The following is a 72,089-nucleotide window of genomic DNA, read 5'->3' on the forward strand; positions in this document are numbered from 1 at the left end:
AATTTAATAAGCTTTGTTATATTTCAGTACAAGAACAATGGAATTAAATGAGAAGCAATAACAGAAAGATCTCCAGAATTTCCCTCACATACTTGAAAACCAAATAAAACATGTAGGCATAAATCAAGGGTTGAAATAGAGCCAAAAAATTAAAAAGTATTTTGAGCTGACTAAAAATGAGAAAATATTTCAAGATTAGTGGTATCTACCTCACTGAGTAATTAATGGGAAATTTAATGATTATATTACAAAAAAAGATTTCAAATCATGGACCTCAGCTTCCACCTTAAAAAGCAGAAAATGAAGAGCAAATAAAACCAAAAGTATGCAGAATAAAGGAAATAAAAAATATCAGTGTGGAAATTAACAAAACAATACAAGCAACAAAATCACACAAAAAAATAAATCTGTTTTTTGAGAAATCCAGATTTATAAACATCTATTCAGGCTGATTAGAAAAGGAAAGAAGACGTAAAAACTAACATATCAGGAATAAGAGAAGTAACAGATTCTACAGATATTAAAAAGATAAGATACTTACGAACACATTCCAATGGATTTGATAACTAAGGTGAAATGGACAAATTCCTCAAAAGACAAAACTACCTAATTTCACTGAATAAGAAATAGCCAGAATAGTCCTGTATTTATTAAAGAAATTGAATTTGTAGCTTAAAACCTTCCCACAAAGAAAACTATGTCTAGGTGCCCTTGCTGGTGAATTCTACCAAACATTGAGGAAGAAATAATGCAAATGCTACGTAATTAAAGAGAAAGTTGGAAGAGATGGGACTACTTCTCAAATTATATTACAAGGCCAACATTGTCCAGATTCTAAAACCAAAGACATTAAAAGAAAACTGCAGACCAATACCCTTCATGAATATAAATGGGAAAATTCTTAACACAATTTTAGCAAATCGAATCCACTAATATCTGAAAAGGCTAGGACATGCACAAGTGGTGTTTACCCTAGGAATGCCAGGTTGGTTTAATCTTTAAAAATCAATGTAATTAGACATATGAACAGATTATAAAGAAAAAAAACAATCTGAGTAAATACACAAAAATCATTTGCCAAAAACCCATCTCTATTTCTAATAAAAACCTTTAGTAAATTGATTGGATATGGCAAGAATACAAGGCCTTGGTTGTTTTTTCCACAGGCATTTCTCAGGGTTGTATGTGCAGCAGCAGGTCCTGGGTGGCTAATTCTCAGCTGAATGACAAAGCGATCTTAGAACCTGTGGGCACAGCGTGACCAGAAACAGCCACACATGCATAGGCACGTCCTTAGGACCGAACTGCCCTCCCTCAAAAAGGAGGAAGTAGTGCCAGAACCCTGGGGGGGCTGCTGTCCAGTTCTGAGACTTGTGTTGGATCAGGTGCAGGGGTGTGCATGGGAATCCATGCAGAGCCCCAGGTCAAGAGCCACTGAGACCTTGTGTTCTCCAGGTTGCGGAGAGGCTTCTGTGTTGGAGCTGACCCACTGGGATGACCTGGACCCTGCCAGACCCATGGCCTAGTCAAAGCTCCTCACCCCCCAACACTGCCATGGCCCACCGCGGTCCCAGCGCAGTGCCACCTGCGCCCTGGGCACTCCACCCACCACCCAGGGCTGCCTTGCACAGGCACTGTGACTGCTGACCAGATGTACCCTGATACCGAGGCCAGGGGCCTCGTGAGATGACCTGGACTCTGCCACAGCTCCTTGACGCAGCTGGGCTTCGTGAGGAACAGCACACTATAATTTGGGACTTGGCTGACCTCCATGCTAAAGCAGACACCAAATACCCTGGGCTCTCCAAGCCTCTCTACCCAGACACAGGTTGCATCTCAAGGTCCCCAAGAGGTAACACTGGTCTCTCCTCAACCCAGCCTCTCCCCCAAGGTCGCACCTCCAAATCTGCTGTACGCAGGTGGGCGGGTCCTATGGCCTCCTCCCTCCAGGACCCAGCTGTGAAGTGAGGGGTCTGTGGCTCAGGGAAGTGACCCCTGAGAGTGGCTCAATTTCCAAAGTCTAATACAAATACAATTTGGATTCTCAAAATCATGCAAATAAACAAAAACGTGCTATTCTAACAGTCTGTCAATCACATTGTTTTTCATAAATGGATATTAATTAATGAAATAGTAAAACAATTATAGCTCAGAGACTGTACGATGTAAAATAAAAATGGAGTCCAGTGGTGTTTAAAACACGAGAGGATCATATTGCTGAACTGCAAGTCCAGCTGTTCTATAGGAATTTAGGCAAATACATGAAAGACAGGTTATGAGTAAAGCATTACCACCAAACTGTGGGTGTGAGTTCAAAACTAATACACTGCAACCATACCAGGTTTCAAAACTCCTATTTGCTCCACCTACAAAAGGTTGATCTTGGACGATGGAAGTCATCTTTCCCTTCTGTCTGTCAGTTCTTATTTAAAGTCCTGTTTCTTCCTCTATATCTATTTTTTAAAAAATCTCAAGCTCAAATACCAAACCATTCAGCTATTATAAATGCTATTGTTGCCTTAATTTATAGTCTACCCAGCCTGATTTTTGAAAACATTTCCCTATTATATAATTAGTCTTACATTCCTCATTTATATACCTGATATTTCCATCAGGTAATGAGTTTTGATGCTCCAAATGTGTATTCTTCCATACTTTAATGCACATATATATGCTTTATAGATATTATAAAATCAATTTTTAAAGTATTTTAATTCTGTCCTCAGCTTTTTGTTGGAGTCAGTGGTGACAAGGGAAAAAGAAAAGACACTGCCTTTGCCCTCAGAAAAGGTCACAACCTTCTCTGTCTTCTTTATCAAATGGAGTCCTGTTTCTTTCCCAGTATCTTTTCTATTGACCCCACATCTAGCAGACTTTAGAACTATTTCCTATTTGTGTTTGTGTACTTGTGTTCTGACGGTCCCCCACTAGTTTGTGAGCACTGTGAAAACAGGGCCATGTTTGTCTTGGTCAAGGTCATGTCCTTAAAGTAGAACTAGCAGAAGCACAACAACAATTTGTGAAAAAGTAACCGAATGCATAACTCAGTTGATCAATTGGTATAAAAAACTTGACATAAGAATATAAAAGTCTAGAGAGCAAATGGAACGAGCTTTTGTTTATATTTTTACAGGGACTATCTTCTGTGTCTTCAAATTATTGCAAAAATAATAATGTTGATCAGACTGTATTCAAAATGATGCTTCTAGGAAAAGTTAATGAAAGGAAAAACAAGAAAAATATATGAATATTTAATGTTCCAGTGGCAATTTGACCACTAAGAACACATTTTGTTGCACTGTGATGAAATATATGTAATATATATAAACATATGTATGGCATATATTATATATATATATATATATATATATATATATATATTTTTTTTTTTTTTCTTTTTTTTAAGTGAAAGTTTATTGGGGTGACGATTGTTAGTAAATTTACATTGGTTTCAGGTGTACAATTCTGTAATACATCATCTATATATCACATTGTATGTTCACCACCCAGAGTCAGTTCTCTTTCCATCATCATATATTTGATCCCTTTCACCCTCATTCTACCCCCTCTTACCCTCTGGTAACCACTAAACTATTGTCTGCGTCTATGAGTTTTTGTTTCTTCATTTGTTTGTCTTAATCCTTTGTTGTTTTCAGTTTTATATACCACATATCAGTGAAATCATATGGTTCTCTACTTTTTCTGTCTGACTTGTTTCGTTTAGTATTATAGTCTCAAAATCCATCCATGTTGTCGCAAATAGCACTATTTCATTTTTTTATGGCAGAATAGTATTCCATTGTGTATTTATACCACAACTTCTTTATCCAGTCATCTATTGAAGGACACTTCAGTTGTTTCCAAGTCTTGGCCACTGTATATAAAGCTGCAATGAACATCAGAGCACACTTGTCTTTATGGATAAATGTTTTCAGATTTTTTGGTTAGATACCCAGGAAAGGGATTGCTGGGTCATATGGTAATTCTATTCTTAATTTTTTGAGGAAACTCCACATTGCCTTCCAAAGCAGCTGCACCAATCTGCATTCCCATCAACAGTGTATGAGGTTCCGTTTTCTCCACAGCCTCTCCAACACTTGTTACTATTTGTCTTGTTGATGATAGCCATTCTGACTGGGGTGAGGTGATATCTCATTGTGGTTTTTATTTGCATTTCTCTGATAATTAGTGATGTTGAGCATTTTTTCATATGTCTATTGGCCATTGTATGTCCTCTTTGGAGAAATGTCTATTCAGGTCCTCTGCCCATTTTTTAATTGGATTGTTTGTTTTTTTGTTGTTGAGTTGTATGAGTTCCTTATATTTTGAGTACTAGTCCCTTATTGGAGATGTTGTTTGCAAAAATCTCCCATTCATTTGTTTGCCTCTTTGTTTTGTCAGTGGTTTTGCTGTGTAGAAGCTTTTTAGTTTGATATAGAACCCAGAAATAAACCCGCATAAATATGGACAGAAAATTTTTGACAAAGAAGCCAAAAATATACAATGGAGAAATGACAGCCTCTTCAATAAATGATGCTGGGAGAATTGGAAATGCATGAGCAAAAGAATGAAACTAGACTGCTATCTGTCCTCGTGTACCAAAATTAACTCAAAATGGATCTAAGACCTAAACATAAGACCTGAAACAATAAACTGCATAGAAGAAAACATAGGTACTAAACTTATGGACCTTGGGTTCAAAGAGCATTTTATGGCAAGGGAAGTAAAAGCTAAAATAAATGAATGGGACTATATGAAAATATATTTCTTTTCAAATTAACTCCTTTGGGTTATAATTACATATAGTTTAAGGCACTCATGTTAAGTGTACAGCACAGTTATGTGAATTTTGACAAATATATACAGTTGTGGAATCACTACCACAATCAAGATATAAAATTTGTATTACTCAGGAAGTTCCCTCTGGCCCCTTTGTTATCAATCCCTACAAAAAGCTTTTCTACAAAAGCATAGTGGTGATTTGCTTCCAGTGACTATAATGTTCCCAATCTCCAATTTTATGTAACTAGACTCTTACAGTGAATACTTGGGGCCAGTTTGCTTTTACTCAGCATGTTCTGAGATTCAGACATGGTGTTGTATATATTAACATTCCATTTTCTCTTATTGCTGAGCAGTGATACGGATGTACCAAAATGTGCTTATTCATTCACCTGTTGATGGACATTTGGGTTGCTTGCAGTTTGGGGCAATTATGAATAAAGTTGTTCCTATGAACATTGGTATAAAAATTTTGTGTGGACATACGTTTTTATTTCTGTTGTGTAACTACCTAAGAGTGAGATTTTTTTGGGTTGTAAGATAAATCAATGCCAACTGTTTTCCAAAGTAGTACATCATTTTACATTTTCATCAACAATGGATGAGAGTTCTAGTTGTTCCACATCCTTAAAAGCATTAAGTGTAACCAATCTTTCTAATTTCAGTCATTCTAGTGGGTGTGAAGTTATTCTCATTGTGGTTTTAATTTTACTTTGATGACTAATAATGTTGAACATTTCTTCATGTGCTTATTGGCCATTCGTGTATCTTCTTTTGGAGAAGTGTCTAATTAAACGCTTTTACCCAATTTTTTTTTTTTTTTTTTTTTTTTTTTTGCTGTGCCAGAAAATGGCATTTTTATTACAACAATGACAGATAGAGGCCAGCTAACCATCTGTCATTGATTCCTACGCTGGGTGGGAAGTTGGAAGAGATGACAAAAGGGACAAAAGGTTCCTTTCAAGTCGAAGAACCAATGAAAACTCTCTACTATTATGAGAGTTCTTTCTGTGGCACAGGGAATACAACTTTTTTACGCAGTGTGAAAACAGGTTGAGGCATCTGTTTCTTTGCTCCACCTCGTCGACTCACATCATCATTGACAGCAGTGAGGACCCAATTTGATTGAATCGTTTGTCTATTAAGTTGTGAGAGTTCTTTATTTACCTGGTGTTTGAGTAAAATCTAGGAGGGAAAGAAAGTTTGGCTGGATTGCAGCAAGCAAGGAGGGAGAATGGTGAAGCAAGAGAGGCATGGAGAGGGAAGGAGATTCGGCAGGACCTTGAGGCACAGGTAAGACTTTGGATTATTAATGAGGTGGGATGCCACTGAATGATTTTGAATAAGGAGTGGCAAATGAGGATTACATTTAAGGGACCACTTTGACAGCACTGGGAACAGACCAGGAGAACTGGAGTGAACACTGGATCCACGAGGGGGTTATTATAGCATTCGAAGAGAGACTGGTTAATTTCAGTTCTGAATAGTCTCTCCCCACTTTTGTTCCTAATAGTCCATACTGAATAATTTCAGATGTGGAGACTGAGCAATTTCCTTGATCTTCTCAACAGAATATGCATCACTCGAGGCCTTTACCTGGAATATACTTTACTGAGGGTTGAGAGAGGGCTGACAATGGTGGCTCGCTTAGCTTAACCCAGTGGTTACGGTTGGTAGTTGTAGTTGCAATATTATGATTGTTTGTGTGGCTCTTTGATTAGCATTTGCTTTCTCCATCTTGGACTTTAATCTTCATGAGAGTGGGGAAAATTTCTCTTTCAACTCACAATTGTATCCCCACTTCTAGCACAGTGCTTGCTATGCTTTTTTTCTTTAATGTGTTTTTTGTATGGGAGTGTGTGTGTGCATGTGTGTGTGTGTGGGGGGGGGAGAGAGAGAGAGAGAGAGGAGTAGGGCAGGAGGGGGGGGAGAGGCAGACATGGGGGATGGGTAACACTGCAAAGAAACTGGGCAATGTCTTGTAAGAGTGGAATGCCTAGAGCCTGTGTACTGTGTTCTTTTCTACTTTCTCAAGATAGATTTATCACCATAAATTTTCTTTATCTTATCCAAAATGATCTACATGTGTTTTCCTTATAACCATAAAGAGCAAGAATTATTTCCTGGGAAAATTTAAATGTCTCACAACCATTCAAGTACTATATTTAGTACATCTTTCCTTTCTATTGTTTGCATATCTTGAAAATGTGCAAGCATTGCTGTCTTACACAAAAGAGGCACTAAATAAAAATTTGTTCTTTGAAGTGTTGGGATTACGAGTTATAAAGGACACAGCCACATTTTTATGGTTCTGTTTCTCCAGCATCCAGCCCAATGACGTGATGAGATGGTAATGACCATGGGGACAGGTCACTGCTGACACAGTGACTCAGCTTCTCTCTAAGCCATTTAACTTAATCCCCAGATGAGAATTTCTCTAAAGGAGTTGTGTTTTTTACATTATAATGTAGTCCTGAGAAGATACCAAAGTACATTAAATAAAAATGCTTATAACTTTAAAAACAAAAAGGTTCCATGAATAAAGGTTACATGCACCTTGTTACTGAGGAGAAAAAACATCATTTTGCCACCAAAAACTGCTGGATCTCCTTTAATAATGTTAACTAAAAATAGCGTGTTTATTTAGTATTCATTGTATATATACTTAATGTACATATATTTAGAATTTGCTATCCATCTTGCTAATAAACTTCTGATCTCTCTTCAAATGTGTTTCCCAAAGTCTTTGGAGTTTCTCCACAAAGCAAAGCAAAACAAACAAAGTACTGGAACTCAAATAGGTTTAAGGAATATTATGACACATATGTCCATCTTGCATATCATAAAGACTCTGACAATTTCCAGCCTAAAAAAAAAAAAAAAAGAATAAAACACTAACATTTGCTTTGCTTACTCCAAAGTTTTCCACAGAATCTTTTGACAAAACAGTATTCTTTACCACCCACTTTGCTCTACAAAATCATGGCACAGCGTCATTAAATTACTGTGACCTATTAACTGGAAGTCATAAAATGAAAGATTCACACCAAGATAAAGAAAATAAATGAGAATATAAGAATGTTTATGTTTTGGATTGTAGACAGTCTTCAGATTATTAGTTTTAAATAAGCAAGTCTATACTGCTTTCATATAATAATTCTACTTTTCATACATATCTGATAAGACAGTTATTAACATGAGAACAATGTAGTGAAAGTTTGTTACTGGGGTTAAAGACATTAGGTTTCAAGGCTCCCTCAGAGTGGAGGAGGTGATTTTAAATTCCATGATTCTACGAGATGAGTCAAATTTCTGAGCAGCAACCTCTGTGCCTTACAAGCCTCAGGGGCCTTGCTCCTTAATGTGATGTGTTAGTTACCTGCTGTCATTGCTTTCTTCTTAGGTCACTATGACCTCTAATCAAGTCTCTTCAACAGACTCAATTCACTATAAAACTAAGCTAGATCAGGAGAAAGGTCCAAGATGGCAGATTAGGTAAACGCTATGCCTGTTGCCTCCCAGGATCACATCAAAATTACAACTAAATTACAGAATGTTCAACCTCAAGAATCATCTGAAGACTAGGTGAACAGAATCCTTATAATTAAGGATTTAAAGGAGAGGCCACATTGAGACTGCTGGAGGAGAGAGATGCAAAATTGGCTAACCCAAACCCATAGTAGTTGTTGAACACGGGGAGGGACACTTCAGTGGCAGAGGTTCCCCCTAAACTGGTACAGCTCCAAGCCTCTCACCGGGCTTCCGAGCCCAGAGGTCCTGTGTCAGGAAAAGGAGTCCTCACAACATCCGGCACTGAGAATAAGCAAGGACTCTGTCCATCCCAGTGAGACAGATGTGACTGGAAGCCCAGATGTCATCTTAAAGGGCCTGCACACAGACTCACTCACTTGCAAACATGCACCTGGGCTCCGATAGAGGGGCAGCAACTCAAGAGGTGCCAGAGACATATAGGGTGATAGCTGGAGGGAAAGCTGCCATTATCCCTGTGTGGAGCCAGCCTCATGTGCAGGCAACAGGACCATGTCATCTTTTCTATGTTGAACCTTCCCCCAAAGGACCAAATCTGAGACCACATTGGTCTGGTAAAATCTGCATGAGCACACCACCTTGGTGATGCCCTGGGACCCTGCCCCACCCGGCTAGTGTTGTATTGACAGGGTGTGGGGACAGAGCCCCAAAAAGCAGTTTCCAGGCTCTCGGCCTCACATAGAAAGGTGCTGGCTCAGGTAGTAAATGGCCATCGACTGTGATCAAATGGCCATCAGCTGTGGCTAGTTGGCCGTCAGCTGTAACCAGTGAGCCATTAGCCATGAATATAACTGCCGTGGCTAGGCTAGCAGAAAAAAAAAGGGGGAGCTAGCAAGAAGATGGTGGCTGAGCCTGCAAGCAGCGCAGTGAGGGTTGAGAATTGTGTTGCTCCTGTTTCTCCAACCCAGCTGCCAGCGAGAGTATAGAGATATGACTCCCCTACTTATGGCTCCGTGGGTGTTCCTTTTTGGCCTCACCATATCCTGCGTTCTTGTGTGGGGAGTGGGACCAGAGACCCTGCCGGAAGCCCTACATGACACTTGGCGTAGTCGGCAGGATCCCCTGCACTACACAGGGGCACTCCTGATGCTTGGACAGCTGGCTTGCCCCACAAAATGTGGAAGTCTTTTACAGCAATGGATGGCCTGCAGCAGCTTGGGGAACATTGGTGGTAAGCAGTCAGCCACAACTTATCCTGCAGCCTTTCTTGTGCAGCTCTCAGGGATCTGTGGGCCAGAGGCAAGAGGTGGCTAGCCTTGGAGTTCTCAATTTCCAAAGTCGTCACAGCCCACAACTGGTGCAAGAATCTGCATTAACTTTGTAAAAACGACCAGCTATACCTCGTGACTCCCTAGGACTGCCCCATCCAGCTAGTTCTATATCACTGGGAACACTCTCAACCCTGGGTCACAGGCTGGTGCATTCACCTAAGAAGGCGCTTTAATGGCTGAATCTTACTGGAAGCAAGCAGGTAACTACAGGCTTAGGGGGTCCCTGGGCCTTTTGCTAAGCTGCCCCAGCTTCAATACTGGGACAGCTAGCCTCAGTTCACAGCAAGACCACCCCCACATGCCTCCAGGCCCAGCACCGGCAGCAACAAACCACATATAGCTTTGTAGCTCCTACCGGGCTTGTCACAGGAAAGCCTGAAATGGGCCACATGGGAGCCCCTCCTAAGATACACCGGAAACAACACCTCCAGAGGCTGGCTTCAGACCACACCAGAGCACTACCTGGTTAGTCCCACAAGTGGCACACCCAAAGGGTGCCCACAATAGGCACATGAGCTCACTGGGGTGAATCACCCTTTTGAGAGGTCAGCCCCCACACAGCAGCACATACACTGTGGGCGTAGCCAATTCTCACAGCCAGTCAGCTTGGGAGTCAATCCTGCCCACTGATGCACCAAAAGCAATCAAGGCTCAGCTTCAACAAGAGAACACACATAACACACACAAGGAACACACTTGAAACACATGCTCTGGTGATCAGAAAGACTGCGCCACTGGGCCACACAGGACACACACTACATAAGGCCATCTGGCAAAGCTTTAGAGACAAAGGAGATCTACCTAATACATAGAAATGAACACAGAGAGGTAATCAAAATGAAGAAATGAAGAAACATTTCCCAAATAAAAGAACAGGGGAAACCTCCAGGAAAAGAATTAAACAAGTTGGAGGCAACCAACATACTAAAGACAGTGTTTAAAATACTGATTATAAGACTGCTTAATGACCTTAATGAGAACTTCAACAAAGATAGTAAGCATAAAGAAGGACAAAGAAACCATTAAAAAGAAACCCAGTCAGAAATGAAGAATACAATAACTGAAATAAAGAATACACTAGAAGGAATCAAGAGCAGATTAGGTGAAAGAGAGGATTGAATCAGATATTTAGAAAACAAGGTAGCAGAAAACACCTAATCAGAACAACAACAACAAAAGAATAAAGAAAATTAAAGACAATTTAAGGGACCTGTGAGACAACATGAATTATACCAGAAGAAGAGAGGGAGCAAAGGATCAAGAACCTATTTGAAGAAATAATGACCCAAAACTTCCCTAAGCTGGTGAAGGAAATTGACATACAAGCCCAGGAAGTGCAAAGAGTCCCAAACAAGGTGAACCCCAAAAGGCCCACACCAAGACACATCATAGTTAAAATGGCAAAGGTTAAAGATAAAGAGAGAATCTTAAAAGCAGCAAGAGCAAGACAACTAGTTACTCACAAGGGAGCTTCTATAAGACTACCAGCTGATTTCTCAACAGAAACTTTGCAGGCCAGAAGTGGCAAGAAATATTCAAAGCATGAAAAACAAGAGCCTACAACCAAGACTAATCTATCCAGCAAGGCTATCATTTAAAATTGAAGGAGCGATAAAGAGCTTCTCAGATAAGAAAAAGTTAAAGGATTCATTAACACCAAGCCAGTATTACAGGAAATGTTCAAAGGACTTCTTTAAGCAGAAGAAAGGAGAAAACAAACAAACTAAGGAAGATCAAAAATATGAATAATAAAATGGCAATAACTATGTAATAATCACTTTAAATGTAAATGGATTATATGCTCCAATCAAAAGACATTGGGTGGCTGAATGGATAAGAAACTAAGACCCATGCATATGCTGTCTACAAGAGACCCACTTTAGATCAAAAGACGCACATAAACTAAAAGTAAAGGAATGGGAAAAGATATCGCATGCAAATGGAAACAAGAAGAAAGCTGGGGTAGCAATAATTATATCAGACAAAATATACTTGAAAACAAAGACTATAATAAAAGACAAAGAAGGACATTACATAATGACAAAGGGATCAACCCAACAAGAGGATATAACTCTAGTAAACATCTATGCACCCAAAAAGAGCACCTAAATATATAAAACAAATTATGACAGACTTAAATGCAGAGATTGACACTAACACAATCATAGTGGAGGACTTTAACACCCCATTGAATAATGGACAGATCTTCCAGACAGAAAATCAACACAGAAACAATGGCCTTAAATGACACCCTAAACCAGATGGATTTAATTGATACCTTTAAAGCATTTCACTCCAAAGCAGCAGAAAATACGTTCTTTTCAAGTGCACATGGAACATTTTTCAAGGTAGACCACGTTAGGCCATAAAAGAGTCTTAGTAAATTTAAAAATCTTGACATTACATGAAGCATCTTCTCTGACCACAGTGGTATGAAACTAGAAATCAAATACAAGAAAGAACCTGAAAAAAACACAAACACATGGAGACTAACTAAATAACATGCTACTAAATAATGAATGGGTCAATAATGACATCAAAGAAGAAATCAAAAGACATCTTGAGGCAAACAAAAATGAAAACACAATGACCCAAAATCTATGAGACACAGCAAAAACAGTCTTAAAAGGGAAATTCATAGCAATGCAGGCCTACCTAAAGAAACAAGAAAACTCTCAAATCAGCAGTCTATCTTTACAACTAAGGGAACGGGAAATGAGCCCAAAGTGAGTACAAGGAAGGAAATAATAAATATCAGAGCAGAAATAAAGGAAATAGAGACCCAAAAAACAATATAAAAGGTCCATGAAACCAAGAGCTGTTTTTTGAAAATATAAACAAAATTGACAAAACTTTACTAGACTCATCAAGAGAAAAAGAGAGATGACCCAAATAAATAAAATCAGAAATGAAAGAGAAGTGACAACAGACACCATACAAATGCAAAAAAATTTAAGAAAATACTATGAGCAACTATTCGCCAACAAATTGGACAACCTGGGAGAAATGGATAAATTCCTAGAAGCATACAATCTTCCAAGGATAAATCAAGAAGTAACAGAAAATCTGAACAGACTATTACTTTTTTTACCTATTACTACCAACAAATTGAATCAGTAATCAACAAGCTCCCAACAAACAAAAGTCCTGAAGAGATGGCTTCACAGATGGATTTTACCAAACATTCAAAAAAGAATTAACACCTACTGTTCTCAAAATATTCCAAAATTTTAAGAGGCTCCAAGCTCATTTTACAAGGCCACCATTACCCTGATTCCAAAACCAGACAAAAACAACATTACAACAAAAGAAAACTATAGACCAATATCCCTAATGAACATAGATGCAAAAATCCTCAACAAAATATTGGCAAATGAAATTCAGTAATACATTAAAAAAAGACCATATGCCACGATGAAGTGGGATTCATTCCTGAGATGCATGCTTGGTTTAAAATCCACAAATCAATTAACATGATACACCATATAAACAAAATGAAAAATAAAAATCATATGGTCATATCAATAGACGCAGAAAAAGCTTTTGACAAAATCCAGCATCTATTTAAGATAAAAAAAACTCTAAGCAAAGTGGGAAGAGAGGGAACATATCTTAACATAATAAAGGCCATATACGACAAACTCACAGCTAATATCATACTTAATGGTGAAAAGCTAAAAGCATTCTTCTTAAGATCAGGAACAAGACAAGGATGCCCACTTTTATCCCTTTTGTTCAATGTAGTATTGGAAGTCCTAGCCATAGCAATCAATCAAGAAAAAGAAATAAAATGCATCCAAATGGGAAAGGAAGAAGTAAAACTGTCATTATTTACACATTATATGTTACTATATGTATACAGAGAAACCCAAAGATTCCACCAATAAACTGTTAGAACTGATAAATGAATTTTGTAAAGTAGCAGGATTCAAAATTAATAATCACAAATTGCTTGCATTTTTATACACCAATAGTGAACCATCAGAAAGAGAAATTAAGGAAACAATCCCATTTACAACTGCATAAAAAAAAAAATACATAGGAATAAATTTAACCAAGGAAGCAAAACACCTGTACTCAGAAAATTATGAGACATGGAAGAGAGAAATTAAAGAACATATAAATAAATAGAAACACATACCATGTTCATAGATAGGAAGAATTAATATAGTTAAAATGTCTATACTACCCAAAGCAATCTATGGAGTCAATGCAATCCCTATCAAAATAGCAATGGCATTTTTCACAGAACTAGACAAATAATCCTAAAAGTTATATGGAACTATAAAAGACTCCGAATAGTCACAGGCATCCTGAGAAAGAAGGACAAAGCTGGAGGTATCACATTACCTGATATCATATTATATTAATATTACAAGGCCATAATAATAATAACAGCATGGTATTTGCATAAAAACAGACACATAGATCAATGGAACAGAAGAGAGCCCAGAAATAAATCTATGCTTATGTGGTCATTTAATCTATGACAAAGGAAGCAAGAATATATTATACACTGGAGTAAAGACAGTTTATTCAATAAATGGTGCTGAGAAAACTAGACAGATACATGCAAAAAAATGAAACCGGACCCCCTTCTTATGTCATATACAAGAATAAACCCAACAAAAGACTGCCTTATGATAGCACATAGATTAGTGGTTGCCCAGGGCTGGGGTGAGAATGGGGCTGGTTGGGGAGAGAAGGGTAATGAGTGATAATGGGCATGGGCTTCCTTGCTGGGGTGATGAGAATGTTCTAAAATTGTGGTGATGATTGCACAACTCTGAATATATTAAAAATCATTGACTTACACACTTAAAAAAAAGAAGGTATTACAATGTGGAATTTTAATGACTAAACAATTTAAGTACAAAAAGAAGAATAAACTCAAAATGAATTAAAGATTTAAATGTAAGATCCAAAACAATAAAACTCCTAGAAGAAAATATAGGAAATAAAGTCTCAGACATTGCCCTTAGTAATTTTTATTGATATATCTCCTCGAGCAAGGGAAACAAAAGAAAATATAAACAAACGGGACTACATAATAAACTAAAAAGGTTTTGCACAACAAAGGAAACCATCAACAAAACAAAGACATCCTACTGAATGGGAGAAGATATTTGCAGTAATACATCTGATAAGGGGTTAATATCCAACATTTATAAAACACTCATGTAACTCAACACCAAAAACCAAACAATCCAATTGAAAAATGGGCAAAGGACATGAAGAGACATTTCTCCTAAGAGGACATACAGATGGCCAATAGACATATGAAAAGATGCTCAACGTCACTAATCATCATATAAATGCAAATTAAAACCACAGTGATGTATCACCTCATACCTATCAGAATGGCTATCATCAATAAACCAACGAACAACAAATATTGGTGAGGATGTGGAGAAAAGGGAACTCTCATGTACTGTTGGTGGGATTGCAAATTGATGCAGCCACTGTGGAAAACAGTATGGGGGTTCCTCAAAAAATTAAAAATAGAACTACCTTATGACCCAGCAATTCCACTTCTGGGTATTTATCCAGAAAAATCCAAACCACTAATTCAAAAAGATATATGCACCTTTATGTTTACTGCAGCTATTTACAACAGCCAAGATATGGAATCAAAGCAAGTGCCAATTAATAGACGATTGGATAAAGAAATGTGGTACATTTATACAATGGAGTATTACTCTGCCATAAAAAGAATGAAATGTTGCCTTTCGCAACAACATGGATAGACCTAGAGGCTATGCTAAGTGAAATAAGTCAGGCTGAGAAAGACAAATACCATATGATCTCAGTTTTATGTGGAACTTAAAAAACAGAATTAACAAGCAAATGAAACAAAAATAGACTCATAGGTACAGAAAACAGACAGTTGCCAGATGGAAGGGTGTTTCAGGGGTGGGTGAGAAAGGTGAAGGGATTAGGAAGTACCAATTGGTAGTCACATAATAGTCATGGGGATATGAAATACAGTATGGGGAATATACTCAATAATATAAAAACTATGTATAGAGTCAGATGTATACTAGACTTATTGGGAGGATCACTTCATAAATTATTTACATGCCTAACCACTGAGCTGTATACCTGAAACTAATATAAAATGATATTGAATGCCAACTATAAATAAAAGAATATATATATTGTCATGAGATGTAAAGTACAGCATAGAGAATATCGTGAATAGTATTGTAATAGTTACACGTATGTATGGTATCAGATGAGTAGTAGACTTGTTGGGGTTATTACTTTGTGAAATGTGTAAATGTCTAATCACTGTTTTTGTACACCTGAAACTGATAATAATAATAATAATAATAATAATAATAATAATAATAATAATAATAATAAAACAAGCACAGGGCTTTGGGAGAGATGGGAAGAAGAGATGGAAGGAATTCTGGGTCTGTCTGAGTCTACTGAGATGAATCAGTGATGGTACATAGAAAATTAAGCAATAGAAAACAAGACAACTGTGTAAAAAGAAAAATAACAATACATTTCTTAATCATGCATAATATTAATATAAGCATAGTAATGTACATTCAGGCAAAATTTGTGATACTACTAAATAGAAAGCTTAGGAAGAGGTAAATGAATTGTGCTTTGTGAATCTAATGTACAGGATGATGACTAGAGTTAACAATACTGGATGGTATACTTGAAATTTGCTGAGCGTAGATATTAAGTGCTCTCACCATACAGAAAAAAAGAAGCAAACAGGTGAGGTGGTGGATGTATTAATTAACTTGATTGATTGTGGTAATCATTTTGCAATATATACATACATCAAATCATCACGTACATTTTAAATACACACAATTTTGTTTGTCAATTATACTTCAGTGAAGCTGGGGGTGGGGATCTTCTCTGCCCTTAGATAGCCTGAAAAAATAATAATAATACTGAGCTAGACCACTATGAAGGCTGAATTGTGTCCCCTCTCAGACTTTACATGTTGAAGTTCTAACTCCCAGGATCTCAGCCTGTGACTCTATTTGGAAATAAGCCCTTGAAAGATGTAATTAAGGTGAAATGAGATCATCGAGGCAGGCTCTAATGCTGTATGGCTGGTGTTCTTATAAGAGGAGGACGTCAGGTCACAGACATGCACAGACTGAGGGCTGGACATGTGAGAGCCATGGGAAAATACATTTCTGTTGTTCAAGCCACGCAGTCTGTGGTAGTTTGTTATGGCAGCCTTAGCACACCAATATGACCAATCTAAGGCGGGGAAAATCAGGTGCTTTTTTATTCACTAGGATGATTTTAACACTGATTATAAAAGGCAGTGATAAACATTACTATATACAGTGTATGAATTGTGTCCTATGAAACAAAGCTGGTTAATAAACACCTCTCAGCTCATGCCGTGTGTCCATATGGACAGCCAGGGGGCAGGAGTGGAAGGGAGCACCTACCTTGGGACAGGCAGCTTCCTGGGTTGCCCTGAGCCTGACTGTGAGGGCCACAGCTTGGGGACCAGATGGCAACAGCCACACAAGGCCTGGGAGACCACAGCAAAGTCGTGAAAGAATGTTCCTAGCCAGGCCCAGATGCATCATTTCCTCACGTCACTGCTCTTTTGTGAAAAATTCTTCCAAATACATATTTTTTTGTCCCACAATACAGTATGGATACTTTCCCTACTAAGAAAGTTAGTAGGAAATTTATTTTTCTAGCATCTTTGTTGGATAAACTTTCATGGTTGCAAGATCACTCGCAAAAGAATGCATCCTTTCTACACTTCCCCTTCACCAGTGTCCCCCAAAATGTCGTCTGACCCTCAAATACCAAGGAACTGACCACCCAGGTAAACAGATGCTTGAATGTGATTTAATACTCTGTAGTTTCTCCCTGGTCTCCCAGTGAAAGCTGGTCACCTCTCAGCATTAAAGCATTTCCATGAGAAGCCCTACAAGGTGCTGGCTCTTCTTAATTCTGGGAACACTCTGTCCTGCTGATTTCTCTGAAGTACCTAGAAGCTTCATCTCCAATAGAAACTGTTCCAACAAGCTTCATTTCCATGATTTGGCTTTCAGTACTGAATTTATTTCTGTTCCTAAGCTTGTAGGGCTTTTTAACCAACACATGAAAAAACATCTTCAAAAAAAGTAAGGTGACTCTCAGATCTAACATGTTAACTTTTAACCTAGTAAGTCCTTAAGTCCGATGTTTTCCAAGGAATAAATCTTCTTTCTTTGCTGTGAAATAATAGAGAATTGATATAAAAATAAGTATACAAAGTGAAAAAAACAAAATTATTGGTACCTTCATAGCTGAATTCTTAACATATTTTCTGATCTATATAAAATAGAAAAGAAAATTGACAAATATTTTAGATATGTAGCAAAATTTAAAAATAACTGAACCTAAATCCCTAGATTTATTAATTTTATAAAATAAGGAAACATTTCATAACATTTATTTCATGAAATACAATTTTATAAAATTGGTAAATCTAAGCAACAAATGACTTGCCCAAGTAACAGACCTAGAAGGTGGAGTCCAGGGCCCACATTCTACAGAATAAATTTATTGACATTTTCATTAAGTAGGGAAAATGTTACTAGTATAAAGCTGAGGTGGAAATAAAAAGGGCAGCGATCTTCCTCCTGAAATTTAAGAGTGATACCTAAACTCAGAGATGGTGAAACTCAGAGATACCACCTCAGAGAACTGAGGTGGTCATTGGAAACCAATAGTGGAGATTGTGAAATCACAGGGAGCAGATGATGTCAGCTCCAGCTTCTGGACTCAGAGAAGGAAGGAAGAGCTGAAGATGTCATGACTACAGTGAATGAGGGAGAGACATTCTAAAATCAGCTGCATTTCCCCAGTTTCAGGGGGCCTCCTGAAAGACAAAAATGCTTAGAAGCACAGCGCAATATTTCCTACAATAGATGTTAACATCTTCTAAAACCTCATCTCTTGTGTCTGGCATGCATTCTTTTACAACTTTTTGGAAGTTCCATCAGTGCCACTTGCATGTCTGTGGGATGACGTGGCTGTGCAGAGCATGGAGTGTGAGTCCCTGGGGAAGTGGCTCTTGTGGTCACTACAGCTTGTGGACACCAGCTGGCAGGCTGAGGGGCCTCTGGCAGACGTAAGGAGATGACTTATGCTCATTTGAGAAATACAACAATCCAAGTAGCCAGGGGCACAATCAAAGACTGATCCCGCTCCAGGAATGAGCATGAATGTCTGACCTCAGAGAAGCAGCCGCAGCTATGAAGCCGGTGGATCATTCTAGATCTGGGTGTTCCCACCTGTGCCCTTGGTGTGAACACCACAGAAAGTGCAGCTGTTCGTAGGTGGGACACTTCCCGAAATTCCTTCTGGTGAGAGTTCGTTATAAAGTGTACGAAACTGCAACTGATGTTCTAATCAATCAAGGGGCGTCACTCTTAGGGTTAACGTTGCAGACTGATGGATTTGGCCAAGATCTGTACCCTTTGGAATATTAAGATGTCATCACATATTTGCCTCCCTCCACATCATGTTCTACATGCCTGATTTATTGGAATCAGTGTGAGACCTGTGTTAAATAAAAATTATTTTAAATCCAAATTTGTAATATATCCTAAATATCATGTAGAGTCTTTTATCTGTAGATTAAAAATCATTTCATTTTCAGTAAAATATGTGATGTAAAATTTTTTGAAAACAAAAGCATCTTGTTTTGTTATTTTCTCTAATTTATGATATTTAGTCTGGGCATATATAAATGGTACAAAAAAATTTTTTATTCATAGACACAGACAATAGTTTAGTGGTTACCAGAGTGCGGGGAGGAGTGGTAGATGAGGGAGGGTAAACGGGATTGAATATATGGTAATGGAAGGAGAACTGACTCTGGGTGGTTAACACACAGTGTGATATATAGATGATGTATTGCAGAATTGTGCACCTGAAATCTATGTATTAATAATTGCCACCCCCAATAAACTTTAATTAAAAATAAATAGATGAATAGTTTTTAAGATCTGTGCTAGGTGATTCCTATTAAAAATAAAATACAGATGACTGTAGAGTCTGGAAATATATCTTTTAATAGATTGATCCCCCTTGATTTCTTATTCTGGGGTAAAAGTTCAAGTTCATTCTATGAAAATTGAACATAGGAATCATCTGAGGCAATGTACGACAGATGAATGTGCAATAGTTGATGGGAATGTTGCCTAATGCACATTGGTCATTGCAGCTTTGCACAGAGTATTGAACTACGAATTCCTAGAGAAGAACAACACATTCAACATGTTATAGCAAATAACTATTTCTTATGGGCATTTTCCGTGTTTCCAGACTTTCTAGCTTCCCTGAGCAACTTTCATTCAAAAGTCTAAAGAATAATCACTTATTTCAACCCAATTAAAATAGTCAACATGAAAAAGATGCTTTCCTGTATGAACTTTTCCCCAATTGATTCCGTTTTGTTCTGATTAGTATACTTACTAGCATAAGTCATGCTATACAAAAAGATCCGATGGAATATTACATGACATCCATGACCATATTCTATCATTTTATGATTCGATGATTAGGGAGTAGAGTAGAAAAACTGACAGTTATACATGTTTTAATTATGGAGAATAGAAAAAGTGAATGTCAGTTTAGTTTACAAATGAGGCTATTTCATCAGTTATTATTTGATTTCAGAACATAGAGGGCATTCATAACTCCAGCAAATGATTTGCATTTGATTACTGGTATTTTCATACAAATATTTATAATAATAATGATGATGATAAACCTAAGAGCAAACATATTCTCATAGTACTTACCACATACCAGGGACTGGTCAAAGTACATTGACTAATTTAATGCAAACACCATACTTGGAAAGCGGCATATCAAATGAGAGTGATTATGTTTTGGTTTAGAATGTGTGGGGAGAGTTTAATTGACATCCTTTATCTCTGTTAAGATAAAGCATTTAAAAATCTCTAATGGCCTCAAACAAAAGCCATCTCATGAATTTAAATATGTTTTTCCCAGTACTGCACTCTTGAGGATTGATATGAGAAATGTTCAAAGCAATTCCAAAGAACAAGTGAATGTCTTGTTGAAATCAACAGTCCAAAAGAGTGCTCGTGCCGGCCCTGCTCCTCTCAGAGAAAGGACCGTGACGCTATCATCCCGATGGATAATCTGCGATACTTACCCAGTGATACATGCTTGACAGCTGTCATTAAAATAGATTTTACCCAGGCAGGGACCCCAGGTTGCTTATTAACAGCGAGCGATATGTATTCTCATGTAAGTGCACCTTTTGGAAGTTGCTGGATATGTAATAAATGGGGCCTTTCATTATTCATTATTATAATACAAATGTTGATTAAATGTACACTGTCTATAATTCAGAAGTTAAAATAGCCCTTCCTCAGTAATTTTAGTAGGCTGTAGGTAGCTCCAGCATAGACAACTGATATATTTTGTAATATTTCAAAATAACTTTAAATAATGCATCCTTTTTTAGTTCTGTAATGAATATAAAATAGGTCCCAACTGTGTTAGAAAAAGTTCATTTCACAGAATTACTCAAAATTGAAACCTTCATAGCCTGCCCTTTTCAGTATGTCAGCTAAACATGAGGACTGTGTTGTTCCTGGAAACGGTCAATAACATCACCCGAGAGTATAATAACCTTTTAAGGAATAATATTAAGAAGTCTAATTTTGCCTGATAATATAATAGAATATTGCCAACAATTTGACTTATTTGTGAAAAATCCTCACACAATTTTGAGCTTATTAAAAAATAAAACAAACCGGGGGATCAAATATATGGTGATGGAAGGAGAACTGACTCTGGGTGGTGAACACACAATGGGATTTATAGATGGTGTAATACAGAATTGTACGCCTGAAATCTATGTAATTTTACTAACAGTTGTTACCCCAATAAATTAAAAAAAATAAAACAAACACACAAATATGATGCAAGCTGTTGTGTTTTAAATACTGTGCTAGTAACCTAGCCCTTGGGGAGGCGATGTTAAGTCCAGAGGCCTCTTTCCTGGTTAATTTCATTCCTAGAGTCCATTTGTTAATGTCATTATTATGTTTCAAAACTAAACAAGTGAGCCCTCCCTCAAGTTCAAATCTTGTCCCCAACGAAATAAAAAATGCAACAGTGATATCATTTGGCTGTGCGATAACTATAAAATATTTTCTCTCCTTGTAGACTGAGTGTTTAAAATTTGTTATTCTCAAGTTGATGAAAACCTGTAGAACAATTAATTTTGCAAATCTACACGTGGAATTTATAATTTGTTTGTTCAGAGGCAATGACATTACAAAAACAAAAATCCCCAAGCAGGGAACCCCACTGAGTGTAATGCTGACAATGAGTGTCTCGAGGATTTCAAGGGGGCACATGAAGATTCCTCTCTTGTGCTGCCAGGTGGCTAAGTGATTTCATGTTCACTCGGAAGAACTTGTCACGGGTGATGCTCAGGATCCTGAAGAACGGATGTGAGGTCTCTGGGAGGTCTTTGTGCCAAGTCTCTGTAGGGTATCTGTGTAAGATCTGTGTGCAGGCTGTGTGGGGCAGTGAGAAGTCTCTGTGTGCGGTCTCTAGATGAAATCTCTCTGTGAGGTTCCTATGTGAGGTCTCTGTGAGGCCACCTGGGTTGTCTCTGGGTGAGGTCTGTGTGGGAGGTATCTTTGGGATGTCTCTATGAAAGGACAGTCTCTATAGGAAGTCTCTGTGAAATCTGTGTGGGGTCTTAGCAGGTGATCTCTGTGTGGCAACATGAGGTCTCTGTGGAAGGTGTCTGTGAGAGGTGTCTGCTGGGACGTGTCTCTGTGAGGTGTCTCTGTGGACAGTGTCTGTGAGGTATCCGTGTATCATCTCTGTATGAGAGATCTCTGTGAGGAGGTGTCTCTTTGACGTCTCTGTGTGTCCCTGTTGGGAGGTGTCTCTGTGTGTCATGTCTGTGTGAGAGCTCCCTGTGTGTGTGTCTTGATAGTTGCCCTCACTGTACCTTATGGAAGTTGAGCAGCAGCAGGTGGGCTGAGGGACTTGCTCCTTCCTGATTCTTTTTCCTTAGCGTCCCAGTCAATCTGTGACACTTCTACTGACAGGAGCATGGGGTCCACATCCAGCTCCCCCCACTCCCAGAACTCAGCTATCGGTCCCCTGAGAGGACACCACAGCAGCCAGGCTCACGTCCCCGGCTCTGTGCCATCCTCTTCTGAACTGCTGAGGCCAGGGACCCTCTCTGCCCTGGGTCCCACACCTCACACAGGTCCTGGCTGTGCTGTCACTGCTGTGCCTGCCCTGGAGGCCACTCCGGATTGGAGCCCAGAGGCAGGACCTGGCTCCAGGGAGAACCTGTGGCATGAGCAGGCCTGTGCCCATTGTGCCCCTCCAACCCCACCTGGTCCCACATGTTGAGGTCCTGACTGGCATGGGGGAAGGGCCAAGCTTGCTGTCATCTAACAGGGCCCATCCTAGAGCAGGACTGTCCACCACTGTAAGGACAGCCCTGAAGCTGGTCCCCTGTGCGCTGTGTGTGTCATATAGGGCAAAATCCCTCTAAAAAAATTCTCCTGATTTCCCTGCTTCCTGTGTGGTCGGGGGCTGGGGAGGAAGCAACCTGTGCTGGGAGCAGAGCAGGCAGGGACCACACCTGAACTGCACCCCTATTCTGGACAGGTGACTTCCATCATCCCGTGTGACAAATACTATCTGATGTCCTCTTCTGCTGCTGACCTCTGGGATAAGCCAGAGTGGAGCCTGGAAAGACTTGGCATATGATGACAAGCCATTCTCTTGGCCTTTTATGTCCCTGTCTCTCCTCTGGAGCTGTCCTTGGGCCGTGTGTTTATGGAAAGGTCACATGACTGGGAGTGACACCCTAGTTCTCTAGTCCGGGCTTTTCCACCTGTTGTTCAGTCTCCTCTCTAGATTCAGGAGGTGAGGACATGTAGGTTTATTAACTGTTGTGAAGACATGAACCCTCCCTGATTTGCTTTACTTCTACCAATTTGGCCCTAGATGTAGGTGGCTTCTCTAGGTCTGAGGTCTCGGAGATGGAGTACGTGGAGACCTGGGTGGGGCCCTTCCCTCCTCCCAGGCCTGTAGGTGGTGATGGGTCATTAGGGCTCCTTGGTCACTGAACATTTATGGTCACCCTTGTGCCGCTTTGCCGCATTCCCTGGATCCAAACTTTTCAATTCACCCACATCCCTCCCCAGGGTCACAGTATCTGACCGTGAGGTATGTACCACACGGTCACATCCCATCCCGTTCTTCCCCAACTCCTCTGGGGTTAACGGAGGGGAAGGCAGGTGACTGTTGACCATGGCCATTCATGCATTTGGGGCAGACATGAGCACAGCCTCATCAGCCTCTCTGATGCTCCCACCTACACACACGGAGCACATAGAGCCATCCTCTCTGGGCGCTGAGGGGTCGGGGAGTGTGAGCTGTACATTTTATTCAGGCTAAGTGAAGAGGGGTTTTCAGGGCCAACTCCATCCCAGACTTCTTCACGGAGAGAAGGGGCCTTAAGGGCAGCTGTTGTCTACTTCCTACCAAGAGAGCCAGGGGCAAGATTCTCTTGCTTCTAAACTCATGGCCCAGCAGTCCCCTACCCCCACGTACCATCCACTTGACTCTCACCCTTCCTGGAGCCTGAGTGGGAACGTCCAGCCCTGGGACGTGCCTGTAAACATATCCCCACAGCAGCATAAAGTGGAACACAAAATGGAAGCAGGAGAAAGACGGGTGGTAGCAGATCCTGGGGTGGGATCTTTACGGGTTTTTCTCATCTTGTTTTAGAATACTTTTTGCTGTTTGTGTAATGATACTATTTGGAAAAATAAGGTGCAATTGTGGAAACATAAGCGACTTGGGATAGGAGAGAATTTGCAAGGCCAAGGTTAGCCTCCCTGCATTGCCCTCTTTTCTAGAGGCCAAAACACATACCGAGCGCAGCACAGACAGAAGCCACGACACCGCCTTCTTATGAGGAAAAATAACATATATTGGGGAACATTAAGTATCTTCAGTGTGCTAATGAGAAAAACGTTTTCTCTACATGGACTGATCTTTGTTCTCTGACACGTTTTTCCACTAGGAATGTCTAGCTAATCGTGTTATGAATGTCCAGGCAAGACACCTCCCCGGAAGTGACAAATCCCCAGGCAGTGCTGATGGTGGCCTGGAGCACCTGGCATTCTTGGCCCATAGTGACCGGGACTGACTGGAGACCAAGTCTTCTTGGGGGACAGGGATAAGAAGTGACTGAGGCCCATCTGCTCATTGTGGAATCGGACACTTTTCAAGGACTGTCTGTGTCTGACGTGTCTGTCCCTGATGGGACAACTCTGGTCACTGGAGTTGGCCTGGTGACTGCAGGCCGTATGACTCCTCAGTCTCCCTTGCTCTGGGTAGAAAGGAAGCCTGTGGTAGCAGAAACACCCACATACTGGGGCTCGGCATTCCTCTTTGTGCTGATTTAAATTCTTCGCATGACGTTCATGGTGAATGGCCATTTTCTGATCTAGAAACTGTCCCATAGCTGTCATGAGCGCTTGAGCCTTCGGAGTCTCGCCGTCCACAATAGATCGGCTTTTGTCTGGTCCTTGGCGCTGGGCAGTGGCTGATTTGGGCTTACATTTTTGCGGAGCATCCTGACCTTTAAGGGTTTTATGGGGGAAAATCCACTGGAACATGGTCCTCATTCTGCTCCCGAAGCAGCTGTGTGGAGGGCCGTCTTTTTTCTCTGGCAGCCAATGGAGGTATTTCCTGTCAACAGAGCCTATTATTCGTTTGATCTTGGCAGAGGGGCTTGTACTTTTGGCTTGAGAGGTCCCCAACTTTTTAAGCCCTTCTGCATGTTTTCCTGAGTTAGGCCTCCTACCGTCCTCTCTCTTGTAGGTAGGGGCAATCATCTTGCTCCACTTCTTCCAAAAGTCTTCCTGTTTGGAGATCCTGGCCTCCTGCTGCTCTAGGCTGCCCCTTTGGGCTTCCATGACGCCACATAGCACCTGGGAAGCTACCCTGTCTGCAGTGGGCACTTTCTGAGGTTGGCTGTGGGTCACCTGAGAAGCCAAGTTGTTGGGCGTAACGGGTTTGTATGTGGCACCATCTTGAGGCTGGTTCTCTGACTCTAACCTCATGTTGGGCTGATATTCACTAACAACCTCTCTGTGAAGGCATGGCTCTCCCGGATCCTGGAGTACAGATATTCTCGGGAATAGGACACTTTTGCTGGTCCCTGGAGCCCCTAAACTTCTCAAATGTGCATTTATGTTTTGGGGGTTTGTTGACACATTGGCTCCCAAGATGACTCTAGACTCTGGGTGAAGAGCAGGGGACAATTTGGCCTCCACGGCCTCGCTGTCCTCTTTGGCACGCCCAGATTGGGACCCTAAGCTCATCTCCTTCATTGTTACCCTATAGCAAGGGTCTCGTGGGGCTCGACCCCCATTCTTCCCGCTTGGCCGATTCCTGGCCATTGGTAAACTTGAACTGGGCTGCAGGCTGCCCTGTTTGGTCCACTCCACAGTCCCACTCTGCCAGGTGATTGTGAGGGACTGAGAAGGTGGCCTGGCTTCCTGTCTAGGCAGAGAGGCCTTTAGGGGCCCATGGCCATCAGTAAGTGGGGTCCCTCTGCCCACCCTCTGCGTTTCCTCGCACACAGGTGAGGGGCCAATGAGCAGCCTCACTAGGTTGGGACCCGACTCTTCTGTTATAATCTTCTCTCCTGGATGGGCCTGAGGTGCTTTGCCCAGGACCTGAGCAAAGTTGACGATGGTCTGGGCCCCAGATACACAGGAGGCTGAGAAGGGAAAGGTGAACTGCTGAGTGGGCAAGAGTTGAGCCTTTTTCATCTTAAAGACACTGATGAACTTGAGGACCTTGAGGGGTAGGCCCCACCTGTGCCTTACCCGAAACCTTCTGATATGTGCTTCTAGCAGCTCTCGAGTGTCCATACTGAGGAAAGAAACCCTGTGGGTGGTGTTCACCGAGGGTTCCCAGCCCTTCAAGATGCCCAGCATTCTGGGTTCCATGTGAGTGTCAGACTTGGCAGAAGCGTGGTTGACAGTAAGCCAGGATCGACGCACACTCACAGGGATGAAACCCTCGCTGATCTGCCTCAACTTCCTGCCCAAATGGCCTTTCAGGAGGTTTTCTTGATTTTTGTCTAAGCTCCACAGCACATCGCTTCCTGAGTCACTTCTCAAAAACATCCAGTCAGTTTCTGAGTCCTCAGAGTCTGCCCCAGGAAACGTCACTAGCGAGCCTTCTGAGCCCCTGGAGAAGTCCTCTGGGACGTTCCCCAGTATACGCCCCAGTTCCTGGCCCATGTCCTGGCTTAGCTGGAAATCCATCTTCTGTGCATCCTTGCTGCTTTCACCTGTGAACAAGGAGGGCCCTGAGGGTCCATGCGTGTCCTGTGCCTGACACCTCCCTGGTAATTTGCCCTGAAGCTGCCCTAGTTCTAGGGACTCTTGGACCTTGCGGGGCAGCTCCCAGTGGTGTTGGATAAGCCACTTCTGTATGTGTTGCTCCAGTTGGTTCCGGAGCTCAGGACTGATGGGACAATTCTCAGGAAGGATGGAGACCCCCGGATCATCCTTTGTAATGTGGGACGGGAAGATACTAAAGACTTCCTGAGGTCTTTTGCCTACAGAGGATAAGGCCTGCCCACTTTCTAGTGGTTCCTGCAACCAGGGCCGTTCTGGATGTTGAATCTCAGTTGGGATGAGAGAGTGTGTTTTATTCTGGGCTGTTGGGCAAGATACTCCATGGGCCCCGATCTGGGGTGGAGATGACGATGAAAGGATTGGTAGAGAGGACTGGAGATGTGCCTGGGTCTGGACCTGAGCCAGAGATGAGGCCTGGAATTGCAGCATGGATGGAACCGGGGGTTTAGATCGGAACTCCAGGTGGGATAGGGGCTGGGAATGGGAAAGCTGTGGAGATGCTTTAGCCTGCAGCTGAATTGGGCAGGCACTCAAGATTCCATTGAATAAGAAAGACGGAGACTGTAGCGCGGATGGGTTCTCAGAGATCCAGGCAGTAGCCACCAGGGATTCACTGTGCAGAGAGGGGAGACCCCAGAAAAGCTGGTTATATTGCTGCTGTAGACAGTCCCCCAAGACCTTGGGATTTGAGAGCTGCTGAGTACCAGGCAGTTGCTCTGGTTTGCTTTTTAGGCTCCAGGAGTGTTGGGGGATTTTCGTGGCCTGCTCAGCACCTAGTGATTTCAACATATTCCCCACAGAATTCAGGTGGTAGTCTGGGCTCTTTTGTTTTGGACATGATCCGTCTTTTTCTGTTTCCTTCCAAAGCTTTATCTTGATTCTCTTTGTGACTTGTATGTCCAGGACATTCTGATCACCAGAGCTGAACAAAGAGGGGCTGCCAGCCTCTACCTGTCTGTCTGTGGGGTCTCCCGCAAGCAAGGCCTCTTGTGCGTGGTGGGACAGGTGCTCTTGCTGGGTCTCACACTGCGATGAGGTCGAGAGGCACAAGGCTTGGGCAGCCGCCGGCCACCACGACATGGTCGAAATGCGACAGCTTGTGTGAGCAAGGCCTGACATGGTTGGGCGTGGGACAGGAGAAGCCGGCCAAGGGGTGTGTGGAGATGAGCTCTGGGGGACGGTGCCTAGTGGCAGTGCCATCAAGTCACACTGAGGAAGAGTCAGAGCAGATTCCGCTGGTAGGGGGTCAGAGGAGGCTGTCGGAACTGGAGGGCGGGCCTCTGAATCAGGCAGGCATGAGGCAGAAGGCGAATGTGCACGTGGCCGGGGTGAAAAAAAGGGCAGGAAAGGCTCTGGGGGCTGAAGGGCACTCAGGGATGAGTGGACGGGAACAGAAACAGAGAAGGTTCTCGGGCTTGGTGAGTGGGCGAAGGCCAGAGGTAGGCGGTGTTCAGACAGAGCAGGTGAGGAAGCCAACGGGGACGCGGAAGGAGGAGCATCTTCCACAGGCTCCCCGCAGGATCTGTGGGTTCCCTCAGGAGCTGCTTTGCACACCTTACCAGGGGGGTCTTGACATGAGCCCTGGTGAAAACTGTCCTTGTCCGTATGTCTCTCCAGGTGGCTGCAGGAGACAGAGGCACAGGCTGCATCCACGGGTAGGTGGGGCCAGGAGGGCCGGGAAGACCGGGGAGGGTGAGCGCCTGGGGTTCAGGGTCTCCATGGCCCCAACCTCACAGTGCCCCTGCTGTCCCTCACTCCACGGTTGTAGCCACACCTCATCCCTATGTCCCCTCTCCCCCCAAGGTCAGTCCAATGTGGCCTGCAGCCCAGGGGTCAAATCATGGGCTCAGAAGTGGAGAGGACCCAAGAGCGAAATGGAAGATACTTTACCTTCGCAGAAGAGAAATCAGGCGCTGAACTTCATGCAGTTCATGCAGACAATTTCTGTACGCTGGAAATCAGGAGACTGGGTCATGTGGTGAAGGCAGGGCCTGGAGCTCTTATAGGAGTCTGAGTGCAATGACCCTTTAGGGGACATGCCTGGGAGAGTGGACTGTGGAGCCCAAGCATCAGGGTCCCGGGACACGTGATCCCTAACAGTGATGGCAGGCTCAAGAGCTTTGTCATTTACAAAGGGCTTCCACATCCATTAACCCTGAAGCCCTCGCCCTATGTGGAAGGAAGGGCAGGCGACAACTTACAGTCGAATCTGAGCACAGGACACAATGTGCTCACAGTTAAACCTGGAGGTCCCACCTACCCGTCAGGCATTATTGGCCCCCGACAGCCCAAACACCCCACATGGCAATGCCCGTTTCCCGGTGCTCAATGCTGCATTCTGAGCACGGGATCTGGGAAGGATCCGGGTTCTGATCTCCTTCCCAGGAGCCTCCCCAAGGGCTCTGTTTGCTGAGTGAAAGCTCTGCCGCTGGATTTGGGAGCCCTGGAGCTGGGCCCTCAGGGACAGGACAGGTGGGGTGATCTGTGGGGGACAGGGCTGAGGGGCAGAAGCTCACCTGTCAAATCTCTGCCTTTCTTCCTCTTCCCTCGCCTTGGCTGCACTGGATGCTGAGAGACAACAAAATATGAGGGGCTGGGACCCCATTCTCAGTCTCTTCTCTAGACAAGCTGCAGCCTGATGCTCAGTGTTCATGAACAGGACTTTCTACATTTAACTAATAAGACTTTCTGGTTTTTCCTCTTTTTACTTATTTTTAAAGTAGATAAAATGTTTGTTTTTCTTCTTTGAAGGGTACTAGAAAGTATTCTCTATGTGAGACCCACCATGGCTTTCTGCCATCGCACTTCCTATGCTCAGTAAATACGCCTTCTCAGACCTCCAGGCCCATGTGAGCGCCATCAGGTGGGACTCTGCTGCCTGAGGCCAGAGCCTCACTGCAGCCTCTGCTCAGAGGCCTGCAAGGTCTCCAGCCCCGACAGAGGACGAGAAGCTCCCCGGAGACACCAGCCAGAGGAATGCAGCTGGTGAACCAGTGCCTGGGGGCCTGTCCCCACATAGATCCAACTCAGTATCCAGTCCTCGGCCACTGGTCACTGCACCTGGGACTGTGCCCTGGAGCCCTGCACCACATCTGGACTCCTGGTCTGAGGTCTCAGATAGAAATTCTCATGCCCGCTCTCAGCCCTGCCCCCTGCCCCTGCTTGTTCCGGAAGGATGATGTTCTATTCTTTCCTGAGAATCCCCATCTCAGGAGTCTCTCTGGGTGATTTAGAAAAAATGGAAATAAGAATGAGAAAAATGTAATCTCTGTTGGGCCTGGTCCAAGGGTTCCTTACCTTCTCGATGTTTCGTTTCTTTGGTGGTGATAAGAATGGTTTACTCTTGAAGAACGTCAGTAACAGGAGGAAGAGCCCCACTCCACACAGGAAGGTGAAGATTGCATCAGTCACACACGGAGTGAAACTGGAGCTTAGCCATGTATCAATAAAACTTCTCAGAGAAAGGAGAGGATTCTCCATCATCTGAATCACACTGTTCCCTCAGGCTGAGGGACTGAACACTGGCAGTTCACTTGGGAAAGAACCTTAGGCACACATCAGAGAACTGTGACTTTGTCACAAAGGATGCTGAAGGGGGAGGGGACAGTAAGAGGAGGAGGCTGAACCACTGCCCTTCCCCCACCATCCAGCCCCACATACCCCTGCTCCTTCCTGGGCCTTCTAGAGCTCTCATTCCAGCTCTACCCTCACTTGTCAGAGAGACCTTAGCCCATTTTCTATTAATTTCTTCTGGAACTCAGACGTCACCCTGTTCCCTTCTCCCTTAAAGGTTTCGCCTAGAAGCCCACCAATTTCATAATCTTTGAAAATCTGAAGTTGATTCTGAAATTTCGGCTATTTTCCAGGGACTTTTACTCTATTTCCTCTGTCCTCAACTCCAGCTTCCCTTCATAAGTTTTTGAAGGGAATGTCTTGCATAAACTCAGGCACAGAACTTTTATACTCACTTAGTTTTGTGAATTTTGAAGAGTGTTTATTTTGTCACATTTTCAATCAGAGGGACCCACACATCAAAAATTAAAATAATTTGTTATTCAAAATTTATAAATCTAAGTATGAAAGAACTATACATAGTGAAACCTTTAAATATAATTTTACAAATTTGTAGCATACTTCTGGAGTTAGTAAAGCTTTAAATTGCCCAGGGACTTTTGGGACATGTACACACACACACAGACACACACACACACACACTCATCCTTTCACAGATCAGTATTTTTAAATTGAAGAATCCGTAATTTTCTACTTAAATTTTTTTCATATGTTTTTATACAACTGCTTATTTGCCAAAATATAGTTCTCACTCTCCATATAAGTTTTGAAACATGTTGTCTTAGTCCATTAGGGCTGCTATAACAAAACACCACAGACTAGGGTAGATTAAAAAAAAAAACACAATAGGAATTTACTTCCCACAGTTCGAGAGGCTGGAAAGTGCCAGATCATGGCGCCAGCATGGTCACCTTCTGGTGAGAGCCCTCTTCCTGGTTCATTGCCAGAGACTTCTCACTGTGTCCTCACATAGTGGGAGGGGGCTAGGGCTCTCTCGGGAGCCTCTCTTATAAGGCCAATCCCATTAATGACGGCTTATAAGCACCATCCAGTGGCCCCACCTCCTATCATCATTAGGAATTAGGATTTCAACAATACAACTTTGGGGAGAGACACAAACATTAAGACATGTGCACATGTGCTACTCTCAGAAGCCAGGAATGGGTTAGGGTGACCTAATGTGACCCTTGAGGTGTGTAGGATGGAGCGTGACACTAGGAGTCGAAGCCTGGGTCTGATTTAGTTCTTGAGCAGCCTCTTCACATATCCCTAGAATGTTCTGTATGTATTTGTTTTTCTGAATGTGCCTTGCCTTCCCCCGCTTTCCCCTTCAGACCCCTGGAGCCTCCAGTCCAGCCTGACCCATATAGAAAGAGCTGTGAGTCCCACACAGCGTTCCTTTATGGTCCCATTCACATCCCCTCAGCAGTAATCTAGATTCACTGAGGGATTCACATGGTAAAATTGTCTTCACACTCCAGGTGCGGTTAAAAATAGTGTGTGTCTCCTGCTTGCTGGTCATAATGTTTTTCTTTTTTTTTTTCTTTTAATTTATTTGGGTGACAATTGTTAGTAAAATTACATAGATTTCAGGTGTACAATTCTATATTACATCATCTATAAATCCCATTGTGTGTTCACCACCCAGAGTCAGTTCTCCTTCCATCACCATGTATTTGATCCCCCTTACCCTCATCCCCCACCCCCTACCCCCCCTTACCCTCTGGTAACCACTAAACTATTTTCTGTGTCTATGAATTTTTGTTTCTCATTTGTTTGTCTTGTTCTTTCATTGTTTTTGGTTTATATACCACATATCAGTGAAATCATATGGTTCTCTGCTTTTTCTGTCTGACTTATTTCGCTTAGCATTATACTCTCAAGATCCAACCATGTTGTCACAAATGTTCCTATATCATCTTTTCTTACCGCCGAATAGTATTCCATTGTGTATATATACCTCAACTTCTTTATCCATTCATCTATCAAAGGACATTTTGGTTGTTTCCATGTCTTGGCCACCGTAAACAAAGCTGCAAGGAACATTGGAGCACATGTGTCTTTATGTGTAAATGTTTTCAGATATTTTGGGTAGATACCCAGGAGAGGGATTACTGGGTCATATGGTAATTCTATTCATAATTTTTTGAGGAACCTCCACACTGCCTTCCATAATGACTACACCAGTCTGCATTTCCATCAACAGTGTATAAGGGTTCCTTTTTCTCCACAGCCTCTCCAACACTTGTTACTATTTGTCTTGTTGATGATAGCCATTCTGACTGGGGTCAGGTGATATCTCATTGTGGTTTTTATTTGCATTTCTCTGATGATTAGTGATGTTAAGCATTTTTTCATACGTCTATTTGCCATTTGTGTGTCCTCTTTAAAGAAATGTCTCTTCTGGTCCTCTGCCCGTTTTTCAATTGGGTTGTTTGTTTTTTTGTTGTTGAGTTTCATGAGTTCCTTGTATATTTTGGATATTAGCCCCTTATCGGAGGCACTGTTTGCAAATATCCTCTCCCATTCAGTTGGTTACCTCTTTATTTTGTCGATGGTTTCTTTTGCTGCGCAGAAGCTTTTAAGTTTCATATAGTCCCTATTCGTTTATTTTAGCTTTTATTTCCATTGCCTTTGGAGTCAAATTCATAAAATGCTCTTTGAACCCAAGGTCCATAAGTTTAGTACTTAAGTTTTCTTCTATGCAGTTTATTGTGTCAGGTCTTATGTTTAAGTCTTTGATCCATTTTGAATTAATTTTGGTACATGGTGACAGATAGCAGTCCAGTTTCATTCTTTTGCACGTGGCTATCCTATTCTCCCAGCACCATTTATTGAAGAGGCTGTCTTTCCTCCATTGTATGTTTTTAGCTTCTTTGTCAAAAATGATCTGTCCATAATTATGTGGTTTTATTTCTGGGTTCTCAATTCTATTCCATTGGTCTATGTGTCTGTTTTTCTGCCAATACCATGCAGTTTTGATTATTCTAGCCCTGTAGTACAAGCTAAAGTCAGGGAGGGTGATACCTCCAGTATTGTTCTTTTTTCTTAAGATTGCTTTGGCTATTCGGGGTCTTTTGTGGTTCAAAACAGATCTGATGATTTTTTTGTTCTATTTCTTTAAAAAATGCCATTGGAATTTATTTTTTATTTTTTTATTTTTTATTTTTTATTTTTTAATTTATTGGGGTGACAATTGTTAGTAAAATTACATAGATTTCAGGTGTGCAATTCTGTATCACATCATCCATAAATCACACTGTGTGTTCACCACCCAGAGTCAGCTCCCCTTCCATCACCATACATTTGATCCCCCTCACCCTCATCCCCCACACCCCAACCCCCTTGCCCTCTGGTAACCACCAAATTACGTTCCCCAGATTAATTTTCAAACCCGTGGCCATCCTGTGGTCACCGACTGCCCTCCAATCCCCTCACCCTCCCCCCAACCCCCCACCCCTCCCGCCCATCTAGCAACCCTCAGTTTTTCCTCTTTGTCTCCAAAACTGTTTCTGATTAGTTCATTCACTTATTCTTTTCTTTAGAATCCGCAAATAAGTGAGATCATATGGTACTTATCTTTCTCTGTCTGACTTATTTCACTTAACATAATGTTCTCTAGGTCCATCCATGTTGTTGCAAATGGTAAGATTTCTTTCTTCTTTATGGCTGCATAATACTCCATTGTATAAATGTACCACAGTTTCTTAATCCAGTCATCTACCGATGGGCATTTTGGTTGTTTCCATGTCTTAGCTATTGTGTATAGTGCTGCAATAAACATAGGAGTGCATAAAGCTTTTTGAATTGAAGTTTTGGATTTCTCTGGATAGATACGTAGGAGTGGAATTACTGGATCATAGGGTAGTTCCCTTTTCAGATTTTTGAGATACCTCCATACTGTTTTCCATAGTGGCTGCACCAATCTGCAATCCCACCAACAGTGCACAAGCATTCCCTTTTCTCCACATCCGCGCCAGCACTTGTTGTTTGTTGATTTATTGATGATAGCCATTTTGACTGGGGTGAGGTGGTTTTTATTTGCATTTCTCTGATGGTTAGTGAGGTTGAGCATTTCTTCATATGTCTGTTTGCCATCTGTATGTCCTTTTTAGAAAAATGTCTCTTCAAGTCCTCTGCCCATTTTTTAATTGGATCGTTTGTTTTTTTGGAGTTGAGTTGAGTGAGTTTTTCATAGATTTGTGATATTAATCCCTTATCAGATATATCATTGGCAAATATCTTTTACCATTCAGTAGGATCCCTTCTTGTTTTATTGATGGTTTCCTTTGCTGTGAACAAACTTTTTAATTTGATATAATCCCATATGTTTATTTTTTCTCTTAGTTCCCTCGAGCGAGGGTATATATCAGTAAAAATCTTACTCCGGGTAATGTCTGAGAAGTTTCTTCCTATATTTTCATCTAGGTACTTTAAGGTTTCAGATCTTACATTTAAGTCTTTAAGCCATTTTGAATTTATTTTTGTATATGGTGTAAGGAGGTGGTCCAGCTTCATTTTTTTGCATGTGTCTGTCCAGGTTTCCCAGCACCATTTATTGAATAGACTGTCATTACTCCATCGTACATTCTTGCTTCCATTGTCGTAGATTAAATGGCCATATAGGCGTGGATTTATTTCTGGACTCTCTATTCTGTTCCATTGATCTATGTGTCTGTTTTTATGCCAGTACCATGCTGTTTTGATTACTGTAGCCTTGTAGTATAATTTGAAGTCAGGTATTGTTATACCTCCCACTTTGTTCTTATTTCTCAAGATTGCCTTTGCTATTCGGGGTCTTTTATGGTCCCATATAAATTTTAGGATTATATGTTCTATTTCTGTGAAAAACGACATTGGCAGTTTGATAGGAATTGCACTGAATATGTATATTGCCTTAGGCAGTATGGACATTTTAACTATATTAATTCTTCCTATCCATGAACATGATATGTGTTTCCATCTATTTATATCTTCCTTCATTCCTTTCTTCAGTGTCTTATAATTTTCTGAGTACAGATCTCTTACTTCTTTGGTTAAATTTATTCCCAGGTATTTTATAGTCTTTGGAGCGATTGTAAATGGGATTGTTTTTTTAATTTCTCCTTCTGATGTTTTATTATTGGTATATACAAATCCAACTGATTTCTGAATATTAATTTTGTATCCTGCCACTTTACTAAATTCATCTATCAGCTCTAATAGCTTCTTGGTGGAGTCTTTAGGGTTCTCTATATATAGTATCATATCATCTGCATACAATGATAACTTTACTTCCTCCTTACCAATTTGGATGCCTTTTATTTCTTTTTCTTGTCTGATTGCTGTGGCAAGAACTTCCAGCACTATGTTGAATAGAAGCAGAGATAGTGGGCAACCTTGCCTTGTTCCTGATCTTAGGGGGAATGGTTTTAGCTTTTCCCCATTGAGTATGATGTTAGCTGTGGGTTTGTCATATATGGCCTTTATTATGTTGAGATATGATCCCTCTATTCCCACTTTCTTAAGGGTTTTTATCATAAATGGCTGCTGGATTTTATCAAATGCTTTTTCTGCATCTATTGATATGATCATGTGATTTTTATTTTTCATTTTGTTAATGTGGTGTATCACATTAATTGATTTGCGGATGTTGAACCACCCTTGCATACCAGGGATGAATCCCACTTGATCATGGTGAATGATCTTTTTAATGTATTGCTGAATTCTGTTCGCTAATATTTTGTTGAGGATTTTTGCATCTATGTTCATTAGAGATATCGGCCTGTAGTTTTCTTTTTTTGTGGTGTCTTTGTCTGATTTTGGGATCAGGGTGATAGTGGCTTCGTAAAAAGTGTTTGGGAGTCTTCCCTCCTTCTGGATTTTTTGGAAGAGCTTGAGGAGAATAGGTGATAATTCTTTTTTGAACGTTTTGTAAAATTCACCTGTAAAGCCATCTGGTCCAGGGCTTTTGTTTGTTGGGAGATTGTTGATTACTGATTCAATTTCCCTGGTGGTAATCAGTCTATTCAGGTTTTCTGTTTCTTCTTGAGTTAGCCTTGGAAGGTTGTACGCCTCTAGAAAATTGTCCATTTCTTCCAAATTGTCAAATTTGTTGGCATATAGTTGCTCATAGTAACTTCTTAAAACTCTTTGTATTTCTGCGGTGTCTGTTGTCACTTTTCCTCTTTCATTTCTGATTAGTGATGTTTCTTGTTTCTTTAGGTAGGCCTGCAAAGCTATGAATTTCCCTCTTAGGACTGCTTTCGCGGCATCCCATAGATTTTGGGTCGTCGTGTTTTCATCTTCATTTATCTCGAGATATCTTTTGATTTCTTCCTTGATCTCCTGCTTGACCCATTCATTATTTAGTAATAAGTTATTCAGCCTCCATGAATTGGTGTGTCTTCCAGTTTTTTTCCTGTAGTTCATTTCTAATTTCATAGCATTGTGATCAGAGAAGACAATTGGTATGATTTCAATTTTCTTAAATTTATCGAGACTTGTTTTGTGGCCTAACATATGATCTATCTTGGAAAATGTTCCATGTGCGCTTGAGAAAAAGGTGTATTTTGCAGCATTGGGGTGAAATGTTCTGAAAATATCGATTAAATCCAAGTGGTCCAATGTATCATTTAAGGCTGTTGTTTCCATATTGATTTTCTGTCTGGAAGACCTGCCCCTTGTGGTCAGAGGTGTGTTGAAGTCCCCGACTATAATAGTGTTACTGTTGATCTCTGCCTTTATGTCAGTCAGTACCTGTTTTATATATTTAGATGCTCCTATGTTGGGTGCATAGATGTTTACTAGGGTTATGTCCTCTTGTCGGATCGATCCCTTTATTATTATATAGTGCCCATCTTTAACTTTTAGTATGTTCTTCATTTTAAAGTCTATTTTGTCAGATATAAGTATTGCAACTCCAGCTTTTTTCTCGTTTCCATTTGCATGAAATATCTTACTCCAACCCTTCACTTTCATCCTGTGTGTGTCTTTTGTTCTGAGGTGAGTCTCTTGTATACAGCATATACAAGGGTCTTGCTTTCTTATCCAGTCAGCCACCCTATGTCTCTTGATTGGAGCATTTAATCCGTTTACATTTAAAGTGATTATTGATAGGTACATAGTTATTGCCATTTTTAAATTTGTAGTTAGGTTGTTTTGATCTTTCTTCTATTTACAGAAGTCCTTTTAGTATTTCTTGCAATGCTGGCTTGGTGGTAATAAATTCCTTTAGCTTATTTTTTTCTGGAAAGCTCTTTATCTCTCCATCAACTTTAAATGATAGCCTTGCTGGATAAAGCAATCTAGGTTGTAGGCCTTTGTTTTCCATCACTTTGAGTATCTCCTGCCACTCCCTCCTGGCCTTCAATGTTTCTGTAGAAAAATCATTTGATAGTCTTATGGGAGTTCCCTTGTATGTAACCCTCCGTCTTTCTCTTGCTGCTTTTAGGATTCTCTCTTTGTCTTTAAGCTTTGCCATTTTAACTATAACGTGTCTTGGTGTGGACCTGTTTGGGTTAATCCTGGTTGGAACTCTCTGCACTTCCTGGACTTGTATGTTGGTTTCCTTTATCAGGTTGGGGAAGTTTTCAGACATTATTACTTCAAATATGTTCTCAATCCCTTGCTTACTCCCTTCACCTTCTGGTATTCCTATGATGCGCATGTTGTTGCGCTTGATGTTATCCCAGAGGTCTCTTAGGCCATCCTCATTGTTTTTTATTCTTTTTTCTTTCTGTTGTTCCGTTTGGGTGATCTCTGCTACCTTGTCTTCTAAGTCGCTGATTCGATCCTCTGCTTCATCTAGCCTGCTGGTAATTCCTTCAAGTGAGTTCTTAATTTCGGTAATTGTGTTCTTTAGTTCTAACTGGTTGTTCGTTATGATTTCTACATCCTTCTTTATGTTTTCTCTAAGCTCGTTCATTATGATTTCTACATCCTTCTTTATGTCTTCTCTAATTTCCTTAAACATTCTTATCACCAGTGTTCTGAACTCTGTCTCTGAGAGGTTGGTTACGTCTGCTTCATTTGGTTCCAGTTGTGGAGGCTTCTTCTGTTCTTTTATTTGGGACATGTATCTTTGTTTCCCCATTCTGGCTGACTGTGTTTATTTTGATATATTTGGTAGATCCCCTAGAGTTCTTAGTTCTTGCTAGGTTATCTTATGTAGTATGTGTCCTTTATATTTGACTCACACCACGTCGTCCTCCTCTGCGTGTGCTCCAAAGGTGACTCTTGTGTTGTGTACACTGTCCCTTTCAAGAAGATCTTTAATTGCTTTTTGCTTGTGAGTAGGTGGGGTTAACTCCTGGGATGACCCGTTGTGAGACTTGGCTCTGCCCCCCGCAGGGCGCTCTGCTGCGTGAGGGTTGACCACCCTAATGTGGTTTGGCCTCTATGGGCTCCAGTGCCTGCAGAGAACCCCCTCTGGGTGTGTGACCTGCAGGTCAAACCCGGCTGCACTCCGGTTTGGTCTGGAGTTGGCCCCTGGATATGCTGAGTCCCGTGCCTCTCAAGCTGGGCCCCGGCAGGGCAGTTTCAGAACAAAGCAAATCACCAAGCACAACAGCAACGACAACAGCAAAGAAAAAAATCAAGTACATTCACATGCAAAAAGACAGCCGATAACCCCCGCTCGACACAGGCAAAGATATCAAAGATATAAAGACAAAGCAAAACAAAACAAAGCAAAGCAAAACAAAAGGCAGCGACTGTCTCGGCCTGAGCCCACCAAGCAATGTCCAGGTTGTCCTCTGCTGTACCAAAGAGCCCCCTGCTTATTGCGCAGGCAGAGCCAGTCACCTGGTGCCCAGAGAGACTTTGGGACTGCAGACTTAAATGCGTGGGCCTGAGGGGTCTGGATGATAGTTTTTACAATGTCAGTGCAGTTTCTGCCCTTGCCTGCGTATATGCACACTGAGAGTGGCACCACCAGTTCCGTGTCCAGTACTTTTGAGTCTTAAGGCACTTCTTCAGTGTGTGTGTGTGTGAGTGCGGGCGGGAGATTTCTGATCTGCTGAAAGCCCAGAGCTGCGTCTGCCTCACTGCTGATCTCCTGGGTGTGTCTCTGCAGCTGCACCCACCCCGCCCTAGGCAAGCCAGGAAGGGTGGGGGCTGGGGGTGGAGGAGTCTCTTCTCTCCTAGCGCAGCCAAAATCACACACAGTTCCCAGTCTCCCTGGGTCAGGGCTGCCCGTCAGGCTTCCCAGCGCCTGAGCACTACGGCTCCTCTGTAATCTGACACCACTCCTCAGTTCAGGGGCCGGTTTAAGTCTCTGGAAGGGCGGAGTAGGATTGGAAGAGCGGGGTGGGGGAGGGGCCCAGGTATGGAGACTATGTTCTTTGTCTGCGCTAGGGAGGGCCCTCTGGCCGCCCTCCCGGCAGGAGAAATCAGCCGTGGGACACAGGGAAAGAGCCCACCCCCCGGTCTCTGCGCTCTCCGCTCCGCCCTGGGATCCCGTGCATGCCCGGCACAGCGGGGCTCCACCGTGGTTTCCCGTGTAAGTCTCTGGACGGGCGGGGTAGGATTGGGAGAGCGGGGCGGGGGAGGGTCCAGGAATGGAGTCTGCGCCCCCCATCCGCCGCAGGGCGCGCCGCCTTCCCGGCGAGAGAAATCAGCCGTGGGACGCAGGGAAAGAGCCCCCTGGTCCCCGCGCCCCCCGCTCCGCCCTGGAATCCCGCGCGTGCCCGGCACAGCGGGCTCCACAGCGGTTTCCAGTTCAAGTCTCTGGAAGGGCGGGGTAGGATTGGAAGAGTGGGGCGGGGAGGAGCCCGGGTATGGAGACTGTGCTCCTATTTGCCCTAGGGCCCGGCGGGAGAAATCAGCCGTGGGACGCAGGGAAAGAGCCCACCTCCTGGTCTCTGTGCTCTCCATTCCTCCCTCGGATCCCGTGCGTGCCCGGCACAGCGGGTTCCACTGCGGTTTTCGGTTTTCACCCCCGCCAGCTGAGGCTCCGTTGGGGGCTGGGCTCTCCCGCCGCTGCCGGCCGGGCGTTTTCACTCCGCTCCTCTTTTTCCTTCCCCTGCTTGCCCAATTAGCGCACCTTCAAGTACTTCTTAGCTTCAAGTAATCCACGAATCTCCCCGCTATTCTGTGTGATGAGCGAAAAGTTCTTTGATGGGTTATAGGTCTCGTTTGCAATAAGATCCGGAGGAGAACTCAGAAAGTGTGCCCTCCTGCCGCCATTCCTATGACGTCACTCCCCATTGGAATTTTGATGGGGATTGCATTAAATCTGTATATTGCTTTGGGTAATATGGCCATTTTAACTATGTTAATTGTTCCAAACCATGAGCACGGAATGTCTTTCCATTTCTTTGTGTCTTCAATTTCTTTTAAAAATGTCTTGTAGTTTTCAGCAGATAGGTCTTTCACATCATTGGTTAAGTTTATTCCTAGGTATTTTATTCTTTTTGCTGCAATTGCAAAAGGAATTGTTTTTTGTATTTCTTTTTCTGAGATTTCATTGTTAGTATATAGGAATGCAATGGACTTTTGTACGTTGATTTTGTAGCCGGCAACTTTACTGTATTCGTAGATTGTTTCTAATAGCTTTTTGGTGGAGTCTTTAGGATTTTCTATATATAGCAACATGTCATCTGCAAAGAGTGATAATTTAACTTCTTCAATCCCAATTTGGATGCTTTTTGTTTCCTTTTCTTGCCTGATTGCTCTGGCGAAGACTTCCAACACATTATTGAAGAGCAGAAGTGATAGGGGAGAGCCTTGTCGTGTTCCTGAACGTAGAGCAAAGGGCTTCAGTTTTTCACCATTAATTATGAGATTAGCTGAGGGTTTGTCATATATGACCTTTATTATGTTAATGTATTTTCCTTCCATACCAATTTTATTAAGTGTTTTAATCATAAATGGAGGTTGTATCTTGTCAAATGCTTTTTCTGCATCAATTGATATAATCTTATGATTTTTGTCCTTTATTTTGTTTATGTGATGTACTACATTGATGGATTTGCGGATGTTGAACCATCCTTGTGCCCCGGGGATGAAACCCACTTGGTCGTGATGAATAATCTTTTTAATGCATTGTTGTATTCTGTTTGTTAGAATTTTGCTTAGGATTTTTCCATCTGTATTCATCAGAGATATTGGTCTGTAGTTTTCTTTTTTTGTGTTGTCCTTACCAGGTTTTGGTATCAGGGTAATGTTGGCCCCATAAAATGAGTTAGGGAGTACTGTCTCTTCTTCAATTTTTTGGAAGAGTTTGAGCAGGATTGGTATTAGATCCTCTTTGAAGGTTTGGTAGAATTCACTAGTGAAGCCATCTGGTCCCGGACTTTTGCTTTTGGGAAGGTTTTGGATGACTGGTGATCGGTCTGTTTAGATTTTCCAGTTCTTCATGGTTCAGCCATGGAAGGCTATATGTTTCTAAGAACTTGTCCATTTCTTCTAGGTTATTGAATTTGGTGGCATATAGTCCTTCATAGTATTCTTGGATGATCCTTTGTATTTCTGTCGTGTCTGTGATAACTTCCCCGTTTTCATTTCTGATTTTGTTAGTTAGTGTCTTGTCTCTTTTTATCTTAGTGAGTCTAGCCAAGGGTTTGTCAAATTTGTTAATCTTTTCAAAGAACCAGCTCTTTGTCACATTAATTTTTTCTATTGTCTTTTTGTTCTCTATTTCATTTAGTTCTGCTCTGATTTTTGTTATCTCCTTTCTTCTGCTGACCTTGGGTTTCATTTGTTCTTCTTTTTCTTGTTCTTTAAGGTGTAACGTGAGGTTATTTATTTGGGATTTTTCTTCTTTCTTGAGATAGGCCTGGAATGATATAAATTTCCCTCTTAAAACTGCTTTCACTGCATCCCCCAAATTTTGGTAGGACGTATTTTCATTGTAATTTGTTGCTATGTATCTTTTGATCTCTCCTCTAATTTCTTCTTTGACCCAGTTGTTCTTTAAAAGTATGTTGTTTAATCTCCATGTATTTGGGTTTTTTCCTGCTTTCTATTTGCAGTTGATATCCAATTTCAAAGCCTTGTGATCAGAGAATATGCTTGGTATGATTTCAATCTTCTTAAATTTGCTGAGGCTGATTTTATGTCCCAATATATGGTCTATCCTTGAGAATGTTACCTGTACACTAGAAAAAAATGTATAGTCTGATGTTTTAGGATGAAATGCTCTATATATGTCAATTATGTCCATTTCATCGAAGGTGTCATTTAGGGCTGCTATTTTGTTATTTATTTTCTGTTTGGATGATCTATCCATAGCTGTCAATGATGTATTTAAGTCCACTAGTATAATTGTGTTTTGGTCAATTTCTCTCTTTAGTTCTGTTAGTAGTTGCTTGGTATATTTCGGTGCTCCCTGATTGGGGGCATAAGTATTGATGACTGTTATAGTCCCCTTTACCATTATGAAATGTCCATCTTTGTCTCTTGTTATCTTTTTCACCCTGAAGTCTGTTTCATTTGATATCAGTATGTCTACACCTGATTTTTTTCTAGGTATCATTTGCTTGGAGTGTCAATTTCCACCCTTTCACTTTGAGTCTGTGCTTGTCCTTGTAGCTGAGATGTGTCTCTTGGACACAGCATATGGTTGGGTTTAGATTTTGATCCAATCTGCTATTCTGTGCCTTTTTATTGGTGAGTTCAGTCCATTTACATGTAGGGTGATTATTGATATGTGAGGATTTCCTGTCATTCTACCTTTAGTTTTCTGGTAAGGCTGTGTCTCCATTGTTTCTTTGCCTTTTTGTTGTTGTCTATTGTTTCTGTGTGGTAGTATTCTATGATGTTTCCCTCTGTTTCTTCTTTTATTACAGTATATATTTCAGTTCTGGATGTTTTTTGAGTGGTTACCCTTAAGTTTATGTAAAAGAAAGTTTGATATTTAGAGTATTCCATTTTCTTCAGCACACTTACTTTCTCCATTCCCATATTTCTGTTCAAGCATTTATTCTCCCCCTTTTTATGTTTTGGTTGCCACAAATTGTCCCTGTTCATGGTGGTCTAATAGCCTCCTTTAGTATTTCTTGTAGTGCAGGCCATGTATTAGAAAATTCCCTCAGCTTCTGTATGTCTGGAAAGGTCTTTATTCCTCCTTCATATCTAAAGGATATCTTTGCTGGATATATTAATCTTAGCTCATAATTTCTCTCTTTCAATAGTTTGAATATTTGGTTGTACTCCCTCCTGGCTTGTAGAGTTTCTGCTGAAAAATCTGATGATAATCTAATGGACTTTCCTTTGTAGGTTACCGTCTTCTTTTCCCTGGCTGCCTTGAAGATTCTTTCTTTGTCGTTCATTTTAGACAGCTTCAATACAGTGTGCCTTTAAGAAGGCCTGTTGGGATTGAGGTAATTAGGCGTTCTATTTGCTTCTTGGACTTGAGGATCCAGTTCTGCCCACAAGTTTGGGAAGTTCTCATCGACAATTTGTTTGAATATATTCTCTGTTCCCTTCTCTCTTTCTTCTCCTTCTGGTATGCCCATTATTCTTATATTGCTCTTTCTGATGGAGTCAGAAAGTTCTTGTAGAGTTCTTTCATTTCTTTTAAATCTCAAGTCTCTTTCTTCTTCCATCCGTGTCATTTCCAGGTTTCTATCTTCAATATCACTGATTCTTTCCTCCATCTGGTCAACTCTACTACCTAAGCTGGCTATTTCATTCTTAATTTCTTCTATTGTGTTCTTAATCTCCAAAAATTCTATTTGGTTCTGTTTTAAAATTTTAATCTCTATCGTAAAATGCTCATGTTGTTCTTTGATTGTGTTTCTGAGTTCATTAAACTGCCTTCCTGTGTTTTCTTGCATCTCATTGAGTTTTTCAGAACTACAATCTTGAATTGTCTGTCATTTAAGTCACATATTTCCATATCTTTAAGTTTCTTTTCTGGAGACTTTTCACTTTCTTTCTGAGCTGTCTTGTTGCCTTGGTTATTCATGGCAATTACTGATTTATTATTTCTCTTCCTAGACATCTACAGGATTGGCTTCTGCAACAGGTTGATAGGAAGAGGTCTTTCTTTTGTTTTCCAGTACTTGTTGGTAGAATGTTTTATTTTCTCTCCGATTGCAGCCTCTTTTTCTCTCTCACACGATAGTGCTATGTTTTCTCTGCACTATGCCAGCTTCTCACACAATGAAGGGATTCCCTGGGAGATGAGCTATTCCTCTGTTAATAGGTTGCCTGAGTTACAGGGTGCACTGTCCGTATGGGTATGCGGAGAGCTTTTGAAGTTGCAAAGCTCTTCCTGCACCAGATTCAGAGCCTGTGTGTTTCAACAGTTCTATTTACTCCTGCAGCAATCCACCCAGATAGGTGGGGCCAGGGGCAGGGTGGGTCGTGAGAGGTGGCCCAGAGCAATGGCTGCGACCACCACCACAGCCGGTCCTGCTTCCACAGCTCCCTCCCCTTTGCTGGAACTAGTTGGGCTGCGAATCTGTGTCTGCGGTCCACAGTTCTCCGAACAGCAAATATTCTGTTCTTTTGATCTGACACTGCTACTGTTCCGCTTCTAGCACCAGGCAGGTGGTGGCGGGGCGAGCTCTCAAAGGGTAGAGAGAGGGCAGCCAGTCTCAGTGCCTAAGGCTTCCATTCTCTGTTCGGCAATGAGGGTTTAAACCACCGTTTTCAGACTTCTTCCCTCAGTCTTTTCTCTGAGGTCTCTGGTGTGAGCATTAGGTTCTGCCGTGTTATATGCTGTCCCCTCAGCCCTGTGGGCCATAAGCGGAGCCCTAGCAGTCTGAGTTCTTCCCTCTCCTGCAGCTGCGGTAGATCTGGGATGCAGGAGCTCGGAGCACTCAGCTAGGTCTGCGTCCTGCGCCCGCGTGGCTCTGTATCTGCACTTATCCCTTCCCTCCTCCCCCGCTCACATAATTCGCCCACCTTTAGGTGAATTCAGTAGTGGGCCTCTTTGTCTTGCCTGTCTGCTGTGCAGGGAGTCCTTTGTGGAGTTATTGTTGTTCTATTAGTTGTAAATTGCAGGAGAGCTTTACAGAGGCTCACCTCACGCTGCCAGTTTGATGACTTTGGAACCATAATGTTTTTCTACAGCTTTAGTAGGAACAAGAGCATTTGAATTTATTTGGCTGTATTGTCGTAAACGAGCAATTCATGAGGACAATTGCATCTGCTTTTACTTCTTCAGTACGCCATCTTTTCCTATTTAAAACATTCGTACATGGATGTGGGGACAGAGCCCCAGAGAGCAGTTTCCAGGCTCTCGGCCTCATGTGGAAAGGTGCTGGCTCAGGTAGTAGATGGCCGTCAGCTGTGGCTAGTTGGCCATCAGCTGTAACCATTGAACCATTGGCCACTAATATAACTGCCACAGCTATGTTGGAGAGTTGAGTCGAGTGGAGTCGAGGAGAGTCGGTCGGTTGGCAGAAAAGCGGACAGCAGGTGGCACATTGTGTGAATCCAGCCTCCAGTAAGACTATAGTGGTATGACTCCCTTACCTATGGCTCGGTGGGTGTTCCTTTTTGGCCTAGCCACATCCTGCATTCTTATTTGGGGAGTGGCAGCAGAGACCCCGCAGGCTGCCCTGCATGACAATGGAATTCAAACTTTTATCACAAATTGGGCTTAGGTCTTTCTTGTGTTCATATTTGCCCTCTACATTTTCTCCATTGTTTTCAATATGTTTTGTTTGGTGGTTTTTTGTTTTTTTACATTTAAAAATCTTCCCTGAGAATCTTTACCTTAATTTATTTAATTGCTGTTCTATTACAATTTGTTTCTGCCACCTTATTTTATCCTTTATTTTCAATGCTGTCTTTATTGTTTCTCCCCCCCACCCCTTGCACTCTCCTTTTGCATCTTCCACTTAATAGACCAAATGTGTTTCTGTTTGTTTGAAATTTGGAATGTTTTCATATTGTAATAGTTTTATATAATCAATTATGTTAATTTCCTCTTCAGTTTCTTACGTGTATCAATATTAATATCATCTCAGTAAACCAAGAAAGAGCTCTTGCTTCCTCTGACCTCTGATTTTGCCTTCTCCATCACGACAGCCCTTATTTCAAGGGGATAATTTCTGGAGCTTTACTTTTGGGTTATTTTAGATAAGCTACACTTTCATCTACATTTTAGGGTATAATAAACATCATTAACATCAATCCTTTTTGCCACAAACCTAATCGTATTTTCTTAGGTTTATTTTTTTCTCCTACTGGAGTATTTCTCCTAGAAATATTTTCAAACAGATTTATGTGAAATAAAACTTTTGAGACCTTATTTTCTGATGACATCTTTTTTTGTGCCCTTATATTTAAAAGAGCTTGGTTGCATATAATTCAACGCTTAAAGTTTGTTTCTTTTCAATTCTTTAAATTATTATTCCACTGTATTTTTGTCCCCAACATTGCTGTTGAAAAGCCTAAAGTCAATCGAAATAAATTTTTCTTTAATAAATGATATGACTTTTCATCATTTTGACAGGATGTTACAAAACAAAGAGTGTAAATCATGTTGAAACTAGAAACTTAATGAAATATTAATGCAATATGAAAGAAATTAAAACCTTCTTAAGGCATTCTAGTACACAGGAAAATTAACTATCATGCACTCATTCAGGAAACAAAAAATGAAAAAGAAACTTGATGAAAGAGACAGTCATTAGATCCAGGTACTGTTGGATGTGCTTGAAATGAGCACCCAAGGAATTGATACAGCTGGCAGTAGGCCTAGCATGCTGTCTGTCCAAAATTACTGATTTATCAAAGAGAACAATAAGAATTAAGTTATCTTGGTGATGTGCTGAAGAGGTGTTATGTTTCTTTTTAAACATTCAAAATAAATGTAAGTTAAACTCCTGGAAAATAAGAAATAATGTATCATAAACGTACAACTTCTGGGAAAAAAAACTAGCATGTTTTTATGTATTTAAAATGTCATGTCTTACTGGTTGTATCCATTTTCAGCAATGTATTTCAGACTTGATTGGCATGTAAATTTTTTTTAAATGACATGGTTTTAAACAATTATTGGAGAGGAAAAAGATAATTAGTTTTCTGTCTTGATTCCTGGAACCTGGATTTTTTTTGAAGGCTTAGATGTTCAAATATTATTTCATTGCCTTCTTGCAAATCAAATCATGCCACACACACCTGTGGTAAAAACAGCAACAAACCCATAATCATAGTAATGTCATTCATTTGAAATTTCATGACAAAATCAACCTACGAACAAAGTGTGGAAGACTTTATTATAATTACAAAGAGAATGTAAATTACATAAGTTTGACCATATAAATATCAGCCTATATTTGCTGAAAGTTGAAAGCCATCATGGGGAATGTTGCAAGGGAGGTAATCTCTACATCTTACAGAGTCATTCAATGTTGCTCAAAATGGAAAGACAATATATCACTTAAGCATAATATTGAGTACAGTAATGTATTATTTAAAGAAAGTAAAAAACAAAAAAAACTTAACATTTTAGGTTAAAGAACAAATGGAAAATGTGCTTTTAGGTGACAAAGTAGGGAAATGAACTATATTCTCTATTTTTCACAAGAAGTCAATAGATTTTACTTAAAATTGATAAAGCAACTTAGGTGATTAAATAACATTATTTAGAGTTGAACGGAATAGTACATAGTGGGAAAAAAAAAGGTAACAATTGCTTACCTCTGAAGAGCAGGACCAGCACCTGTAGAGGGGAAAAACATGTTTTGTGTTGTCATTTTTTGCTCTTCAAAGTGTTTGAATGACTTCTCCATGTATATGAATTGCTTCCATTTTAAAAATGTCTTACTGGTAGATCTCCTTGGAATAGTCCAAAATGGCATATGAGTGTAAAATTAGGTTTTCTTTAGCCAAAGGTGTATGAAAAATAATCAATTCATCAGATATCTTATAATACTTGAAGTTAGATATTAAATTATGATTTTTGGAAAGAACATAAATATACCCATAAAACAACCAGGACATGACATTTAACTCTATGTTCTGCTCATCTAGGGAATACAACTCTTATAAAAAAATAACAATGATGAGTTTCACATTTTTAAGGAGCATTTTTAATAGAAATGCTAGTTTTTCACTTGTAATCAATGGTAGAACAAAGTCACTCATGGCTAAAATTTATATTTTCAAATTTATATTGTGACTCAAATATTTCTATCAAAATATTTAAGTACAGAATTTGTAAAGTAGCTGTTTGCTTATTAATAGCGTCTCATTTCTTTCAGTGATTGGCAGCATCAGTCCCGGTCGGGCATCTTATCAAAGAACTATACTTGAAGTTCTTGAATGTACATCAGGGGAGAAATTTTGTTTGTGATTTGACCCTATTGTTCATATGTAACTGGATGGCAGTGAACAGGGCCAATAGAACCATTAGATTCAAAGAGCACCATTGTCTCTTAATATAGAGAAATACGACAGATGAGCAGGAATAGATTTAAAGGCTGCAATTCTTCAAATTTGAGTGGTACATAAGAAGTTTTGATGAGAATAAACATTTGAAAACTATAAACAATTTTGCTGTTTCATTATTTAATACATTTGCATCAACAGGTTTAGGCAATACAGATTAATGTGGAAATACATAGTAAATTACTGAGTAGTTAGTAATTATCTTTGACATACATGTTTAAATAACTGTTTAATCCACAAAAAAGTGAAAAATACAATGTTCTGGCAAGAAATGGCAGTCCAAAATTGGTCTCAGGAATGTCCAATCTCAAATAATAGTTAATTTTGATTGCTTGCCTAAGTTTTAAGAGACAGACATCTTTCACTAAAGTCCAGTATATGTTCTGCTATTACTTTCAAATCCCTTCCTCAGTGAATATTTACCTAAGCACTAGGGTATCAAAGAAACTTTGAAACAAGAATTTCTAACTAGAGAGATGTACTTTTAAGTAGGACACACATTCTGAATATGTTATTGATTTTGGTATTTTGAGAACACTAAGAAAATGAAATCCAAGGGTACAAACAGTTACCTTTGCCCCAGTGTAGCCTCTCTTACGAGAGCAACTGTGCTGACTCATCAGGGACTCTTGTGTCACCTACTACAAAATCACAGCCGTCATGAAATGTGGCTCAAGAAGGAAGGACGAGGGTCTCTTGAGAAGATGAGCAAATGCTGTTAAAATAAAATCTTGGAATAAATGAGCATTTCTCTACATAGAAACAGTAAAATACTTGAGAATGAATCTTTTAGGGCTTGGATTTTCAGAAAAAATTTTAAATAGATGGTCTGAGCCTTGTAAAAAAAAAATGAAATAACGATAATGAATAAGGTAGTGAAATCCTATAGTAACTGGCATAAATGATAGGGGTTGATCAATACTTCTGTCCTTCCCACAGGTCCCTTAAGTTTATTCCCAAGGCTCATCACGCACTAAGTTGTGGAGTATGCCTCTTTATCGGTTTATGCTGAGGAATGAGACCACAGGGGTGTACTTTGCATGTCAAATCTTACCTGTCATGCAGTCTGTTTACTTCCTCTCCTCTGCCTAGCTTCACATTTACTACTTTATCCTCCTTACTTTATAAAATCAAGCCATTTTCTGTTTCATTTTGTGATGCTTGCAGATTTCTGAGATTGGCGTGTTCTTCCTGTTGCAATAGTCTTTTTGAACAGAGTTTCTCCTTATTCGGGTCCTGACTTGTTTTTATTTGATGGAGGACCATGGGAGACATACAGAAAAAGGGCTGTGCCTATCGATGGACACCTTTTGGGAGATTTTCATCCCCTTTGAACCACTCTCTGCTTAAACCAAACAAAGTGTGGCCCACAGCCCTGGGAGTTTTGGGGTGGAGGAGAGAGGGGACACAAAGCCTCCGAGTCTGCATAAACCTGAGAACCACTGACATAGCTCTTTATGACAGTGGCCAAGGGGTGTTCAGTGAAGACCCAGAAATGTCCTGGCAATCAGAGGTGTTACATTATGATTTTTATCTGAAGTAAAAAGTAGAAGTATCAATATAAATATTTAAAAAGCTAATTAGCTTTTCCTTAAAAAGTAAAACAAAGGAAATGATGCCTTTTTACGAAAATTAAATTAAAATAAATTTTGGAACTATTGGAAATCCATTCAAAACTCAGGTTTAAAGTTAAAATCCGTCTCGTGCTGTAACTGTTGGGCAGCTCCCCCTCAGCGCTTATTAGGCACCTGATATGTACTACACCACCAGGGAGATAAACACACGGAACCTGTCCATGGCTGGAGCTGCCATACGGGAATGTGCCTTTGAATGGGGACGTGGACCAGAGGGGTGATCAGCAGGGCGGAGGATGTGCCCCCGGGATGAGCTGCCTTGAGCCGCCTCCTGGAGCTGGAGTTATTGAGGGTGGGCTTAGTGCAGACGCCCCTCTTCCTTTCCCACCAGTGCTGGCTGCTGGGTCATCCTGCGCTGGTACCCTTGGTGGGCAGAGAATGAAACCAAAGGACTCCCACGAGGCTCAGGCCACATCCTCAGCTTCCTGGGCTCCAGCTCTGGCCAGTGACCCCTGCCTGGGCCTGTGGACACTGAGCTTGTGTGTGGCAGGGCCAGGTGACACTCCCCTTTCTCCTCAGGAGCTGTTCAGGAAGGTAGTGCCCCACCATTGCCGGGGCTCCATACGGTCCCAGAGGAAAGAGCCAGGCAATGAGCGTCTGGCACCCCCCATCTGTGCCACCATCACGCAGTTCAGCAGTGTGGTCCCCACCTGCCTCAGGGACCTGAGCATCATGGCCTGAGCCAGGGCCAGGGTGGGGGAGCACTGGATCAAGGTGGCCAGGATATGCTGTGGGTGACCCAGCAGAGTCCCTATCTGGAGCCTTGAAAATGCTTCTATTCCTTTATCAGCTCTCTGGATTGAAGTCTGCAGCCTGAGACCTTGCATAGTCCCTAAGCCCCTCCTGCCAGGGCCAAGCTGACCCTCACTCTCAGGTCCCAGTGGTGGGAGGCTCACTTCCTACTTCACTCAGTCCTGTGGTGGACCTAAAATCCACCTTTTTGTGACTGTTACTCTTTGGGTCCTAAATGTGTCCTCCTTTCTCAGCTCCCTGAGCATCTGTTCCACACAGGAGGATAGATGTAAATTGAGGGGGACTAAAGCTAGAGCAAGCAAGGCACCTACTCCCCACTTCACAGCTCATCTCTTCTGTTCCCTGGAGTGCCGCATCCTCAGGAACTTCTCACTGCATGCCATCCTTTGTGCTCTGAAGAGCACCTTGGTTCACTATCTGAGGAAGACATGGTGGAAATTTTCCAGGTGGGTAGGCCTCTCTCCATAGGAGAACCAGTGTGGAGGAGGGATCTCCCATATGTCTGTCTCTGTCTCTTCAGCAGCTGGGACCTCCTGGGTGGCAGCCAACCTAGGGACAGGAACTGGACTGGAGGGCATGGTCTCTAAGCATCCCTGGGAACTGAGGCCACCAGTTCTGCCTCAGAAATCAGTTTCCTTCAATGTCAGATATTGGGTTGAACCAAATTGGAGATTTGCAAGTGTTTATAGCAATAGAACCCCATGCCCAGTTGAAACCCAAACTGGTCAAAATAGAGCTTCTCAATAGAAATGGGAATGGAGGCTTCAGTGACCACCATGAGAGCTCCCCTACCCCCACCCCCACCGCTACCCCAGTCCCATGGAAACCTTAGTGATCAGAGGAACTCAATGAAAAAACTCATCAGGCAGTTTGAGTCTTTTAGGTTCTCAAATAAAAGCGATGTGTACTCAAACCCTCCTCCTACAGTATTCCCAAACATCTCTTTCCTTATTTCCTCTCTGCTCAGGAACATTTAAGAGCTCCCAAACTTCTAAAAAGCTGTGTAGTACAGATACCTCCCTGAGCAGTGAATAGCTCATTAAGGTAGAGTGGAGGCTGCCTATCTGGAAAGAGGTCGGTGAGAGGGAAGGGGGCTCTGGCAGGATGGGGAGTTAATAGTTTTCACTAAAATGTTCTCTGAAAAATTCCAGTCTATCTTGTCTGGATTAACAGGAAGAAGGATCTGTTTAGTTCATCGGCACGTGGGTGGGGGTGCATTTGAGGGATGCGAGGCCCTGTGAATGGGATAAAGAGGTGGTGAGTTGCAGGAAAGGATGCTGAGCTGATAGATTTATCAGGTCTCTGGCTTCCATGTGATCTATCCTGTTGGCACTTAACTTCTTACAGGCTGTTGGGTAGATGGAGTGGGCAGGGTACCTTTCTTCCCTAAAACAGGCCAGGCTGTGCTCAGGAAGCCAGGCCTCTCCTGATTCTTCTGTCTTGACCATATCTGCAAGGGGAGAGTACGCTGCCTGCCCTAGGGATGGACACAACAGGGGATTCCCATGGGCCAGGTGGACAAGAAGGCTGCCCAGTCTTGAGTCCAAACCAGTGAACGAGAGAGACAGAAAGTTGTGACTTCCCAATGTGCCCCTACAGCAGTCACTGCTCATCAGTCACATAGGATTCTGACCTCGTGCCTGGTTGGTAATAATGCATTCCCAAGGTGTCTTATAAGAAGTACTTGGGGAACTGATAGATTCTTAGTGGACATCAGAAGCTTCATATAAATAAGGAAGCAATATGTCCTGTCATTCCCTACTCTGTCAGTCAGCTGTGGCACTTCGGAGGTCCCGTTTCTGAGTGGATAAAGAAAGATTGCTGTGCAGGAAAATAGCCTGAGGTATTCTGGGGGGAGGTGAAGGTTGACATTGTCTTGGTTCCAACCCGATGGACAGAGACTCCAAGTGAGGCTGGAAACACTCAACCAGTCCCCTGAGACACAATATCTGTCGTTCTCCATTCATGGCTTGGCCCAGATGGGGGCTTGGACACAACTTCAAAGCTCAGAAGACAGGACTCTGATCAGTGGTGGTGCTGGGGGTGAACTGAAGGGATGAGGGAACAGGCTTAGGGAGGCCAGGCCACAGTCCCAAGATCACACACCAAATCAGTGTCAGAGCTGCCATTGTCCTAGACTCAGAGTATGCTGGAGGACAGAGTAGAATTGGTATCAGATGAGACAGGTGAGATATCCAGGGTTTGAGGCCAGTGGTGCTGGGGAGAAATGGGGTGAAGGGAATGTGGTCTTACTAACGCTGTCCTCAACCTTGGCAGGAGTGGCTCTCCAAGTTTGCCACCCTGCTGAGAAACCTCCAGGGAGCTCAGAAGAGCCTGCAGAAAAAGGTGAGTGAGGCTGCGGGGAGAGCTGCTACTGGTTTAGAGGAGATGGGGCTCTGCCGTCCCAGCTGAAGTCCAAATCAAGAGAGAAGGGGGCCTTCCTTCTCCGGCCATGCCACAGAGCCTGAAATCTTCCATTGGAAGTGACCAAGAGGCGGGCAGGAATTGCTGGGTGTAGGATGGATTTGAGATGGTCAGGGAACTGGGACCACAGACTTTGTGATTTGCCAAATGCAGGCCCTGGCAGGTGATTAGGAGTCTGGTGTTTCTGGAGTGTGAGAAAGGTGGAATTGAGGGAGGCTCTGAGAGTCCTACGCTGTTCCACCTAGGAAGCCAGGGTGGGCCAACAGGTTGAAGGTGAGAGGTATGCAGGAGAGGGTCTGTGGAGCCTCGAGAGCAGGGCCTTGTATTACCCTCACCCAAAGAACAGGGTGTCATCCCCCTCCTTGGCGCTACCCTCACTGAATTGGAGAAGCTGGATAGTGTGACGAAGGATCATCTGGAGGTGGGTGAGCCTGGGGGCTGGGCAGGGGTGACCAGGATTGAGGCTTGAGAAGGGAGAGCTCCATATGGAGCTCCGAGGTCTCAGCACATGGCCAACCTCCTGTCATGAGAGCCCCACTGCCTCCTTTGTGGACTGGGTCATCATGGACATCTTAGTGAGGAGTGAACGGTTGCTCCCTATAAAGTACATGTCCAATTTACCCAGGCGGGCAAAGCAGCAGAGCTTTCTGAATTCAAAGCTTCAGGAAGTTTTTACCGAACTAGACTCAGCCTATCTTACATGGTGCCCAACGAAGGGAGAGTGAAGTCGGGCTCCTCCCAGTCAGAAAGCACATAAGTGGCCTAGTAGCCGCTCCCTGCCTAAGGCCTCAGCTTCCCCTGTGTCATCAGACAGGGTTGGGCTACAAGGTCCCTTAGCCTCAGCCCCCATGTCCCCCTTTTCTGGAGACCAGAGCCTGGCCTAGGTCCAAGTTCCATCTCCTGTGTGTGTTGGACCCCCTCCTGGTACCTGCTGGCAGTGAAACCTGAAAAGGGGTGGGCATGAGAAGGCTAGTAATGGCTTGGTGGCTCTTTCTGATAGAGTTTGGCTGTCTGCCTTCCAGGGGAATGAGTTCAACCACCAGAAAAAGAATAAGGTGAACAGCTATATCACTTTCTATGGGGGGGGGGGGGTGGTGGTAAGGAAGTAGAAATCAGAGAACCCCCCCAACACCGCCCCAAGGGCAGGACTCTCTTTGCTCCATCCCCTGTAGCTTACATTTATTAGGAGAGTTTGTTAACAGAGAAGTGGGAGACCCATCTAATTGGTGGGTAGGGCTTGGGAGAAGGCATCAAGGATGACTTCCTGGAAGAAAGTCTATTATGCCCATCTCTGAGCACAGGTAAGGCCTGGATGAAATTGGAGAGGAGGGCTCCCATGTGAGCAAAGACTTACGACAGTCCCCTGCTCCACTTGTTACCTGCCACAAAGCCCCTATGTCATCCCCCATCCAGGTCATGCCTGCAGCCTCTCTTTCCCTCTTGCTCCAGGAATATAATAAAGTAATGACAGAGATCCTGCTGCTCCAGGAGGCTGCTGCTAATTACAAATGAGGGCGTGAGAAGCAATTTGGGGCTTGGTTCTGGGACATGGAGTGGCTCAATGAGAACGAGAGGTGAGACTGGGCCAGAGATGAGGGGAGGCCAGGGTGGAGTCTCTTGACGGCCAATCCAGAGAACTTGTGTCCCTGGCTCCCTCGCCAGCCCCAGATTCTGTTGTATGGTGACAACTAGGGCACCCAGACTCCAGCTGCTGGGCAGACACTTGGAGAGAAACCTGAAATGTGACTACGGCTAGGCTTATAGGTGCCATTCTGTCCTGTAGCTACATGCTATGCTATCAGCTGAAGCCCCAGTTCTAGGTGGACAGCAGAACATTCAAGGCCAAGAAGAATCAGCCATGATCAAGCTCAGGGACAGGTGAGTGTCCAGGCTGGCAGTGCAACCTCTCCCTCTGTAGCAGGGACACAACTGCGCTCTCCTGCTGTGAGGAGAAGGAGGTTATTGGAAGGCTTTTCCTGGTACCCCCTAAAGGCCAGAAGAAGATGGGAGGCCTGCCCCATCTCCATGACTCTGCTTCCCTAAGGTTTATTTACCTATTGGGAGGGGCAATATTTATTTGTTGTAAATAGTCAATGCTAGATTTGAATATTTATCATATTAAAGTCATATTTCTCTTACAGTCTGGGAGTTGTGGTGCGGTTCTTTCTGTGCTATGCTAATTTCAATGACTCTCATATTCCTCTTTGAAATAAGAAATCTTGTCCTGTCGTCATCTTATTTTGTGTGGGAGAAAAGTGAAAGGCTAGAACCCCCTTTCTTGCTATTGATGGTGATTCTCCTCTAGTCCCCTTTCCTCAGAGGACAGGTTCACTATCATGGACCTGGGCAAGGAGCAGAAACAAGCCCTCAGAACCCATGGGATTTAGAGATTGAAGGTACTCTTCCAAGCATAGCAACAATCACTGAAATTGGGTGCCTTTAAAAATAGCACTTGCAGACTTCTGGCCAAGATGATGGAGTAGGTAAGTGCTGTGCTCATCTCCTCTCATGACCACATCAAAATTACAACTAAATTATAGAATAACCACTCTTGAGAACCATTTGAAGATTATCTAACCAGAACTCCTATAACTAAGAATAAAGGAGAAGCCATACTGAGACTAGGAGGGGCAGAGACATGAAACAGCCTGGTCCCACACCCACATGTGGTGGTTAAGAATCAGGAGAAATATCTCAGCTGTGGAGGTCCCCCCTTAGGATTGAGGGGTCCCAATCTTACACCAGGCTCCCCAACCCAGACCACCAGTGCTGGGAAGAGAAGTCCCCACAACATCTGGCTGTGAAAATCATCAGGATTCCATCAGGTGAGACAGAGAGCTGCTGGAGTCGCAGGCATCCTTTTAAAGGGTTTGTGCAGAGACTTACTTATCAATGAACTCACTGGCTTTGAGTTCCAGTGCTGGGGCAGCAGTTCAAAAAACACCAGGGTCATACCAGGAGAAAATAAATTATCTGGCTACTGGGCAATGGCTGGAGAGACAGCTCTGGCTGGGACAGAAATGTTGGAAGGCATTGTTGTTCCTTTTATTGAACCCTCCCCCCACACAGCAGCAGGTGGGCATCATTGTTCATTTGCTCTCCTCCCACCCAGCTTGCAGGCACAGGGGGCACCAAATCTGAGTCTCCATCAAACTGTCTAACACCACTCACCTCCTGCCTTGTGATTCCCTGCAAACCCTCCCCACACAATTTGTGCATAGGCCTGAACATCTTTCCACAGCTGTTCCTCACAAGCAGCCAGCCTCAGCCTGTGCTGCAGACTTCCATAAAATCTCTGAAAGGTCCACAAACCCAAAACAAGCAGCAATTGGTCACAGTATGCCTTGTGCATCTTGGTTAGAGACCCCTAGCCTGGCAATAGTGGCACCCACTCTCAGTTCCCAGCATAGCCTCTTCCAGGTGTCTTCAAGCCCAGCACAGGCAGCTACCAACTACAGATCACACTGTAGCTCTTACCATGTAGCTTTGGGCTGGGCATAGGCAGCAGTTGACCTTGGCCTGCTCTAGATCCTTGCCCAAAAGGCTTCAGAATCAATGCACCCAGTGGTCAGCTTCAGACCACACCAGAGCTCTAATCAATTAGCTCCACAAATGACAAACCCAAAGGGTAGACTCAGCAAGCACCAGAGCCCAACTATAGCAAATTCCTCTCTGTGGGGTCAGCCCCTACATGACAACTTGTCCACTGTAGTCATGGCCAGTCCTCACAGCCAGTCAGCCTAAGGGTCAATCCCACCCACTGACGTGCCAACAGCAATCAAGGTTCAATGACAACAAGATGGCACACACACCAATGCAAGGGACACTGTACAGTCTCCCTGGGTGTTGCAGCTCAGGTGACCAGGGAGACTATACCACTGGTCACCACAGGATACCTACATAATGCCACCCTGCCAAGACTGGGAAAGATAGAATATCTACCTAATGTAGAAACAACACAGAGAGGCAACCAAAATGAGGAGACAAAGAAACACATCCCAAAAGAAAAAATAGGGTAAAACTCTAGAAGAAAACAAAACAACAACTAAATAAAATGGAGGCAAGCAATCTACCAGATACAGAGTTCAAAACACTGGTTATAAGGATGCTCAATGAACTTATGGAGAGAATAGATAAAGTCAGTGAGAACTTACACAAAGAGATAGAAACTGTAAAAAGGAACAAGTCATAAGTGAATATAATAACTGAAATGAAGAACACATTAGATAGAATCAACAACAGATTTGATGTTGCAGAGAATTTAATCAGTTTGAAAGACAAGGTAACTGAAAACACGTAATCAGAACAACAAAAAGAAAAAAATAATCCCCCAAATTGAAGATAGTTTAAGGGACCTATGGGACAACATCAACTGTACCAACATTCACAACCAAGATAATTCTACCCAGTAAAACTACCATTTAGAATCAAAGAAGAGGAAAAGTGCTTCTCAGAAAATAAAATGCTGAAAGAGTTCATCACCACCAAACCAGGATTACAAGAAATATAAAAGGGACTACTTTAAGAAGAAAAAGATAAAAAATATGAATAATAAAATGGCAATAACTACATATCTACCATCAATTACTTTAAATGTAAATGGATAAAATGCTACAATCAAAAGACATAGAGTGGCTGAATGAATAAGAAAACAAGAAACATACATATGCTGCCCACTGCATATTGAAAGACATGAACAGACTGAAAGTAAAGGGATAGAAAAAGATATTTCATGGAAATGGAAATGAAAAAGAATGCTGGGGCAGCAATAATTATATCAGACAAAATAGACTTTAAATCAAAAGATATAACAAGAGACAAAGGAAGATATTACATAATGATAAAGGGATCAATCCAACAAGAGGATATAACCCTTGTAAATATTTACAGACCCAACATAGAAGTACCTAAATCTATAAAGCGAAGATTGACAGACATAAAGGGAGAGAATGATAGTAATACAGTCACAGTATGGGACTTTACCACCCAACTGACATCAATGGGTAGATCATACAGACAGAAAATCAGCAAGGAAACAATAGCCTTAAATGACACATTAGACCAGATGGATTTAGTTGATATTTTTAGAGTGTTCCACTCAAAGCAGCAGAATATACATTCTTTTCAAGTGCACATGGAACATTCTCTGGGATACACCACATGTTAGGACACGAAACAAGTATCAATAAATTTAAGGAGATTGAAATCATAGCCAGAATCTTCTCCTATCACAATAGTCTGAAATTGGATATCAATTACATGAAGAAAATAGAAAAACACACAAACAAATGTAGGCTAAATAACATGCTAGTAAATCATGAATGGGTTAACAAAGAAATCATGGAAGAAATCAACAGATAACTTGAGACAAATTAAAATGAAAACCAAAATTTATGGGACACAGCCAAAGCATTTTTAAGATGGAAATTCATAATAATACAGACCTATCTCAAGAAACAAGAAAAATCTCAAACAAATAGTTAAACTTATACCTAAAGTAACTAGAAAAGGAACAACAAACAAAACCCAGTAGAAGGGTTTTGAGTAGAAGGAAATAATAAAGTCAAAGTGGAAATAAACAAAATATAGTCCAAAAAAAAATACAAATGACCAATGAAACCAAGACTGGTCTTTTGAAAAGATAAACAAAATTGATAAACAATTAACCAGATTCATAAAGAAAAAAAGAGAGAGGACCCAAATAAATTAAATCAGAAATAAAAGAGGAGAAGTAACAACAAGACACCACAGGAATACAAAAGCTTATAAGAAAATACTACAAACAACTATATGCCAACAAATTGAATGAACTGAAAGCAATGGATAAGGAACATACTAGAAACATACAATCTTCCAAGACTGAATCAAAAATGAACAGAAAGTCTGAATAGACCAATAATTAGTAATGACATTGAATCAGTAATCAAAAAACTCTCAGCAAAAAAAAGTTCTGGATGAATGGCATTACAAGTGAATTTTATCAAACATTTAAAAAATTAACAGTTATTGTTCTCAAACTATTCCAAAAAATTGAAGGGGATAAAAAGCTCCCAAGCTCATTTTACAAAATCAGTGTTACCCTGATTCCAAAACCAGACAAAGACATTACAAAAAAAAAGGAAAATTATAGGCCAATAACTCTGATGAACATAAATGCAAAAATCCTCAACAAAACATTAGCAAATGGAGTCCAGCAATCCATTAAAAAGGTCATATAGCACGATCAAGTGAAATTTATTCCTGGGATTCAAGGTTGGTGCAATATTTGCAGATCAATTAATGTGGTACACCACATAAACAAAATAAAGGTTAAAAATCATATGATCATGTCAATGGATGAAGAAAAAGCATTTGATAAAATCCGATATCCATTTATGATAAAAAAAAAAAACCTCTCATCAAAGTGGGAACAGAGGGAACATAGCTCAACATAATAAAGGCCATATATGACAAACCCCAGCTAACCTGATACTCAATGGTGAAAAGCTTAAAGAGTTTTTCTTAAAATCAAGAACAAGACAAGGATGTCCACTTTTGCCACTTTCATTCAAGATAGTATTAGAAGTCCTAGCCACAGCAATCAGACAAGAAAATGAAATAAAAGGTAGCCAGATGGGAAAGGAAGAAGTAAGAGTGTCATTATTTGCAGATGACATCATACTATATACAGAGAATCCTAAAAAGTACACTAAAAAACTATTAGAACTTGTTGTTTGTTGATTTATTGATGATAGCCATTCTGACAGGAGTGAGGTGGTATCTCCTTTTGGTTTTTATTTGCATTTCTCTAATGATTACTGATGTTGAGCATTTTTTCATATGTCTCTTTGGCCATCTGTGTGTCCTCTTTAGAAACAACAGGTGCTGATGAGGATGTGGAGAAAAGGGAACCCTCTTGCACTGTTGGTGGGATTGCAGATTGGTGCAGCCACTATGGAAAACATTATGGAGGTATCTTAAAAAACTGAAATGGAACTACATTACGACGCAGCAATTTCACTCTTGGGTATCTATCCAGAGAAATCTAAAACACTGATTCAAAAAAATATATGCACCCCTATGTTTATTGCAGCACTATTCACAATAGCCAAGACATGGAAACAACTGAAATGCCCATTGGTAGACGACTGGATAAAGAAACTGCAGTACCTTTATACAATGGAGTATTACTTGGCCATCAAGAAAAATGACATTTTACCATTTGCAATTACATGGATGGAACTACAGAATATTATGCTAAGTGAAATAAATCAGATGGAGAAAGACAAATACCACACGATTTTACTTATATGTGGAATCTAAAAATACAAAACAAATGAACAAACAAAACAGAAACAATCTCATAGATACAGAGAACAGACTGATAGTTTCCAGACAGGGGTTAAGGGACTGGGTGAAAAATGTGAAGGATTAGGACGTATAATTTAACAGTTACAAAATAGCTACTGGGATGTAAAATGAATAGCATAGTGAATGTAGTCAAAAATATTGTATGGTGTCAGGTGGGTACTAGACTTCCTGGGGAGATCACTTCTTAAGTTATATAAATGTCTAACCACTGCTCTGTGCACCTAAAACTAATATAATTTTGAATGTCTACTGTAATTAAAAAGAATTACTAATAAAAATAGCACTTGCCAGGGCCATTTCTTGCATCAGAACAATGGCTACTTTTTTTCTACTCTTTGAGAAGCAGTACACACTTTCTGCATCTCTTCTTGAGGTTTCTTTTGAGAAAATAATAGGAACTTGTATTTTTCTAGTTCAGTCTGTGGAATTGCATCAGCACTAAGTTGGAATAGACATGTAAAGGGATCCAACTGCGCATGTGGAAAAGACAAGGCCACAGGAAGACAATTGGCACATGGCCCGAGGGCAGGCAGGACTTTCCATCCTTAGGCCTCCTCTAGGGGCTCCCTAGATTTGAATTCTCCTGAGATCCTTTTCCATGACCTCCCAATTCTTGACCTCCCAGGATAAGACCTGCATGTTTCTTATCCAGAGGAAATATTAGTGATGCAGCTTTTAGGGTTACCGCTGGGCTTCATTCCATAAACATTTATGTTGCACCTGTGAACCAGCATCCATGGCTTTCCTTGTACAATTCTTTTTAAGGCAGAAATTCTCTAGAGGTCCCCAGCCATTCAGTCAGGTACATCGTGACCATTCCTATCTGGCTGGGATCTGATGGATCACGGATGGCTTATCATTTGTCAGGACAAGTGTCTGTATCCTTGGCCAGGGAAAACCTCCATGTTCCCCTCCGACGCTCAAGGTGCCTTCTGGGGCTGTGTGTTTCTGAAGTCCATGATATCAGACAATCACCAGTTTACACATTCAGTTGTGTTGTTACTGACATGTCCTAAATGAGTAGCTGAGCCCGAGCCCATACAGCTTATAGACCCCGGGGACATCTGTGCTGTTTTCCACAGTCTTGTGCTGTGGTTATGTCATGGTTGTGGGATGTGACTTTCCTGTTGGAAGCTTTAATAAATGAGACATGAAAGGGAGAGAGTAGGGAGGCCCACCAGGGGAATGCCACCAAACTGATGATCTGAGGGCATGTGTGGACAGTCTTCCCAATTACAACACGGAAATGCTTCCAATCTGGGTGGAAACAGACCCCGGTCTGAGCTTATCCTGAGGACTCACTTCATGGGCTTTTGAGCATCATTCCCTAGAAATACCCTATTAAAGCAAGACCAAGATTAATTGTTTGGCATTTTTTAGTTATTCCCCTCCATCCAAAGGCTGCAAATGTCACTCAGATACACACCAGACTGATCTCTGCCCGAGAGGCCTTTTCTGTACAACAAGGGACTGAGTGTATCTCCTGATTCCCGACAGTCCAGCTCCTTCTTGACATGGCACAGCCCTCCAGAAATATGATTTGCTGAAAGGAAAGACAGGTAAGACTATACCTCCAAAGAGAAAGAGATGTGCCAGTTTCCAGGGCTAATCAGGGTTGGGGTAAGGGCAAAGGTGCCTGAAAGGTTCCCACTGCAGGACTGTGGATCTCCTGAGAACCGATCCTTCATGTAGCATTATTTAATAACTCTTGTGCCCAATTATATAGCAGAGGAGAAACAAATGATTGCATCTTTGGGTATCCATTTGTGAAACCTACACTGACAGTCATCCAGAGGAGAACCACATTTGCAGCAGTGGTCACATATCACTCAATCTTTTATTGTTTTAGGTTAGGGTTAGGGTCCAGGTTAGGGATAGGGTTAAGGTCAAGTTTAGAGGGTTGGAGTCAGGGTCAGGGTTTAGAATTTAGGCGTCAATGTCAAGCTTCTTGGAGTCCTGGGTTAGCGTTGTTAAGGTTTAGGGTTTGAGGTTAGAGAATGAGGCATTGGGGTAGAGGTTAGGAAGTTAGGATCAGAGGGTTAGGGTTTAAACTTCACTGGTGCACTTCCTCCTTGCCCTTCCCCATCTCCCTGAAGCCTTCAGGATGGACAGGACTTGCCCAAAGTCACACATGAGTCAGGAGTTGAGCTGGACCGTCAGTTGTCTGTCCCCAATCCTGGACTCTGATGGTAGAAGAATAAAATGTCCGCTCTAGTCATTGTTTCAAATTCAACTCAACCTCAGTCTAGGGTTATGGTGGGCCTCAGAAATCAGCCAGGTTTTTTTCCCACCCTCCCACCTGGGGAGGGTGGTGCTGTCCCCTGTGTCCGGGAAGTCCCAGTTTCCAGCACAGCCCTGATACAAGATGGCTCTCAGTAGACATGTGTGTGTACAATGATCTGCCAGACCCCAAGTGCAGGCTTCCTGAGGGCTGGTGGGGGCCCCCCTGGCACTGGCTGGATCCTTTGTCCCATCTGAGTGGGCCGCAATAGACAGTCAGGTCTCAGATAGGACAGCCCTTGGCTTCTTACCATCCAGGCAGACATCTGCAGTCATCCAGCTCATGCCAGCCTGGGCCTTGTCAAGCCCCCATAGCCAACTGAGCTGACCATGCTGCTGGGTAATTGAATGGCTGCCTGGGCAGTGTAGGCAGCCCCTTGGGATTTTTCAATTTCCAACATTTTTCAATTTCCAACAAGTGCCTTCTCCCTCAGAGCCTCTTAGCCTGCCAAGAGAGGTAATAGCCCTGGCCACAACAACACTACAGAAGACTGTGGCCCTGCAATCCTTTGGCCTTCCCATTGTAACAAACCTTTGCCATTTATACTCACTGAGAATCAAAGACTTGATAGCAACTGTGTCTCCCAACGGGCCGTTTCACGCTGAGGCCACATGGACTCAGAGAGCCGCACGTATCCATGGTCAGCCCCTGCAGCCTCGAGGAAACTGGCCAACTGTGGATTTCATGGTATGGAATAATCCTCGATCCTCCCACTATTTCAATGGGCAAGAATTTTCTTACCATCATAGCACTTGGTCTCTACTCTTTGTAAAGGAGAGGAAGAAACTGGAAAATGAGCCACTCTGTTCTTTCGGAATGGCTGATTAATGTGGCCAGGGGGCAGGCATGACTCCTGGGCGCCCACCTCCCAGGGACACGAATGAGGTCTGTGTGCCATCAAGGGCACATGGGCTATTTTGGGCCAGTCTCTGAGAAGCAAGGACCCAATGCCCAAGCCAGGAGACTTGAACTTACTACCAATAGCAACGTTGCTTTTTCAGCAAGTGGAATTGCTTCTTGCCATTGTAGGAGGACAGCCAGAGAAGTGGATGGTTGGCTACAGCCGCTGACCCTGAATGAACCCCTTCTTTCCTTGGGCTTCAGATTCTGCAGCTGTGCAGTGGGCTGTTATAATGTGAAATCTGCTGTTTTCCCCACCCCAGCACCTGTTTTCATGTTCAAGTCCAGCACCTCAGCTTTCCTTTGGGAACTACATCTTATCTGCTTCCAGTCCAGCAGTTACAGAAGGCTGACCCCACGTCTAGCTAATCCCACATTCCATTGTCTGGGTGTTCTGATGGGTTCAAGGATGAAAATGTGACCCAAGCCCAGCCAAGGGCATTTAAAATTGTGACTTTTAATAGAACCCAAGGGAAGGAGAAACCTTTCCGGTAGAATAGATGGTGAGTGTGTGTCAGTCTGGAGTTGCTGGAGGCCCCAGATGCAGTGAGAGAGCCCGTGCCTGCGAATGGGGCCACCCAAAGGCACTTAGCAGGATGGAGGGTTGGAGAGGGACCACGGAGAGAATGTGAGCCCCTGGAGCTGCCAGGTCCAAACCCACTCTTCAACTTGCCTCTTGCAAGTTTAATTTATTTCTACTATTTAAAAATTATTAATTTATTTTATCCCAATGTGTCAAGTACCTTGTAATCAAAAAAGTCCTAGCTGACACATCAGAATTAATAATCTCGGAGATGCCCCTTTCCAAGGTGGCCTCATTGGCTGGGCCATGGCTGGGGAAGGTGAAGACACTGAGTGGGGTCAGATCTTAGAGGAGTTGCCAAAATGTTCTGTCCCTGTTACTTCTCTGTCCCAGGAGAAGGAAACCCCAGATCAATGAGAGGGGCTCTAGCAGCAGGAAGAGGTCCCTGGATGTCTAATTCATTTGTTTGTATTTTCCTTATTTTAGGGTTCATTTTATTAATGTCTGTTTTCACTATGAAATCACCCATTTCCTCTAGGTTTCCAGTTTGATGCAACAGGTTTCTTTTATTTGACTTAATTTCTCCTCCCTTTGCAGACGGTGCTCTAGACTGAAGAACAGATTTTAAAAGGCCAGAGGACAGGCAGTCTGGAGAAATGGAGAAGTCACTGTTATAGGGATCTGGTGCTGGTTGTACTCATGTGAAGGGCTAGGCCACCTCCTCCCTTCCCACCTGTTCTCATCCCCAGATGTCTGCTCAGGACCCGCCCAAAAACAGCCTGGGTGAGTACATGGCAAATTAGACCATTACGTTATATGCAGATTTTCTTCAAATAGAATGACCAAGATTCAACCCAAAGCTGCAGGACTATTTGCATTACTCTATTTGTCCAGGGTACTGTGTGTGCACGTTCCTCTGGCCCATCTTGGCCCATTTAGGCCTTGATACTGGACTCGAAACTGAACAAGTCTTCAACTTAAATGGAGATAATTGTCCCTGCCACATTTGGCAAATGGGAACAGTAGGCAAGATAAGACATATGAAAAGCCAAAAACAACATTTATCTTAAAGTGAGTTTAGTACCAGGGGTCTGGATTCTCATTTTAATCTGGAGAGCCCATAAACAGAGAAACACATCTCTCTGCTGCCATCTAGTGTGCATCTTGGGAATAACACCTGAGTGGAAGTCACCAGGAAAAGCTCTTCTTTACCCAAAGGCTTCTGAGCTGATGAAGAATATGCAGTGCCCCAGATGCGGCCTTCTGTGCCCTGGAAGCTGCCCACTGAAATGTGAAGTCTTCGAGGTGAAATCTGTTGCACAGTTTACCACACCCTGAATCAACCATCATCTCTTCTGGCTCTTACCTGGCATACCTTATGCTACCCTCCCCTCTTGTCTCCCTACCTTCCCCAGGGCAGTTTTTAAACCTATAATGTGCTTGGAGAGCTTCTGTAAGTCACCACATCTAGAATCAGTGGGGGTGCAAACCAAAGATTTATTTTGCATACAAAACAGGCAGCCCAAGAAGATCAGGTAACAGAACCGAGGTGTGAGAGGAGAAAACTCGGGTATTGAAAGACCACAGGAAGGCCAGCAGGAGTCAGACTGCAGCCCCGAGGAAGAGCTAAGGAGGCAGGCTGTAGAGGGTTCCTGAGCTCTGGCCTGGGGGCTGGGGCTGAAGGGCCACATTTGCAAGGAGCTAAATACTAGGCTCCTTGGGCAGCTTCTCTGGAATAGCCACTCCCGCTATAAAGCTGTAGTAGCCGGACTGGATTAGAAGGTTGGGGTAGAGTCTGTCAGTTTTGCCCTGGCAGAAGGTGTCTTGTCCAAGGCTGGGACCATGCTCGGGTTCAGGGGGCTGACCTGGTGTGGGACCTTCAGGCTTTGGGGAGCCTAATGGTGTGTATGGAAGACCTGAGAAAACAGTGAAGATTCAGCCAAGGCTTCCCCGCACCTCAAGCGATTCCATAGGCCATGGACACAGTCGGCAACCATGGGCAGGCAGCAGCTCAACACTCTACACCTTACAGGCAGAGAACAGCCAAATAGCCACACCTAGGGCCACAGAACAGCTCAACAGAAAATACTGGGGCTACACATATAACAGGCAGTGAATGGCCATCTATCACCTGCCAAGCCCAACCATATACTGCTGAGGGCCTATGCGGTTTCACACTACAGGCTGAGTGCAGGGTCCATTTTGGCTGGAAACTCGAGCTCAAAGAGGGCCTCCCAATTAATCACTGGTTAGTTTCATGTTATTAATTTAGGTGTTTTGGGTCTACTATCACCCAAGATGCTACACAGAACGTGTAGTCCTACCCTTTCCTCTTCTTCACATCACTTCTAATGAATACCACTCATGATAAGCTTATTGCTGATGTGTCAGGAGACCAGCCACTAATATGTCTTAGGTTGATGTAATGTGAGTGCAAACGTGGATAATATTTAAGATCACTTAAAGTTGTTATTACTAGTACTAGCATCAGCATTTATTATGCATTAATCTCATTGTTGGGAAAATACACTGAAGCATTACTTCCTATGGTATTTCTTTTTACAAACTACTGATAACATTGTTTATTGCCCACAGATTGGTTATGACCTCAAAATGGTATTTTTGCACATTTATTATCTCATTAGTTATTTTAAAAGATGAATTTCAGAATGTACCATTTGCTCTGTGAATGAAAAATATCCACAATCACAAGACTAAACTTCTTATCAGTTGTTGGAATATGAAAATTTATAACTTAGCCTGTAATTCTGTGTAAATATTTACAAAAGCTCTTAAAATAGAACCTATATGACTGCATAATACTTTTGTATCACTAATATGCAATTTTAACTCTTAAAACAAGCAATGGGGTAAAACATAGTAATACCCTCTCTTACAAATCACACAGAGGCCTTCATTGCTTTAATAAAATGTTACATAGAAAATTATTGACACCATAGTTTAGAATAAAAGTCCTAACTAATTCTAGTTCATGACTAATTCTTCCAGTTGACACTCTCCCATATTCTTCAGTGAGTAAAGCATAATAGTTAATTTACTTCTTGTACCAAACCCTTAAGAAATGATTTATATTATATACCTAATCTCCTAACTTCACTTCTGGCCAATATGGAGGAATTGGGAACAGATTTACACTTCTGTATAAAACAACCCCAAACCAGACAAAATGTATGAAACCATGGTTTTTAAGACAGTGATCCTTGAAAAATGGGAAACAAATGAGATATTCCTTCTGATTGTCACAGCTTATGACATGAGTTTCCAGGCAGTAGTGCTAGATGGGGAAAACTAAAGGAAGCCTAGCAAATGTCTGAGTTGAGTAAATGTTGCTGAGAGTCCAGGTGTACCAGAGTGGGAGAGTGGAGGACAGCGTATTGGAGAGGAAAGAGCTTCACACAAAGAAAACTGTGAAGATCTGTAGAGAGTCGCCCCCCAGTATACAGCAGAGTACTGATCAGTGCATGTGTGTGAGGAAACTACCTGAGGCAAAGGAAAGAATCACTCAAAAGGATTATAACGGCATTTATTAACCTTTAAAAATATTATTGACCCATTTAAGGAATTTTTTCCTATATTTTTCCCTTCCATGAAATTTGAAAACCATAGCTATACACTACTAGATTTCTATTTAGTACTGTATGTATACCTGTGTTTTATACACAGTAAAATTTTCTCTCTTCTCAATAAATAACTTTTCTCCCCTTGCGGAAAACATCACCTTGTTGAGAATGAATGAATGAAAAGGGATTGTACACAGTATTCACACAGAGCCAGAAATAGTGCTGGTTGCCACCAGCCATAATGGAAATCCTATAATTAAGGGGATTTTGGAATACTCATAAGAGTCTTGTCTCAGCAATGGAAAGCCACAGACTATACACTGTTATAGCCTCGCTTAACAAATCTTAAAAGAAATACCTGAAAAAAGATCAAATTCTGGCCAAATAACTAAACTGCATCCCTTAACAAAGCTCACATATCCTTGTAGGAATATTATAACATCCAACACTCAACAAAGTAAAAGCACCATGCCTGGTGTCAGCTCAAAAATTACAAAACATGTAAAGAAACAAACAAACAAGAAATATTACCTATGATAAGGATAAAAATCTATTAATCAAAACTGATTCAGAAGAGACACAGAGGTTAGAATTACTATATAAGATTAAAAGTTACTGTAGCTGTATTCAAAAAGGTTAAGATATAACATGGATGGTATGAAAAAGTCTAAATCAAATTTCTAGAAATGGAAACTTTGATGTATGAGATGATAAATACAAAGGATGGGATTAATAGCAGATTAGACTTTACAAATGAAAAGGTTGAAGCTTTGGCAATAGAAACTATACAAAATGAAACAAAGAGAGAAAATAGAAACAAAAAGGGAATAAGCAGAGCATCAGTGAGATACAGGACAACCTCAAGCAGCCTAATATGTGTGTAGTTAGAGTCCCCAAAGGAGAAGAGAGAGTGGACAGAAAATATATTTGAAAAAAAAAATGGATAAACATTTTCCACATTTGATGAAAACTGTAAATTCACAATTTTAAGAAGCTCAACCAGCCCAAACATAAGAAACATTAAGAAAATTACACCACAGCATATTATAACAAATAGCTTAAAACCCACAATAATAAAATGAAAAAATTTTAAAGCAGTCAGAGGAAAAGTTTTACGTCTAGAACAAGATTAAAGATGGAGGCAGATTTCATTTTGGAAACAATGCAAGTGAAAAGGCAGTTGAGCAACATCTTTCAAATGAAGGAACTGAAAGAAAAAAAAATGTCTTCCTAGATTTCTATACCCAGCAAACCTTCTTTCAAAAAACCGTCACATAAAGATTTTTTTCAGACATACCAAAACTACAATAATTTATTACCAGCAGACCTACATGAAAAGAACAGATTAAAAGTCTTAAAGAAAGAAACTGATACCAGATAAAAATATAGATCTTCAAAAAGCAACAAAGAGCCCTAGAAATGGTACTGCATAAGTAAATATATAAGATTTTTCCTTTATTATTTAAATATCTTTAAAAGATAGTTGAATATTTAAAAATAATAGCAATACCATATGAGGTTTATAGCATAGGTAAAATATTTGACAGTATAGCACAAAAGTCTAGAGATGAGAAATGAAAATAAAATGTATAAGGTTTGTTCTTTTACTATGCTGTAGTCTACTCAGACTGCCATAACAATAACCAGAGTCTAGATGGATTAAACAACAGAAATTTATTTCACACAGCTCTGGAGTCTGGGAAGTCCAAGACCAAAGTTCCAGCAAGGTGGGTTTCATTCTAAGGTTTCTTCTCTTTGCTTGTAGGTTTCTCTCTGTGTTCACATGACCTCTTTTCTGTGTACAAGTGTGGGGGAGAGGGAGAGAGACAGAGAGAGAGAGAGAGAGAGAGAGAGAGAACACTCTGGTGTGTCTTCTTATAAAGGCACTTATAGAGGTTCTGGTCAAGATGGTGGAGTAGGTAAACACTGTACTTACCTTCTCTCACAGCCACATCAAAATTATAACTAAATTGCAAAACAACCATCATTGACAATCACCTGAAATCTTGCTGAACCAAAGCCCTACAACTAAGGACATACAGAAGAAGCCACCTCGAGACTGGTAGGAGGGGCAGAGATGTGGAACAGGCTGGTCCCACACCTGTGTGTAACCATTAAAAATCAGGAGGTATATCTCAGCTGTGGAGGTCCCCCTGTAGGAATAAGGGGTCCCAGCACCACATCAAGCTCCCAGCCCAGGGTTCCAGTGTCAAGGAGAGAAGTTTCCACAACTTCTGTCTGTGAAAACCAGTGGAGATTATGACTGAATGAGATGGAGGGTAGCTAGAGTCCCAGGCATTCCTCTTAAAGGGCCCACACATGAACTTACTCACTGACAAACCCTCTCGTTATGAGTTCTAGCACTGTGCTAGTAGCTCAAAAGTCACCAGGGATGTACAAGGAGGAACTGAATTGTCTGGTTTCAGGGAGAGGTCTGGAGGGGCAACTTTCTCCCAGACAGAAGTGCTGGCATAAGTTATCGTTCCTAGCTAACACCATTTGTCCCACCCTGGTGATTCCCTGAGACCCCACCCAACCCAACTTGTGGCCCACCCAAGCCACTTTCAGTGGCTCTTCCATGCAAACAGCCTGTCTTGGCTCAGGCTGCAAAATTTCCTAAAATCTCTCAAAGGTTCACAAACCCCAAATAGGCAGCATCTGGCCTCAGTGCACCCTGTACCACTTGTTAAGCAGCTCCAAGCCCAGCAGCCAACCTCAGTTCACAGCTCAGCCTCTCCCAAGAACCTCCAAGTGGCAACCATTTGCAGATCACTTTGTAGCTCATACCAAGTGGCCCTGGGCAAGGCACAGGAGTGATTGACCTTGGCCTGCAACATAGCCCCCCACAAGAGACCCCAGAACCAACACACCAGTGGCCAGCTTCGGACCACACCAGGGCACCACCTAACCACCTCCACAAATGACACCACCAAAGGGCAGACTAGACAAGCACCAGAGCCCTGCTAAAGCAATTCCGTCTCCATTGGGTAAGCCCCTGCACAAGCGCTCCTCTACTATAGTCAGAGCCAGTCTTCACAACCAATCAGCCCAAGGGTCAATCCCTTCCGTTGACATGTAAACAGCAACAAAGGCTCAACTACAACAGGAGGGCATACACAACCCCCACAAGGAACACACCTAGAACACCCAGCTCAGGTGGCCAGGGAGCCTGCACCCATGGACCCCACAGGACACCTACTACATAAGGCCACTCTACTAAGACTGGGAGACATAGCAACTCTACCTAATACTTAGAAATAAATACAGAGCGGCAGCCAAAATGGGGACACAAAGAAACATGTCCCAATTGGAAGAACAGAACAAAGCTCCAGAAAAAGAACTAAATAAAATGGAGACAAATAATCTACCAGATGCAGAGTTCAAAACACTGGTTATAAGGATGCTCAATGATCTCAGTGAGAACTTCAACAAAGAGATAGGAAACATAAAAAATGGAGAAAGAAAAAAAAAGAACCAGGCAGAAATGAAGAATATGATAACCGAAATAAAGAATACACTGGAAGGAATCAACAGTAGGTTAGATGAAGTAGAAGACTGATTCAGAGATTTGGAAGGTAAGGTAGCAGAAAACACTCAATCAGAACAGCAAAAAGAAAAAAAGAATCCAAAAAAAAAAATGAGGATAATTTAAGGGACATCTAGGACAACATCAAGC

The 72,089-nt window shown here is 42.0% G+C and overlaps 1 protein-coding gene across 1 annotated transcript; it reads right to left on the reverse strand.

The window, feature by feature from the left end:
* Nucleotides 1–24,724: 24,724 nt before the first annotated feature.
* LOC117032055 (spermatogenesis-associated protein 31A6-like) lies at nucleotides 24,725–30,541 on the reverse strand. Its single transcript, XM_033123195.1, has 4 exons — nucleotides 30,359–30,541; nucleotides 29,363–29,543; nucleotides 28,952–29,012; nucleotides 24,725–28,682 (listed from the first exon to the last, which is right to left on the reverse strand). The coding sequence occupies exons 1-4, from the start codon at nucleotides 30,539–30,541 to the stop codon at nucleotides 24,725–24,727; spliced, it is 4,383 nt and encodes a 1,460-aa protein (XP_032979086.1).
* Nucleotides 30,542–72,089: the final 41,548 nt, after the last annotated feature.

Source organism: Rhinolophus ferrumequinum, chromosome 12 (assembly GCF_004115265.2).
Source record: "Rhinolophus ferrumequinum isolate MPI-CBG mRhiFer1 chromosome 12, mRhiFer1_v1.p, whole genome shotgun sequence".
Classification (NCBI taxonomy): domain Eukaryota; kingdom Metazoa; phylum Chordata; class Mammalia; order Chiroptera; family Rhinolophidae; genus Rhinolophus; species Rhinolophus ferrumequinum.

Coding starts and splice junctions, on each gene's coding strand:
- LOC117032055 (XM_033123195.1), bottom strand. CDS start 30,541: ATGGAGAATCCTCTCCTTTCTCTGAGAAGTTTTATTGATACATGGCTA. Junction 29,544..30,358: donor AGAAACGAAACATCGAGAAG/GTAAGGAACCCT, acceptor TGTCCCCCACAG/ATCACCCCACCTGTCCTGTC. Junction 29,013..29,362: donor CGGGAAACGGGCATTGCCAT/GTGGGGTGTTTG, acceptor CCTGATTTCCAG/CGTACAGAAATTGTCTGCAT.